This window comes from Rosa rugosa, chromosome 4, assembly GCF_958449725.1.
Source record: "Rosa rugosa chromosome 4, drRosRugo1.1, whole genome shotgun sequence".
Taxonomy (NCBI): domain Eukaryota; kingdom Viridiplantae; phylum Streptophyta; class Magnoliopsida; order Rosales; family Rosaceae; genus Rosa; species Rosa rugosa.
This window is the reverse complement of record NC_084823.1, coordinates 45,214,915-45,280,020: the sequence shown is the minus strand read 5'-3', so window position 1 is coordinate 45,280,020 and position 65,106 is coordinate 45,214,915. Positions and strand designations below refer to the sequence as shown.

Genomic DNA, 65,106 nt, shown 5'->3' with positions numbered 1-65,106 from the left:
ATTTTTCGAGAAAACTTCCTTTATGAAAGATGTAGAGCACGTTAAACCGAGTTCGTGGATACGCAGCAAGTAAAAAAATTAGCGTTCGTACGCAAAAGTTATGATCTAAAAATCTTGAGTTACTCATTTAAAAAAAAAAAAAAATCTCGAGTTACTATTTAGAAAAACCTGGTATAAATAGTGTTAGCACCCAAAAATCTAGCTGACAAGCCCAATTCATATTTCGATCCCAATAAGAAATTATACTGACAATCATCATGCCGCGCATGTGGACCCTAGCCACATTAATGCATTTGGGGCTTGCAAGAACGGGTGTGGTGTGGAATGTAACGGAAATGCATGAGGCCCATTATTAGTTTTAGGCTTGTTGGTAATTTTGGACTTGGGGACTGAAATTCAAGCCCAACAATCCAATTTTGATTATAGATGAGTGAAGAAGAAACCCAACACCAAACCATTTTACTTAAAAACCATGCATTTCAAATACTATACCACATGTCCACATCCTTTTACACAATAGCAATACTATACCTTTGAACCAAGACAAAACGATGACCTCTCTTTTCCTAGTAGCAAAATCTTGGAATCAAACAACATCGAGATTCTTGGGATCACGGGCAGCGGGAATTCTGGGATCACAATAGCAGAATTCCTGCGGTCACAGCAACATGATTCTTGGAACATAGAGACGGGACTCTTGGAATTGTAATCACGACAACATACCTAAGCTACCACCACTCTATAAATGGAGAGTTATAGTTGTTGTGAAGTGGGGGGAGCAACACACAAGCTAACCGCTAAACAACCCAAACAATTCTCTCATTCTAATCCCAGAAACCATTTCCAAATCCAGAAACTTCTCTACCTCCATGTAGATTCAAACTTATCATACTCTATCGTGTAAAGATCTTCTCTGCCACGCTTCTTCTCTCCCGAATCCATCCTTAGTTCCCTACCATTCCCAACTCATATCCCTTATACCGAATACCTCAACCAATCTACAATCATTGTCGGAATCTCTTCTTCCAAAACTCATCCTTTTCTAGCTCCCACGCTGCCACGCATATCTTGCCAAGCCTTTACTAAAGTTGCACACTAATTCACTGTCGTGAACATGGAGAAGAGCTGCTTGGAGATACACAACAGCACACTTCCTAGGATTTTTAGTCCTTCAAAGTTTGCTGGGACTAATCTTTACTAACTCAGACAAAGGGGACAAGATTTTGGGCGTGATTCCATTGCCGTACAATTCCGATCAAAAGTGACTCTACAAATAGCAATTGCAACTTGCCATTTCCAGATGCTTTCCGTTTCTGTCAAAATCCTAATTCCATAATCCTCTCACACGACCCAGATAACCGACCCGACCCGAATATAAACCCGGAGGGTTTTGCCACAGTTCGGCCACCCTATATGGCCGGACCGGTCGTGTTCGACTCACCTATCCACGGCGACCAAGCCTTTGACTACCATCATCTCCAATTTATATCGATAAGAGAGAATGGAAGCCATTAATGCTTTGACAAGCCGCGCACTTGACCCGGTTGGAATTTCATTTTTTGGCCATGTCTGATGACGAAACCGATTGCATCTTGAAGCCCGTTCACCGTACTTCAAACCCTCCAAATGGTGCAGCTTTCCTTGATCGGAGTGAGGAGGTTCGACGATGTTTGCCTCAAAATCGTCTCGGCCGAAATGAGGGCCGAGGGACCTGTGGTTGAATCGTCCTTCTGAAATAGCGCGGGCGTGCCAACTCGCGGCCTATTGGCCGAGCAAAGTTTAGATATGATTTGCGCTTGTATCTGACTTCTTTCAAGTGATTGTAGGCCGAGGAAGGAACCCTCTCGACAGTTAGGTTTTAAAGCCTTTGTTGCAAGGACTTCGGCTAGGCGTCAATCCTGACCGGGATCTTCTATCATGTTCACTTCTTGGGTAAACTCAAAGGTTCGGGTGACAAGCGAGAGATATAGCGGGTGAAGGTACTCGCAAATCACGGTGAAGACGAAGGTGAAGTGGACTCGGTTGTCAAAGCGTTGTGAGATGATATGTGTGTGAACAGCGGATCGCATCGATCTAATCCGGACTGGCCGAAAGAGATCAATGAATGATAATTCTACGTTACAAACTACTCCTAAGTGCGAAAAGTAAAGTGCATATAAAGTAAATAAACAAGAAAGTAAAGTGCTTGAATGTAAAGTATTGAATTGAAAACTAAGAAACTAGAAATGAAAACAAGTTGTAAAAGTTGAATCGAAGGCAAAGTACCTATGAGATAGCAAGAGAAAAGTTTGTGAGTAAAAGTTGTATGTTGATTTGTTTGTGTGGTGCAGGACCCTTTATAATAAGTTACAAGGTGCTATATATACAAATCAAAACCCTAGCTAGCTTGTCCTGCAAGCCGTGGAATTTAATAGGATTTTTCCTTCCTTTTAAGATTGATTCGTCTATAAATGTTATGATTCGGCTGATATCTGGAATCTTCACAATTGAAATCCTTAATTGATTTGAACTCTTTCCTTGTGAGGATTTCTTCCTTGAACGGACTCCTCAGCCGATGTTTGTCAGTTGGGCTTGGCTGAGCATATCTAAGCTCCTTCTCGGTCCATCTGCGTAGTCACTCATTTGAACGTGGATTTCTCAACCATGTAACCGTGTGATCCACTTTCATTATCTTTTGGGTTGTTCGACCTAAAATCTCAAACCTCGGTCGAGTGATTAAAAGATGTCTCTATCTCAGACTCAAAACTCTAATCTCGGTTGAGTGATTGAACGATGTCTTTATCTCAGACTCAAAACTCTAATTTTGGTCGAGTGACCGAACAACGCCCAGTCATATGACTCAAAACTATAATCTCGGTCACTCAACTTTGATTTTGGTCAACACCTTCATTTCGGTCGTATGATCTAAACTCTATATTCTCGGTCGACCTAATGTTTATTTGACTAATTTCCTCATCTCAGCTGAATGGCCAATTAATTTCATTCTCGGTCGAATGATCGAGTGACTTCATTCTTGGCCCTTACTTAATCTCAGCCAAAATTATCTCTTATCCAACAGCGAAAGCTTAGTAGGTCGACATGCAAAAACAGGTGCAAACAGACGGCTAGAAGAAATCGGGATTCCCAAGCTTTGTAGGTAAATTGCCTCCTCCTTTGAAATCCGACTTTGTTGTAGTTATGAAAGATGTTGGTTGTTGTTGTGAATCTTTTGGCACCGATGTTACAACCCAATTCAAGGTCGGAGGTGGCAGCGCGTCCAGCCATTTCAGGCCTTCTATTTTGGTTTGTTATGGAGAGCTCATTGTTACGAGCATGTGGATGTAGTTTGGTAGCCATAAGATGAACTTTGGGATCTAGGAATTTTTGAAGTTTCAAAAATTTGGGTTTTGATTCGGGAAGATCCAAGAGTTGGATTACCCCATTTTTCGATAGATTGTTATAGTTATCGAATCAACTCAACTTATGAAATTTGAGCTCGTTCCGATTTGATTTCAAGCTTTTGACGAATTATCATTTTTAGGGTTTCGATTTTATTATCGTCAATTTATTTTTCATTCTAAAAAACAGTGATTCATAATATCAATTTGTTCAGGACGATGTGCAGATCGAGCTCGAGGAGGAATTCATAGGACGGTTGTCAAGCATTTTGGACTCTGTCATGCCATTAGTCATGGGCCTGTTATTTTGCGCTCAAACATACTCAACAGCCTAACTCGGAAGCAATGGAACATATCTAAGGAGGCTGTCAAGCATTTTGGATTCTGTCATGCTGTATTCTTATTCTATTTTTGTTTGGATCAGTAAGCTTTTAAGCCCTTTTCATCCAAAATAAAGAATTGTAATAGAGCAGGGCCTAGTAAGCTTGAGAATAAAGCAGTAATAGCATAGTATAGAAAGCTTGAAAATAGAGCATGACCTGTAACAATTGCAGTATGACCAGTTCCATCAATTCCTTCAGTAACTTGTTCTGCTGTGGAAGAGGCAGAGAATCCGGATGCTCTTTTCTTGCTAAATATCCCCATTTCTTTTGCAGATGATTGGTAACTACTGAGGTTACAGAGTAGAGAACTTTGAACAAAACCAACATTGCATATATACTTGACTTGCATTCATAAACTACTGGTGACAACTAATAAAAGAGACAGCCCCCTGATTATAGATACCAATGGAGACCACTTACCAAATTCAGTTTTAATAATCCTTTTTCCTATATATAATGATTATGAATCAAATATTCTTGCTATATGTCCTTGGTGCATGGTTATAATCTACTAAGGAAAAACCAAGAAGGGTTATCAATAAAGACGAGTAATAATGCAAATTAGCAGAGCCATGACGTTTGTGCAAATTGAATGCATTTGGAATTTATAATAAGCAACAGAATAGAATTTGTGATGTTGCTCTCATATATGGAACAGTGTCATTGAGTAGGACAAATTGTTTTGACGGCCAACTGATAATAAATTACAAGTATGGTACAAATATTTGATATGACAATTGATTTTCATAACAAATAGTGCAGAATTACAGCTCCCTAAAGCATGGCCCAGAAACCTCCACTACTACTTGAGATTGGTCAAACTCAAGCTAAAATCCCAGAGTCTCTTAGCCAAATCTGCATCATTTGCCTGAGATATCGGTTTGGTAATGTTACAATCCGCAAAGTATTCACCGCTTACTCCCTTAACTTGTGGATTCAGTGCCAAAAAGCATGTGGTTGCTGCTCCCTGCATGACCATGTTCAATGAGAAATAAACATTTGAATCACAATGTATATCACATTTCTAATAGCCATGCGACCCCTTTATTTATGTGGATCCTATATCGTAAGTGACGCTACAGTGTAGTAATATGGTTCATGAGTCCATGCAGCATTGCACTCAAAATAGTGATGCTACATATATTGTAAAACCTGATCGAAGCAGTACCTGCTGAATAGTTTTGCTCAAAGAAAGTATCCTGAGCACCTTAAGAACACCTGTGTCACGCCAAACAATAAGTAAGTTAATCATTGAAAACTCAAAACCCACACCAGTTCACACTGGTAAGCACAGCAGATGAAGCTTACACTTTACACCGATATCATTATGCATAATATTGGTGCGAATTATTCCAGGATGAAGAGAATTAGCAGTTATCTCAACCCTTTCTTCCTGTTTAGTGAACGTTTCAAAAAAAAAAAAAAGTTACCAATGCAACCAAGAAGTTCAGAAAGCAGAACAAATCTAAAATATAAAGGCACTCAATCACTACCTTGAGGCGCCTTGTAAGCTCATTAGCATGCAATATGTTGGCGAGCTTGGATTCTGCATAAGCAACAGATTTGTTGTACCTGTAAATTAGCAAGTAAAACACATTTTAATTAATAATCTTAAACCAGCGAAGCCTAGAGACAATTCATCAAAGACATGCTGCCATGCATAGTCTTACCTTGATTCGTCATTAATACTATCAAAACGAATTCCTTCACGGTATATATATCTATGGCCAAATGATGATACATTAACAATTCTCCCCTCTATGCTGCTTTTTCTTGATGTGTGTTTCATGTTATCTAACAGAAGATTTGTGAGAAGAAAATGACCTGCATATTGCAATTGGATGGTTCAAGTAACAAATGTATAGATTTATTAAAGCAGCCTGCAAAATTTGTAGGTAACAGACCTAAATGGTTAGTTGCAAAATCGAGTTCTATGTTGTCTTGAGATAGCTTGAATTTATCTGCCATGACCCCTGCATTGTTACTGACAACAAAGAAAGAAGTGCAAATTGTTTCTATATGAGCTTCTCACGGCAGTGAGTACTGAGTACATACAAGAGAATCAATGTGAGAAAAAGATCAGAACATGATTGCTTATCTTACATAAGGATATTCAAGGGAAGGCCTTTGGAATTATACTCTGCTGCAAATTTTCTTACGGATGCCAATGAGCTGAGATCTAACTCCATGACATCAATCTTAGCACTGGGGATTTCTTTAAGGATTGCTTCTTTAACATTGGTACCAGCATCTATATTCCTTACTGCCATTATTACATGAACACCGTGCAATGCAAGAACACGCGCTGTCTCTACGCCAATACCACTTGAGGCTCCTGAAATTGAACAAAGTTGAGACTTGAGTACATAGTTTAATTAAGCTCATATTGGTGTCTCCATGTGCTACATAATAGGAGAGATAGAACTTAAGGATACAAATATATCGCTGAAGAGACATCGATCTCAATGCAACCGAGAAAAAACCTTTCAAGAGTAGAATGGTTCTAGTTTTTTTTTTTTGAGAAAAAGGGCGGTGCGGCAAAAATGGTTCTAGTTTCACATACAAGGAATTAACAAAAGTAAGTCAAATAACTGCTTTTCTAGTTTTCTTCCCATAATTCATACATGGGAGGTTGCTTCTGTGACATATCGATCATATTGAGTCCTAGATATATATCAGCTTATAATTAAGCCTTAATTTCCATCTAAACCAAAGAGATGGAACAGAGCAGGACATAGTAAAGCTTGAAAATAAAGCAGTAGCACAGAGCATATACTTGTGACCTGTAACAATTGAAGTAAGACCAGTTCCATCAATCCCTTGAGTAACTTGTTCTGCTGTGGAAGAGGCCGAGAACCCTGATGCTCCTTTCTTGCTGAATATCTCCATTTGTTTTGCAGATGATTGCTAATGAGGTTACAGCTAGAACAGAGGATTTACCAAAATGGAGGGGATTCCCAGCTGTTTAGGAATGCAAATACAATATTGGTCAAAATTCCACAGTAAAAGCTTACTTTGAATATTATAGTCAGCATTTGCGTGCTTTGAAATTCGGATAACGTTCATACTGTTCATTTAACAGTAAAATGACGGATTTGCCCTTAATTGTTCTTGAGATTTACTTACGACGACCCTGCTGTTGTTCATCTAAAGCCCGAGGACTGAGCGCGACCGCTGGTAATGGTATTATCGAAGATCAATCGCTATCTGAGAGAGGGAGGGAGAGAGTTCGGTTCAATTGATAAAAGGTAACTTCTTTATGTATATATATATATATTTTTTCCCCACCCAATATTCAATGCTCTTCAATTTGTTTTCAGTCAACTTCTTTTCCAGCTATGATCCTTGAATTTGAATTTTCAGTTTAAGCCTTTAGATCATGATAATGGTTCTGTGCATTTAATAGTTTTAAGGAGTTTTATCAGCTTTAATGAAACATAGTTTCAGAGACTATGGGTTTGTTAAAAAAATATAGCAGCATTGCCTATGTTCAACTGTTAAAAACCATTCCTTTTCAGTAAACTGCTCTTAATTGCTTCTTCCATTTGCTACTGCGTTTGATTTGTAATCCTATTTTGTATTGACATTCTATGCCTCAGTTTTTCCTTAAAGCCAATCTAACTGTGTGTTTATCTTGGCCTAGGAAGCCTTTGGGTTCCCCTTGACAAAGTCAAAAAAAAAAAAAAAACTGTGTGTTTAATTCCCACAGAATTTTATCATCAAATACTTGCTAAGGCTTTAGCGCATTTCTTTCAATCGAAATTTCTGATCGTAACTTGGTCAAACCTTAGGTAAGCTTCTCTGCTATTTTAATATAATTCCCAATTTTGTGATGATGATATATTCATATACCTAATCATAGTACCCCTCCAAACAATCATCCTCGGTGAATGGCTTCATTTTATGGATATTTAGTTGAAGATAGTGTTTTGAGGTTCAATTGTGGTGTGAGTTTTAATAAGTTTGCCGAGGATAATGATTCAATCATAGTCTTATGATTCTGCATATGCCATGTATAAGTCAGATGGTAATCCATGCTCAAGAATAAAAAAATTAAAAATAAAATAAAAGAAAAGGTTAGGTTATGTCATGCTTCGGGGATAAGGTGTATGGGGCAACCCAATGTAATTGAGGTGTTTTGTTCTTATTTTGATTTATATATATATATATATATATATATATATATATATATATATATATATATATATATATATATATATATATTTATATAAATTTTTTTTTAAAAAATTTTATGAAGAGAAACTGCATGTCTTATTGGGTTTTGGTCTGAGGCAAGTTGGTATATTTACCAATTCTTGAGCAATTCTATTTACCAATTAATTGATTAGGTATGTATATGACTATATACACTCATACACACAAGGTTCGATTCTGGGGCATATATTTTATAAGTAGGTTCTTAAAGTTGTATAGGTCTTATACATGATTGCAAGGACTTATTGTGATACCAGAGGACCAGCATCAGTAATGTGCTGGGGAGATCTAGGAAACTTGCATAAACCAAAGAGCAACATTTTTTTAATCAAATGTACCAATTTCCCTTGCTACTTTTGCTACCAAAAGTGACAAGCTTTTCCGGAAGATTAATTCTACTGGTTTAGACAAAGCAACCAAAACAAATGTATTTGCTTGAGAGAAGAAAAGCTTTTCCAGTTATGTAATTGTATAGTTGCTATATGCTATATCATTGTATATTGGAATTCAAAATAAGGTGCTGTCTGTGATAAGATGATAGTTAGTCATTTGCTTATATCTCATTGTACTGTACATTTAGAATATGCTCACTTGCATCGATGGTTATTAGATTGTTTTATTTTTTGGCTTGCATAAGAACATGGAGGTGAGCGTTATAATTATGAAACTGAGTTTCGGAATTTCTGAAAGATTTATGCTCGGATGGGTGAATATGTAAAATAATTATGAAACTGAGGACTTCATTATATTTCTGTTAGTTGTTAGTTCAGTTAGAAAGAAAGCCATGGATAATTGAAAATAAGCTGTTTTGTCACAAAAAGAATTCCTTTTTCTTTTTCTTTCTTCAGCATCAGCCTCTGTGCACAACTATATATTGAAGACCTTTGTCATGGAAAGATGTTAAAAAAAGAAGCAATTAGGCTTTCAAATATATTTCTGCTGACCTCATTAGAGATGCCAGTTTCAAGAATAAGTCTGAAACAAATTCGGTGATTGAGGTAATTAATCAATAGTAGTAATTATTTACTTTTTTGATTTTCCATTCAAACGTACCTTCTTTCTCTTATGTCAGTTATGTGTAGATCTCCCTTGCAGCTCTATTTTCAAGTTGAGCGGCAACTGGTGATTCAGTCCACCAGATTGAAAACATTGATAAGAGATTTTAGATGAAATTGTAGAGGAACCACTTTTCAATTAGCAAAGATGATTTACCGAGACTGAAAGTATTCCTTATATATACTGACTAGCTAAAAAATTTGGATTTTATAATATATATTCTGATGTATATGTCTTACCATTCTGTAAATATTCTTCTTTTTCTTCAAGTAGTGAACAACTAAATATGATAAATGAGTTGGGATTCCCTTTTTTATTTATTTAAAAAAAAAAAATTGTATGCATATACCCTTAGCTCTGTGCCATACATTAGTTTTCTACATGCATTTTGTTATCATTATGACCAGTCTCTTGATCTTGAAAAATGAATGCATTCAGTTTATTGCCATGCTTCAACTGGATGAATGAACTCATCAACAAGCCTTACATACAAAGTTGTTAACAGCAACAAATCCCGCAGCAATGTGCGTGCGTGCGGGTGTCATTTCTAGTACATATATTAAGCGTGGATGCACTGTTACACTGTTTTAAGTATAGTGAACAGTCATTATTGCCCTCTCATTTCTGGAAAAATACGAAGCTGCCATTAATCACTGTTCATTCATGAGCAAAAAGACAATTTTTCCCTCGGTTGAATTTTTTTTACGGCTCTGCCACTGACCTTTTTTGTCCTCTCTCTTCCTCCCAGACCGAGTTTTTTCCTCTCTCTTTTCCCCCTTCTGCCTCCTAAACCGAACAACAGCAGCTGCATCAGGTAATGAATTCCTTGCTACGTTTTGGTTGTTTTTCACTGGTTGTTTTTGCTTCATATTTTTTTTTGCTTCTCCACTTCGTTGTTTGGTTAGCTTGGTTTAATATAGCTTGAGAAATTTGATATGGGTTTGTGAAAGAATAAAGATTGATTCTTTTCTCATGTAAATTAAGGGAATTTGAAGAAATGGATTTTAAAGTTTGCTAGAGCACAGAGCATATCTCAGCCATCACTATTCACTAATTAGGTAGCTGTGAAAGGATTTGCATAAGAACTAGGGCTGGCCGTGGTACGGTTGCCGGCGTTTTTGACGTCAGCCGAATACCGACCGAAACTCTTCGGTTTCGCCAAATGTGTTGCCGTAGCCGTGCCGGAGCTTTCGGTTACCGCTTTCAACGGTTGGTTTTGGCCGGTATTTGAAAATTCCGATTGTCGGAATTTGGAGAACTGCTGAGATAAAATCCGGCGAAGGAAATGAGGATTGCAGTATGAGGAGGAAGAAGAAACAGAAAGAAGGAAGAGTACAGAGGTGGAAGAATAGAGAAAAGAAGAAAAATGATGAGAAAATGGAGGAAGAAGAACAAGAATATGAGAAGAACAAAAGTCAGAAATGAGAGAGAGAGAGAGAGAGAGTGCAGAAAGAGAAAAAACAGAGGAGGAAGAGACTGAGAAAGAATGAAGAAGAGAGAGAATCATTCAATCATACTTGTCTCGAAGTAGAAGACAAGAAAGAGTTTTTAATTTTCTGTTTTCTGTTTTCTGATTCAAGTATATTTATTTATTTATGCGCAACCATTAACATGCAAGCTGGTGGCCTAGTGGTAAGTGGCTCGAGTTTGTAGCGAGAGTGGCAAAGGTTCGATCCTTGGCAGGCGCAAGAGGGTAGTGTTTTTTGGAATTAAACCCAGAAATATCTATCTCGGCTGGTTCGATATCACCGAACCTATGCAATTGGCTGTACCACTACCGAGCCGAAAACGTTGCTCCGGTACGGTACTACCGTACCACACCTCCGGCTACCACTTCCTTCGGCGCCGATGGAGGCGGTTCGGCCGGTTTCCGGCTGGTTTCGGCAGGTCCGGCATTTTCAGCCACCCCTAATAAGAACTTTCGAGCAGGCTTGAGCTAATCCTTTAATCCGGGTTGGAAAGTGATTGGAATAGCAAGTTTTTCCGCTGCTGAGTTGTTGGTTTACCATCTATAGTATATATTTAGGCTACTAAGCTGTGAAGCAACAATTGTTTTGGCCAAATTCACTTTTGTGTTTTTACAAAATTTGGCTCTAATTCCTACAGTTTAAAACTCAACAGGGTTACCATTACTTCCAAGTTGCAATCATGTCAAATTGGTATTCATCAATCTCTGTTAACACAACGCAATGAGCCATCACTTTTCTATTACCGAAATCAAACTTTAATTCTTATATTTTCCCCCAGATTCTATCTAGCCCTTATCCAAATCTTTGAGTGGCACATCTTTTAAGTTAACTTAACTGAAATTTCATCTGTTTTGGACGAATTTGACCTATTAGAAACTATAAGGATATGAGCATTAAACCTAAACTATAGAATCCAATGTGCAATCATAGTCAAACTAAAATTGAGAGGCTTGAAGGGAATTTGAAAGAATAGAACAGCTATATGTTGTTTTCTGGCTTCTGAATTTGGTCTATTTTTGGAGTCGAGTTAGTGAAATTTGCTTATAGTTGGAGTATGGATTTCTGTGGTTTGGTAATGCGAACGTGTTTGACTGACGAAAGAGTAGCATTTCTACTGATATTGAAAGGCTTGAAGAGAATTAAAGAAGATACTGACAAGGAAATAACAGAATATCAGCCAAAAAGTAAAATAAGAAGGGAAAGGAACTTTTTGCTTCTCAAAACATAAACTTTCTTGACAAAGGATTTTGCTGTTTCAATTTACTTTCCCTGATTTTTTTAAGGTCAGCATCGTCTCGCTTAACAGTGTTGTTTGGTATTATTTGCTGCACTTACAGAAGGAGAGAGAGAGAGAAATGTTGTTTGCCCTTTGCTTTGATGTGCACATTTTGTAATAAATTGTCAAGGAAATTCTATTTCCAGACGGTGTTTGATTTCAATTTTTATGTTATTGTCAAGATAACTTCTGGGTTCTAATAATTATCTTTTGCATGTGCCCCATCATCTTTTATGTTTTGATTTCATCTTAAACAAAAATCTGACGTCAACAAAATTGGGACTTTGGTTTGTATCAATTTCAGTTTATCTTTTCAACATTAGTACAAATGTTTGTGACTGTTAGTGATTTTGATGGTAATTAAATGTTGCAGTTTCGATAACTTTGATTCCGGGAGGATACGGGTATGAGACCTTAGCTAACATATGATATTTTTAATCACACATAATTGTGCTGTTGGTACATATCGATCTCTTTATATTCTGTCATCACTTTAGTGATCGATTTCTACTACAATTGTAACTTCTGTAAGCATATCAATAAAAATACAGCACAAAATTTGTGGTTGTTTCCTTTAGGGGTGGGCGTCCGGACCCGAAAAACCGAAAACCCGACCCGAACTGAGCAAAAAAGCCCGATTCGGTTCGGTTTTGACTTTGAAATTCTCGGTTCGGTCTAAGACCCGACCCGAATATATTTTCTCGGTTCGGTCTCGGGCCTCAAATATGCAGAGACCGAAAGCCCGAAAAAAGCCCGAACTGGCCCATTTTCCCATCATTTGCCACTTTTCCCTTTATTATTGGGTGTTATTATAATATATTAAATATAAAAAAAAAACCCCAAAGTAGTCAGACCAATGTCCCCACTTTGTCTCCCGTTTTTGCTTTGTCTCCCACTCTCTAATTATTAAATAATGGGCTTATTAATTATTAGGGAAAATCGTCCAAACAGTGTCTGAACTTTTCCAGACTATTAATTTTCGTATCTATACTTTCAAAAACATCAAAATGATACCTGAAGATTTAAACCCGATCCAATTTCCGTACCTGACAACAGTAATATCGTCAACGGCGTTAACTTTTAAAGGGTAAAATTGGTACTTCTGAAAAGAAAAAGAAAAAACTTGAAGTTAACCCTCTCCTTCCACCTGCTTTCGGATTCTTTTCTTTCTCTCTTTCTCTGATGGTTGATTCACTTCATAATAGTGCTAAAATTCTTCGGCCTCCAAAACCTTAATCTGGTTTATTCAAATTGAAGGGCTGGGGGCCGTGCATGGGCTGGGCGGGGCTGCAAGGGTTGAGCAGGGCATATGCGTGAGCTAGCGAGGCTAATGGACTCGCGGGGCTGGGCAAGCTTTGCGCAGGCGGGGTGTAGGCCGTGTGTAGCGAGGCAGACTTGCCCGAGCTCCAGGTTTTGCAGCTATTGGAGAACAACTTCACTGGGTCTATTACTCAAGGTATGGACAGAAATGGAAAACTTCAAATCCTAGACTTGTCTTTGAACAAATTGACAGGGCCTAATCCTCTATTTAATTAAAAAAAAAAAAAAAAAAAATTTGACAGGAGCTCTGCATCTTGATTCAAATGGGTGAGAACTTTCTAAATGGGTCGATTCCTAAAGGTTTCTTTGGTTGCCCAAACTCACTCAAGTGGAGCTGCACGAGATCGTCTGGGTCAGGGACTAAATTACCTCAATCTCTCAATAAACCATCTTGTGGGGAACATGCCATCTACCCTTTCGGCAATAGAGATATACTTGGCAAAAATCAATTTCCCAGTTCTGCTTGAAACCTCCTTCGCTGGAAGTAGAACCACTTTTGAAAAGTTCTTCCTTTATTTACTCCTCCTCTCTTGATCCTATAAAGGAAGTTCTTACTGTGGCCATACCTCATTTGCAACAAAGCTATTTCTAAACTACTATTTGATTAGACTACTGCAAAATTCTCAATCAACCTTCATTTCATGGATATCAACAGAACAAACAATTAAAACCTCATGAAGTAATCCAAAAGAAATTAAAGATATAGTTGATGCTCCGCCGCTTCCGGCCTTGTCATTCTCACCGCACAGGGATAAGATACTGTTCTCAAGCGGAGAGTTTTGCCACCGTTGACAGAACTTGCAAGACCAGAGGAGAATTTTGCTGGTGTTCGGATTGATGAAAAATGCAATACAAGGACTCGGATGTCGTTTTATACTGGGATTGGGATTCATCAATTGTTGTTGGTGTTGGTGAGTAATGAGGTTGGGGTGGTGAGGTGGCGGGGAGTGGAGAACGGGTCGTCGATGTCACTGGCGGCGCTTGAGGTGGAGGCGAGCTTGAGGGCATAGAGTCATAGACGATGTAAGTGACGGAGACGAATAGGATGAGCCAAGACGAGAAGTTTCGGGGTGGCTCCGCATCTGATCTCAAACCATATGAAGTACCAATTTTACCCTTCAAAAATTAACGCCATTGACGATATTACTGTTGCCAGGTACAGAAATTGGGTCGGGTTGAAATCTTCAGGTACCATTTTGATGTTTTTTAAAGTATAGGTACGAAAATTAATAGTCTGGAAAAGTTCAGACACTGTTTGGACGATTTTCCCTAATTATTATATAGTTTATCATGTCAGTATGCCACATGATCGAGCTCTCTCTCTCTCTGAACCATCTCTGCTCTCAGCCTCCCTCTCTCTTTCTCGCGCTCTCTCTCTCTGAACCATCTCTGGCTCTCAGCCTCTCTCTCTCTCTAAACCATCTCAGGCCCTAGTTCTTCCCAAATCCCCGATTATTCAAATTGAAAACCTAAAACCCAGTTCATTTCATCCCAAATTTAATGGCATCAACACAAACTTCTTCCCAAAGTTCAAGTTCTAAATCTGATTCCGATTCCATTCATTTCAATTCGAGGACCCAATACGAGGAAGACGAAGAGGATGAAGAAGATGAAGTCATCATGAATCCACTGAAAAGCCGACCACATTTGACATTCTCGGCGCCGTTGCGAGCTGCTGATGATGATGAATGTTTGGCTTGCTTTCTCTTTGAGACTCGACCCTTCTGAGAGTGCAATCGCCAAAACCAGTTGAAAGTCGCCGGAGAAGCTCCGGCTGCCGCAGCCGACAGATCTGCTCGAACGAAGAAGCTGAAGCAGTGGCTTGGCTTTGGGACTGCTGTTGTCTTCAACCTCACCCACTAAGGTTTTGGACCGAAAAGCCCGAAAACCCGACACTAAACATAACGGGTCGGGCTCCTGTCGGTTCTCACATCTTAAATAGACCGAACCGGCCCGGACCGATTACTTCGGGCTCGGTCTCGGTTCTGGCAAAATCCGGGCCCGGCCCGACCCGAGCCCAGGCCTAGTTTCCTTAGTATGATTATCTCATTTATAGATATAAAATTCTGAGCTACTGTGTCTTAGCTTATGATTGCAACTGCATTACATACAAAATTTGTTAAAAAACACTATTACATACGAAATTTGCAGGAAAAAAACATGCAAACCCGCAGCATCGCGCGGGGGCAATTCCTAGTAACAGATAATACTCCTAGTACAGGCATGATCTAGAAGCATACATGTCAGCTTGCTAAGAAACAAAATGAAAAAAAAAAATAAAACTCAAAAAGTATCATCATAAAAGATTAGTAATAGTGTAGATTAGCAGCAGCGGCGGATCTAGAAGTTTTTCTCAGGTAAGGCAAGATAAATAATAGATTTCTTTTCAATTGATTTTCAAAGAATTTTTTTATATATTTTAATTAGAGTTATAAACTCTTAAATATGTTTACTCGACTCCTTCTTGTGCTCTGCTTTACTCGACCCTGTTATATACTGCCCCCTCTCTTCTTCATAATAGATTAATAGATAGTCCCCTCAAAAAATAATTCTGAGCAAACTTATTATGATCCCATTCCTCAGGACAGTGCTGGTTGCATAATCATAAGATTCATAACCCTGGCCATAACACTTCAACTTTTCTATGCAAACATTCCAGTTAGTACGTTTGTGGTTTTAATATGTTAAGAAGAAAAAACAGGTTTTTTTTTTTTTTTTTTTTTAAGTCTCGTACTTTTTTTCGTCCTCCTAAACTCTCTCTAGCCCTAGAGCTGCGAGAGAGCACATACACCACCAGGTAGCTCCATGTCCGGCGGCGGTCATGGATAGCGCTGGCTTCGGCCGCGTTGTCTTTGTGATTGCTGCCGGATAGGCCCTTCAATGCCTGGGGATGAGGTCGGGAGAGAAGATGGTTGTGATCTGTGGATTGGCAGGTTGGTTTTGACGGCAGGCGTGGGCGGTTTTCTGGGCGTCCGTGGTGGTTTGCTGTGCAGGGACAGAGCGATCCAGCTTTTGCGTGATCCGTGGGCGTCTGGCGATGGTGCAGCGAGTGGGGCTCGGGGCTGGGCGCTGCACGGCAGAAGCTCGGGGTTCGAGGCGGTGCTGGCTTGTGGCGGAGCTTGATAGCCGGGCTCGGGGCGAGGCTGGCGGGACTCGGGGCGCGACTGGCCGTGGCGTGGCTGATTCAGGACGGGGCTCGAGGGCGGCGCTGCACAGCCTTCTGTAGGCGTGGAGGAAAAAATGGTATGGGTTTGGTCAACCCTAGCTTGCTGGGCCATAGATTGGGCCTCTTCTCTTTGGGGCTGCCCTATTGGGCCTTCTATTTAGGCTGGGGTTTTTTTAGCCCTAAGCCCAACTCTAGGATAGTAATTGTATTACTTTCAATAAGTCCCTAATTTTTTTAGGGAGCTACGCACTTTTGTGCTTCTAGCGAATCTTTCAGAGTAGTACCAATGGAAGATTCATGCTATTTCGATGTATTTAATGTCAAATGAGTGACCTAGTTCTATGTACCACTGTGGGTACTAACACATCTTCTTGTCTGTCTATAGATGGCAGTGGAAGGGTATGTAAATGTCATTCTGGCTTTCGATCAATATATTGGCTACTGCCTTCTTCTTTCAAAAAAAAAGAAGAAAAAACAGGTTTTTATGAAACATGAGTAATAATGTAACGTAAATATTTGAAAAAAATAACAATAATGTAACGTAAATAAGCCTAGACGTTTCATAAATTGAACACATCTGGAATTTATAATAATGAAATTTGTGATGTTTCTCTTGGCAATTTGAATTTCATAACAAACAGTGCAGAAAAGGAGCCAGCTACACCCATCAAAGATGAAAAGCTTCACTACTACTTTACATTGGTCAAGGTTAAGCTGAAATCCAAGAGTTTGGTAGCTAAATCTGCTCTTTTGCTTGAGAGCTCGGCTTGGCAACATTACAGTCCACAAAGTATTCGCCACTTACTCCCTTGACTTATAGATTCAGTGCCACAAAGCATGTGGTTGCCGCTCCCTGCACAGTTATGTGTTGAGAATATATACATCCCACATGGGAAAAATGGAACATTGTCTATGGTTTTATAAGGGTTTGGGTCACTCATCCATTGCCAATTGGTTTTGGATGTAAACCTCAGATTACTTTATCACCATGTTAAAAATTAAGCGGAAAATTTGAGCAAACAAACACACACACGGCGGACGATTCTGTATACACAATACATTACCTGGGGAATAGACTTAGTGATAAATGCATGCAACACCTTCATAACAGCTGTGTTAAGAAAAATACAGAAGGTGAGTGGATCAGTGATAAATGCACGCAACATCTTCATAACAGTTGTGTCAAGAAAAATACATTACCTGGGGAATAGACAGTGATAAATGCACGCAACACCTTCATAACAGCCTTTTTTGATGTATAAATTGGATTTGGCATTTTGGGTTGTTATGAAATGGTGGCTTAATTAAAGCAAAACACTTTGACCCCATGATGCACTTTCTCTTGGTTGTAATTAGCTTGCAATTGCTTGGTTTGTCTCTTAGTAGGACCATTGCAATCTTTCAAGTTTAAAAAAGCTCTCTGATGTGTAAAGATAATGTTAAAAGTTTGAGAGAAAAATTCAGTCACCGTCCCCAAACTATGCTGCCAAGGCCAATTTGATACCCGAACTCTCAAAAGTACCAATGTGATACCCAAACACGTATTTTGACATCAAGGTGATACTTCCGTCAAAAATTCCTAACGGGCCGTATGTTTGCTGACGTGGCAAGCACGTGGGGTCCTATGTGATATTTTTATCAAGGGCAGAATAGTCTTTTACTACTAACTATTTAAAAAAAAAAAAAAAAATGAAGCACAGAGCTCCATCTCCTCCCCCCCCCCACTCGGTTCTGGTTTTCGGGTTTCTGGGTTTTTATGGCTTTGGAGGCTATCAGTCTCTCTCTCTCTCTCTCCTTCTCTCGACCCCCGTATCCTCTCTCTCACCAACTTCATCCTTGATTTCTTCACTATCCACCATGCCTCCATATCCATAGTACCTATTGGTACTCCTCCACAACCAACCGATCCGGACACCAACATCGACGACGACGATGCCGCCGCAGCCATCGATTTCGAAGATGATAAGGATCACCATCCCCAAAACGACGCCGTTGTTTTCCCACTCGCAACTGCTCCCTAATGGCGAATTGTGAACTAGGGGCAGAGGGGAGTGTAGTCACTCAGATTAAACGACGACGTCGAGGGTTATGAGCGGCTGCTGGCGGAGGTGGCGGAAGTGGTCGAGCGGTCTTGATGGTGGTGGTGGCCATGCGTTCATCGACGGCTTGGGTAAAGATTAGATTTTTTTTTTTTTTTTGTTTTTTGTGGTAAATTCTGGGTGTGTGATATTGAGGATGGTTGATGTTATGGTTATTGGGTTTGTGATTGTGATTGGTGTGTTCACATTGAAGAGAAGCAGAATGGCTAGCTTGTGGAGGGAGGACCAGCCGCCGGGAGGCTCGGAGAAGGCAGCGGAGACAAGATCGGAGACCACGAAGCAATGTTCTAATTGATCTGTCTGGGCTTTTACTTTATGGGTTTTCAATCAATCTCTCTCATGAACATCTCCATTACTTTCTGGGTTTTCAATCGAAGAACCTCAAACTCTTGGTTGCTCTCTTCCTCAAGCAGCAAAGCAGAAATTCTTGGTTATTTTCTGGTTAGATTTCTGATTCTTCAAGGTTAAAGTCTCTCTCTGAAACTCTTGATGAGTTACTGTGTTGAAATTGGAAGTATGTAGCTTCATACTATGCCTCAATTTATATTTAGGGATCAGATTTTAAAATGGCTTTGCTTTTGATTCGAGTCATGCAAAAATCATGTATGTAATCTAGCCGAAATTATTTTTGTTTATGTTGTTTGTATGGAAATTGAATTGCAAAGGTTATGGGGTGAGGCAAGAGGCTGCGGTGGCATACGGTTCTCTTTGTGCTGTGGTTTGTTCAATTCCTATAACTTCAAATGGAAGACAGAACCATGTTATGCTTGGGAGCTTGGTTGACCAGTTCATTGGTTGGGCGCTGCCGTTGCTTAGCAATTTCACCGTGATTAGATTGATCGAGCTATCAAATTGTATTGGCTTGTATTGTACTATTGTATGATTAAAATCATTAAATTGGGGTGGGTGGCTGGTGGTTGATGACGTTGTCAAGTAAGTAAGGAAATGTGGTGGCGGAGTTTGCAGCGGAAGTTGCGGCGGTTTGGCTAGAGGAAAATCCCAAAAGAAGAAGAAGAAGAGAAATGTTAATGCTCAAAGTCTGGCGGTAGCCAAACCTCCGTTTAACGCGGGTCCGGCGGGCGGACCGTTACTCTGTATACCTGGTAATTCCTGCTAGCTGCCAAGTGAAAGACAGGGCGTCAGAGGGAGACCGCGTTGGGCGGTCTTCACTTCTCCGATGCCTAAGTCAGTTGATATATAGACAGCACAGTAATAAATGAGAGTTAATGCGTAATTTAATGAAGGGAGAAGAGAGGACCTTTTATAGGTGAGGAGAGGTCTGATCTTCTCCTTGTTTTCGATGTGGGACTGAAGTGCTTCAGTTCCCAGTTTCAGTAGCTTCTGATGCCGTCTTGGCAGAGTGCGTGGCGGCGCGTCAGCGGTGATCCTGGGGAACGCTTGTGCTCAGGCCGTGGCCCGCCTGGCTGCCTATCTGTGGGTTACTCCTTTGACGATAGTTGGTACCTCTGGCGGTACGATGAGTGTGTCTGATTATAGCTAATTATGCTTTGCAACGTACATGTAGGTACAAGTCCCCCAAGTCCCCAGTCAAGGAGGGCAATCTTGGTTGGGGAGTTGATCGGCGGTATGAAGCGTTTTCTTCCGCTAGACTTTTGCAAAAGCATAATTAGCGTCAGTGCGTTGTCAACCATGGATATTACTGAGCAAACGCTTTATACCCTTTCGGGTGGGCCCCTGCTAGGCCCCCCAGGGAGTCCCTCACTCCCCGGCTAAGATGGACCTCCGGATGGTCGCAAAATTTGTTTGGTGAGGGGGAGCTGCACGGAGCAGAGGGTGTTGGGTAGCGAACCCAATCTTTAGGACCCGAGTGACGGGGGTCAACGTACCTGATCAGGGTCGTCGTAGACTGTTGACTAGTCCCCGTGTCCCGTAGGGACAATCTGACTGTAATGTCGCGTGGCGGTCATTTGTCAGAATGAGGCGTGGCCTCGGGATCCGCCGCTGGCGTGAGTCCCCCCGCTGGTTCACAGCAGTAAACAGCGTCCAGTGGACGTGCTTGGCGTTAATTTATTGAGCTGTACCGCGCTGAACAAAGTACGCGACTTGCCAGATAAAAGAGGTTTCCGCTAGAGGTGTGTAGCGGAAGGTGCCCCGTTTGTATGATGACAAGGGAGAAGTTCCGCGGTTGGGAGACTTCGTGAATAACAGCTAGTGAAAAAGTTCCGCTGGCGGGGTTCCGCCCAGCGGAGATGGTCACTAGGAGAGGACAAGTGAGAAGTTCCGCTGGCGGGGTTTCGCTTAGCGGAGACTCACTTGGAGAAGACAAGTGAGAAGTTCCGCTGGCGGGGTTTCGCTCAGCGGAGACTTACTTGGGGAAGACGAGAAGTTCCGCTGGCGGGGTTTCGCTCAGCGGAGACTCACTTGGAGAAGACAAGCGAGAAGTTCCGCTGGCGGGGTTTCGCTCAGCGGAGACTCACTTGGGGAAGACGAGAAGTTCCGCTGGCGGGGTTTCGCTCAGCGGAGACTCACTTGGAGAAGACAAGCGAGAAGTTCCGCTGGCGGGGTTTCGCTCAGCGGAGACTCACTTGGGGAAGACGAGAAGTTCCGCTGGCGGGGTTCCGCTCAGCGGAGACTCACTTGGAGAAGACAAGCGAGAAGTTCCGCTGGCGGGGTTTCGCTCAGCGGAGACTCGCTTGGAGAAGGGCGTACCCTGGATTGCTTTCGTGATACGCCTTGACACGTGGCAACGTACTAGAGGGTTAGCGTGTGGAGACGCGTCTCCTCAGTCCGGCCGTCTTCTCGTCATTAATGCGAGTAATGATGGAATTCGTAACCGAGGCGACGCCTTGGTTAACCCGGAGGGTTAGTGCGGACGGGGGACACGTGTACGGCTGGGGTGTGATGTCGTTTTCTAGCGGACGGCCCAAAAGCCTCTGACGTTGACATAAAAGGGGGGGAACGTATTGAGAAGGGGGATCAGAAAATCCATTCGAACTGTTTGTCGTCTTCAAGCTCTGCCCAGCCGAGATTTGCGGAGAGTGCCGTGCGTTGGTGGAGTTCTTGTGGTCGGAGAGACGAAAATTCCCGTCGTCGGGGCACAGCGAGTACCAGCACGCCAGAGAGTTCACGACTGAGGTGAGTGTTCTGGTTATCCTTCTCTTTGGTTTCATGTTTTTGTCGATTTATGGGATTGGTGTTTGTGTCTGGTATTGGTGTTTGAACTGGGTTTCTTGATGTTCGTCGGGGGTGTAAGATGAATTTTGAGGGTAGGGGACGGTGTTTAACAGAGAGTTGTCAGTTAGGGTTTTGCTAGATGGTTGAATCTGGGTTGAGGGGGGTTTGTTCATATTTTGGTATTTTCTGGGTAGCTGTTCGTGGTGTTTCTGTTCTATACCTGATATAGGGATAGGTTAGATCCTTCTGTGGGCTAACTGATTTGGGTTTTAGGGTTTTGGGATGGCCAACGTCGTAGAGATCTCGAGCAGTGAGGACTCCGGGTCTGACGTGTCAATCAGTGAGGCGGATAGGGTTTTTATTGACTCGTTGCGTCCGTCTGCCCGTGCAGGAACCTCACTGCCAGAGCCGTTAGACATCGAGCCGCTGCAAACCATACCCTGGGAAGTTGTCATGGGCCGTACGTCGCGTCCGGAGAGTTCTAGGGCAGGTGAGGAGGCTGCTGCGCGGGAGAGTGAGGAGCGGCGAGCAAGTAATAGTGCCGCCAGTGGTTCCGCCGGCGCATGTGGGAGATCGGCGAACTGCTGGCATTTGTGGCAAGATCTTGACACTTGCCGGGCGTCCTCACCAAGCGTAGGCCAAAAGTAGCCCTGTCGCATTGTACGATTGGCCAGGGATCTGGCCCCCGAGTGGTTTCCGCACTCCCCGCCGTGAATTCCTGCCAGCACGAGCTTTCCTTCCTCCGGGGTCAAACAGCGGAGGTTGGGGTGAGTGAACCCCTGGCGGTAAAGTTTGCCATTCTGGATATTGTAGCGGGTTGCTCTTCGCTGAATTTGGCGTGCCTTGACCTTATCCTCTGGTAGTGTGCCGCTGCGCTTGTATGCAGTGATTTCGTCCATCCAGCTGGGGTTGATTTCAATGTTGAAGATCTCTGCCAGGGTCTTCGTGATGCTTGGCTTGTCCAGGCATTCCACCTTTGTGTCCGCTGGACTTTGATGTGGTTGGGCGGTTGCCAGTCTTGCCAGGGAATCAGCCTTGGCGTTCTTTTCCCTGGGGATTTGTGTGATGGTGTGAAAGTTGAACTTTTTGAGCAACGTTTTGACATATCCCAAGTATGCCGCCAGCTGCTGGTCCTTTGCCTGGAAGCTGTCGTTGACCTGGTTAACGACTAATTGAGAGTCGCTGAATATGTTGACGCTGTCAGCCCCCGAGTCAATGGCGAGAAGTAGACCGGCGATCAGTGCCTCGTACTCCGCCACATTGTTTGAAGCTTTGAAGTTGAATTTCAACGCGTACTCCGCGTTCAGTCCCCCGGGTCCTGTTAGGATGACTCCGGCGCCGCTGTCCCTGGTGCTGGCGGATCCGTCCACATGTAGGTTCCAATCTGACTGGAGGGGACTCGCCTCCCCGACGGTTACCACTTCCGCTCCAGGTACCATCTCTATACCGGGTTCAGGCTGACGTTCGGTGAGTTCAGCGATGAAGTCCGCCACTGCCTGGCCCTTTATGGCGGTTCTTGGTTTGTATTCTATGTCGAACTCGCTGAGCTCGATGGCCCACTTGCTGAGGCGCCCCGAGTGTTCAGGGTTCTGCATTACCTGTCTCAGCAGTTGATTTGTTAACACATGGATTGTGTGGGCCTGGAAGTACTGGCGGAGGCGCCTGGCGGCAACGATAAGTGCAAGGGCCAGTTGCTCCAAGGGGGGATACCTTGTTTCTGCTCCGTTCATGCCTCTGCCGGCGTAGAACACCGGGAGCTTATCCTGGCCTTCCCTTCTAACAATTGCGCAACTTACCGCTGATGCAGATACCGCTAGATATATGAATAGGGTTTCTCCTTGGACAGGGACGGAGAGGAGAGGGACTGCCGCCAGATATTCCTTCAGGCCCTGGAACGCCGCCTGACATTCCGGATTCCAGTCGATGACCTTCTTGTGCGTTGTTTTGAGGAGTTTGAAGAATGGGGCACACTTGTCAGTGAGTCGAGAGATGAATCGAGAAAGGGCGGTTAACTTGCCCTGGAGGCACTGGACGTGCTTCTTGTATTCTGGGTCCGCCAGGTCAAGGATGGCCTGGACCTTGTCTGGGTTAGCCTCGATGCCCCGCTCGCTGACAATGTATCCCAGGAATTTGCTAGCGGTGACTGCAAAGAAACATTTTTCCTGGTTGAGGCGCATGCCGTAGGCCAGGAGAATGGTTACTATGATCCTGAGGTTTGCCACATGTCCGCCGGCCTTTATGCTCTTAACTAGCATGTCGTCCACGTAGACCTCGATGATTTTTCCCAGATGCTCCGCGAACATGGCGTTCATCAACCGCTGGTAAGTGGAACCGGCGTTCTTCAGACCGAAAGGCATGACATTGTAGCAGTAGAGGCCTTTGTCGGTGGTGAAGGTTGTGCATTCCTGGTCGCTGTGGTGCATTTTGATCTGATTGTATCCGGAGAAAGCGTCCATCATGCTGAGGAGCTCATGTCCGGCGGTGGAATCGACCAGCTGATCGATACGGGGTAGCGGGAAACTATCCTTTGGGCACGCCTTGTTGAGGTTTTTGAAGTCAACACACATCCGCCACTTGCCGCTGGGCTTTTTGACCATCACCAAATTTGAGATCCACTGGGGATAGACGACTTGGCGGATGAATCCAATGCCCTGGAGTTTGGCGACCTCTTCTCCGATTGCCCGGTATTTTTCTTCATCGAAGGCCCTCCGCTTCTGCTTGATGGGATAAAAAGAGGGTTTGATGGTCAGTTTATGAGTGATAATCTCAGGGGAGATACCCGGCATGTCCGCGTAGGACCATGCAAAGACGGAGGCGTTATGACGTAGGAATTGAATGAGTTCTGCCTCTACTTCTGGATCTAGTTGGGCGCCTATGCGGACTGTCCGCTCAGGGTGTTCGTCCGAGATGCATACAACTTTCAAGGATGTGTCTGGGTTGACCGGCTCCTTCCTCACATACTTCTCCTCCTCATCCCTAGGGTCCTCGAAGATATTTGGTGGCGGTGCCTGGTTTCCCACCGTTAGGACATCATGGCGGCGTGTTGACCGTGCCACAGTCGTTGAATAACACTCGTGTGCCAACTGCTGGCTTCCCCTCACACTGCCTGTGCCGTTAGGCGTGGGGAACTTCAGGAGAAGCATGTACTCGGCGATAATGCACTTAAGCTTGTTGAGCGCCGGTCGTCCGAGGATGGCATTATATGAGCTGAGACAATCAACGATTATAAATTCTGTATGTACCTCCGCCATACACGGATTAGTGCCCATAGTCAACCGCATGTAGTCAGAACCGAGTGGTTGTGTGACGTCACCAGAGAAGCTGAGCAGTGGCTCATGATCCTGGAGCAACTTGTTATTCCGCTTGAGATGGCTGTAACAACCGCTGAAGATGACGTTGACAGCGGACCCGCTATCTACCAATATTCTCCCCACTGAGAACCTACCAAGAATGGCGTCGACCAAGAAGGGGTCATCATGTGGTAGGTGCACCCCGCGCTCTTCCTCCTCAGAGAATGTGATAGGTTCCCAACCAACCTTTGGGACCTTGGCGGATCTCTCGTAACGGATATTGCAGACTTCCTTTGGATGATTAACGCGTGCGTAACGCTTTCTGGCTCTGTGAGACAAGCCCGTGATTGGAGCACCGCCGTCGATTGTGTTAATGCGGCCCAACGTCTCTACGTTGGCGATCACTGGTGGTGGTTGGCGCACCTTGAACTGTTCCATCTTGCCTTCACGGTACAAGGTCTCAATTGCCGTCTTGAGTGCGTTGCAGCTGTTGGTATTGTGGCCGCTGTCCTCGTGGTATTTGCACCATCTGCCGGTGTTTTTGGGTTTGCCCGTCTTTGGGTATTTTGCTGGAGGAGGTGGCGGGATTTGATCCTTGCACTGATTGTATATTTCCTCGTACGAGGTTGTGAGGACCGTGAACACTGCATACCGCTGAGAAGACTCCGTTTGCTTGTTGCGGTTATCTTCCTGGGTTGGGCGGTTGCCCTTGTGGTATTGATCCTTCTGCCGCTTGTTCTGGTAGTGGCCCTGTGGCCATTCCCTCTTCTTGTCAGTTGGTGATGCGGCAGGTGCTTTGTTAACGGTCTCATGCTGACTGGAGGTGGGCTGTGTTGCCTTTGCTGGCGTTGCCGGTGGCGGTGGGACTTCTCCATATGTAATGAATTCTGCCTGGGCGTGAATGACCGCCTCACTCATGATATGGTCATATGCCGCATTTGGATGATTATAGTTGAGGTGATAGAGGAATGGTCCCTTGAGGAGTCCTTGCTTGAAGGCCGCCGATGCCATCGATTTGTCCAGATCGCGGCAATGAGATGCCGCCGCTCGCCACCTTGTGACGAATGCCTTGAGTGACTCATTCTCTCCCTGTTTGACGCTGAACAGCTGACTCGTGTTATGATGTCCGGCGGACAGTAAGATGAACCGGGAGAGGAAGGTATGTGACAGTGCGTTGAATGAGTCGATGGATCCTGGCGGACATTCGAAGAACCAATTCATTGCCTCTCCGTCCAATGTTTCGCTGAACAAGTGGCACAGAGTGGGGTCGTCAAATCCCTTATTGTTGGTGACCTTCTTGAAGGTGTCCATGTGGACGAAGGGGTCGGTTGCACCGCTGTAGTGCGACATCTTTGGAGTTTTTGCGTACGCAGGCCTGATAGCTTGTAGGATTTCAGCGGTGAAGGGTCCCGGTCTGGACGTGAAAAGTGGACTTTGAGTTGACGGCGCGGCGCCCGACTCCGCCCGGACCAGCCTTTGTTCCAACTGCTGCATCCTCTCCAGAATCTGGGCTGTTGCGTCGCCGGCGGGTCCGGCATATGTACTCCGCTGGGTCTGCCTATGCCTTGGCGCAGGCAGACCACCCTCAGTTCTTGCCCTAATTTCCGAGCGGTTGGTGCGTGGTACCGACTCTGCTTCCTGCTCCAACATGAGTTGGGGAATGGGCGGTGGTCCCATCCCTAGTAGTTCAGGGGGGTCCAGCGGGACCTGCATCTGTACAACCGGTTCCGGTCCCAATGTACCAGCGTTGGGATGACTACGCCTTGTACTATGCGAATGCTCGCTCTGTACCGGGTTGGCGGTTCTTTCTAACGTCCTTTTCAGGTCATCAAAACGTGACATCAGCGCAGCCACCTGCTTTTGGGCCTCGGTCTTCTCTCTGCGCTCCTCTTCACGTTCTCTGTTTGCCTTGTGAAGGTCTGCCAGTGCCAACTCGTACATGGCGGCGAGGTCCTGGCCTGGTGGGCGGCTGCTGCCTGGATCCGTCTCACCGCCGGGGTTGGTTGGGGTGTTGAATAGTGCGCGGTTAACACCTACCGCTGGATTGGATGGTTGGGGGATGGCGGACTGGTCTGCCTGCTCATGGGCGTTTCCCCCGCTACCGCTAGTCATGGTAGTTGTGATGGGGTGACCTTTTGTTCAAGGGTTCCCACAGACGGCGCCAATGTTAATGCTCAAAGTCTGGCGGTAGCCAAACCTCCGTTTAACGCGGGTCCGGCGGGCGGACCGTTACTCTGTATACCTGGTAATTCCTGCTAGCTGCCAAGTGAAAGACAGGGCGTCAGAGGGAGACCGCGTTGGGCGGTCTTCACTTCTCCGATGCCTAAGTCAGTTGATATATAGACAGCACAGTAATAAATGAGAGTTAATGCGTAATTTAATGAAGGGAGAAGAGAGGACCTTTTATAGGTGAGGAGAGGTCTGATCTTCTCCTTGTTTTCGATGTGGGACTGAAGTGCTTCAGTTCCCAGTTTCAGTAGCTTCTGATGCCGTCTTGGCAGAGTGCGTGGCGGCGCGTCAGCGGTGATCCTGGGGAACGCTTGTGCTCAGGCCGTGGCCCGCCTGGCTGCCTATCTGTGGGTTACTCCTTTGACGATAGTTGGTACCTCTGGCGGTACGATGAGTGTGTCTGATTATAGCTAATTATGCTTTGCAACGTACATGTAGGTACAAGAAAGAAGAAAAAGAAATGAAAAGAAGAAGAAGAAGAAGAAGAAGAAGAAGAAGAAGAAGAAGAAGAAGAAGAGAAAGAAGAAAAAGAAATGAAAAGAAAAAAAATGAATTAAAAAAGGGTAAATTGGTCATTTTACTTTTTTTGGGGGGCCCACGTGCTTGCCACGCCAGCAAACAGACGGCCCCGTTAGGAATTTTTGACGGAAGTATCACCTTGATGTCAAAATACGTGTTTGGGTATCACATTGATACTTTTAAGAGTTCGAGTATCAAATTGGCCTTGGCAGCATAGTTTGGGGACGGTGACTGAATTTTTCTCAAAGTTTGAAGATTAATTAAAATAGACTTAGTGATAAATGCACGTTACACCTTCATAACAGCTGTGTCAAGAGAAATACAGAAGGTGAGTGGATCAGTAGAAAACCAGACATGAGGAATAGACTTAGTGATAAATGCACGCAACACCTTCATAACAGCTGTGTCAAGAGAAATACAGAAGGTGAGTGGATCAGTAGAAAACCAGACAAATGAGGAATAGACGTAGTGATAAATGCACGCAACACCTTCATAACAGCTGTGTCAAGAAAAATACAGAAGGTGAGTGGATAAGTAGAAAACCAGACAAATGAGGAATAGACTTAGTGATAAATGCACGCAACACCTTCATAGCAGCTGTGTAAAGAAAAACATAGAAGGTAAGTAGATCAGTAGAAAACCAGACAAATCATTCACTGTTAAGAACCCCGATTATCATGAGAATACGAAAGGTGATCAATATTGTAGATGTTGAAGAATATTTGACTTTAGTGTGCCTTGTCAAATTAGGATTACTTTCTATAGTTGTAATAGGAGAGAATGTTATAGATTCCTAGTTCTAGTTAGAATAGGAATCCTTGCACTCCTAGATTATGTACTTGTAATCTCTCTACATCTCTCTTGCATCATACATTCTTAAACACGTTATCAACACGAGTCCTAACCCTGAAACCAAAAAAGCCAAAAACCCAAGAAAAATCTCGCCCTGCTAGCCTCGCTACCACCTGCAGCCCGGATGTGCGTCCCTCCTACCCCACACTAGTCTCGCATGCCCCTGCAGCCCCGCACTCCCCTGTGTCTCGTATTGTAGCCTCGCTGCTAGCCTCACCAACTAGCCTCGCTAGCCTTCGCTTACGAGCCCCTGCGCTGGCCTCCACCCCCGACCTCGCTTTTACGTCGCTAGAGTTGCCTAAGCCTTTGACCTCGCCTCCACCTGCTAGCCTCGCCTCACCGCCATTGCTAACCTCGCCTAAGCCCGCTGTTAGCCTCACTTCAAATACACGCCTGCATCAACACGCGCGTGTTCAAGCTCCAAAACAAACAAGTAAGTTTTAAAATTAAAGTTCTCGGGCTTTCTGTACTTTAATTTTATTTTCTTTTCTTGGGGACTTCCAAATCTCTTCTCCTTCATCCCACCTTTCTTGTAACGTGGTTTTGATTCATAACAGCGGAACCGTGGGGAGTTCACGCTATATACGAACTAAGAGTGTTCGTAAACATTGATATTGACCTTACAAACATCATTATTTTGGTCTAATCCAAAACTTCTTGGAAATCAATTTCTTAGTAGCATAGAAGCTCGGAAATCTTATATCAGTTATCGTGGAAGTTTTTACTCTGATACTAATTTTTTCTCCTTTTCTTTTTCAGGATGTCGAATGACAACGAACAAAAGCTCGACTTTCCTAAGCTTGACTCTTCAGACAATGGTTACCATAGTTGGGTAACTGATATTGGGAGCCATCTTACTGCAAAAGAGATCTTGCCCATAATTCAGGCTCCGAATCCTGGAGTCATATTTGAGCCAACAGCTACTAGAAAGGCTTAAGCTCTCATCTTGATGCAACGACACATGGATGAATCACTCTGATATTAGTACATGTCGATCAACGATCCAAGAGCTCTATGGGTTGCGCTAGAAGAGCGTTTTGGAAATATTCAAGATTTCTTCCTCCCTGACTTGAAGGTGAAGTGGAATGATCTTCGATTCTCTGACTTCAAGTCTGTTTCTGAATACAATTCAGAGGCTCTACGCATCAAATCTATGATGGATTTCTGTGGAGTAAATCTCTAAGAAGAATAGCTAATTGAGAGAACTCTCTCTACCTTCCCCGTCTTAGCACTCTTCATATCAAAGCAATACAGCGGTGAGTACAATGCTGTGTGGATCACGAGGTTTCATCAGCTAATCAATGTTATGTCTGTAGCTGAGAAACATGATAATATCATCATGAAGAATTATAATTGAAGGCCCGTTGGAACTAAGAACATCTAAGAGGCGAATTCTAATGCACCCAAAGGAGGACGTAAGGAGCGAAACCTTAAAGTTAAGGGACAACAAAATGGACGTGTGGGTCCATATGACCGCCCTAAAAAAGAAAGTAACCGCTAAACTGAAGAGCGGACACGTGGCAACATAATCCAACATAGGAGAGGAGGGCGTGGCCCTACTGGCCGTGGTGGTGGCGTCGATCCCCCTAGGGGATGCTAACAACGTGCACAAGTTGCACCTTAATTAAAGGGTGGCAACCATAATGACATTTGTCATAGATGTGGATCAAGTGAGCATTGGTTCAAATAATGCACTGCAAGCAACAAGTTAGTTGCACAATACAAGGAAGTATAGAGACTTGAAAGAGCAAAAAGCCTATGTCGCAGCTGAAGGAGAAGATGGAGATGACAATGACGTCAATCTCACAATAGCATACTTCAAATCTGGCGAAGACATGCACATGGATGCCGCAGATTTTGTTTAGATAGTCTTTTATTTTCCAAGAATTTATGTAATGACAATTATGCCTTAAATCAATAAATGACAATTGTTTTAACTCTTTTCCGACTAGGCTCATCCAATTAATTGTGATGTCTAGGAAATGTTTAATCTGAGCGAAAAGTTTTACAAGAGAGCATAGCTCCACCAAAATCTCGCCTTACCTTACCTGGTCACAACCAAATTAGAGTTAACGAAAAGATTAAGTAATTACAATTTATCTAAGTTTGATTTTAGGATTAAATTCAGTTTACCCCCATGAGGTTTGGGGGTAACTTCATTTCAGTCCCTGTCCTTTCAATTTAATCAGTTTGCCTCTTAAGATCGAGGTCACAATGGGTTCGAGTCACCATGGGGGTAAAAGTGAAATCCTTTGATCCTCTCTAGAAATTAAAAAAAAAAAAAATCAGTTTGCCTCCTGAGCTTTCCAATTTCAATCCGCCGTGTCCAATGTCTCAGGCTCCATCCAAATTTGACGTTAAGTCCAACTTTTAGGGCTAAAACAGTCATTTTAAGACAGAAAAAAAATTTAAGAAAAAAAAATCATTTCTTCTTCTTCCTCAGATCCTCGTCTTCTTCTCTCTCTCTCTCTCTCTCTCATCTCCGATGGGCAGCTCCAAAGAGCCACCCCCTTCCACTCCACTCTACCCGACCCGTCTCCTCTTCTCTCCCCAATTTACCTTTCCACGTACTCCATCTCCCGCCCGGTCAAATTGTCGCGATCCCGATTTTCGATTCCTTTGTCACCCCTGGCTACTTCTCCAAGTCGGCGCCATCTTTCTACAAAAACCGACAAGTGAACATCAGTTTTTGATCCGGACACATATGACCCACCATTTGCTTCTTCCTCAGCGCCAAAGTCAAAGCCTCAGCCGAAAATTTTACTAAAAAGGAGAGGCTAACGGCGATGAAGACGGTTTGGTTACAGATGCAATTGCAGAGCAACAGAATCGGAGCCAGGAGAGTAAAAGAGCCAAGAAATTCGACCAACCCGGATTCCGGAGCCTCGGCTACCGAAACCGATCTGGGGAAGTTCGGGCTATACTACGACGACAGAGTAGGGTTGGGTAAAAGAGCAGTGGAGGTTACCGGGAGGCAGATTCGCTGTGGGGAGGTTCACCGGAGGTAGAAGAGCGGCAGATGTTCACTGATGTAAGCTTTTTCTTATCTGGGTCTCTGATTTTGATTATGATTCTGGTATAAAACTCTGAATTCTTCCATATCTTGATCAAAGATAGGATTTTTGTTATCTAGGCATGTGGGTGTAGTTGTGGTTATTACAAACTGCTATGTCAAAGTTTAGGGATTTTTCGTTTGCAGATTTTGGGTATTGGTGGAATGCCTACATGATGAAGTTAGGGTATTGGAGTTGCCCATCGGAGCTCAGAGAGAGAAGGTGGTAGGCAGGTATGGATTTGTGCAGGGTAGTAGAAGATTAGGATGTAAGGGGGGCGGTGATTTTGGTTGCCGGAGATCGAAGAAGAAGAAGAGGAAGATGAGATTGATTTCTAAGCCGGGGATACAAGCGTAATTTTGCCCTCAAGCTTGGGTCCACGTCAGCAGTTAATGTCCAATTTGGACGGAACTTGAGACATTGGACACGGTAGATTGAAATTGGAAAACTCAGGGGGAAACTGATTAAATTGAGAGTACAGGGACTGAAATAAAGTTACCCCCAAACCTCAGGGGGTAAACTGAATTTAATCCTTGATTTTATTATTTTGGATTAGATTTTGGTCAAGAAACTGTGATGTAATCATTGGCTACTATTAATAAAGTATTGATTCATTTTAGGGAAATTCGTCCAAACAGTGTCTGAACTTTTCCAGACTATTAATTTTCATACCTATACTTTGAAAAATGTCATAATGGTACCTGAAGTTTTGGCCCCGACCTAATTTCTGTACCTAGCAACAGTAAAGTCGTCAAGGGTGTTAAATTTTGAGGGGTAAATCTGGAACTTCAGGTATTCTCAAGGGAAAATCTTCTAAACAGTGTCTGAACTTTTCCAGACTATTAATTTTCATACCTATACTTTGAAAAATATCAAAATGGTACCTGACGATTTAAGCCTGACCCAATATTCATACCTAGGAACAGTAAAACGGTTGACTCCGTTGAACAGTACCAGAAAAGTATGCCAATAACTACCATGCCCAATACGAGATTCAAATACCAATATCAACATGGTATACCTAGATCTAAATATTCATATACCCGTATCCAGAAGAACTCAGGAAGATACGCGTACGATGCCAGACCACCGCCAACAGCCGTGCTCAGACCCATACTTGATCGGAACCCGACCTTCATCTACATCGACGACCTGAATTCGGAATCGTCCTCCGACACCCCAGAACCTGACTTAGGGTCCCGCGTCAAGGCTTTCTAGCAGATTGCCCAAACTACGACATCCCGTTTTGACAGAGATCGGAATCGCTTCGCCATTCCATTTCCGACAGAGATCGGACCCAGACTTGACCCAAAGTGGAATTACCAAAATTTCAGATTCCTTTGTTATTAGACTCGTCGGATTCCAACCTAAAGCATTGAAATTTCCTTGTGCATCCACCCAAATAATCTCCATGATTCCAATTATCTGGTGAACTAGGCTTAAAACCAAGCAAACACTTGCAAACCAAACCATTTTTGCTGTTATAGCTACCAAAATTTCCACATGCATCTACCTAATCACGACTTTTCTTTCCTTCTTCTCTGTTGTCTTCTCCCAAACCCATCAAAAAAAGAAAAATTGAAATTGATTTCAGCTGCAAATAATTGAATTTGATTTTTTGGATTGTGGGTTTTGGGATTTTTGATTGAAATCGAAGCAGAGAAGATGCTGGAGAAGATCGCGTTGCCGGCGAAGCCATCACTGAGAGGGAATAATTGGGTGGTTGACGCCTCACATTGTGGATTCGATCTGTACTAGCGAATTCCAACATATCTTCTAGTACCAGAGCTTCTGTTAGGAGTAAAGAACCCGAGTTCAATTTTTTCTCCTGATAGAAAACTGAGGTAGGTAGCTGAGTTCTGCGGCTCTCAACTGCTTTGGAATCAACTCCCATATTCGAAGTTGCGATCGGATCATACATCTATAGATGTAAGACGAAGACCTTTGACTTCGAGGTCTGGGGGGCAATGTTTGAACCCAACGGTAGTTATTGGCATACTTTTCTGGTACTGTTCAACGGAGTCAACGGTTTTACTGTTCCTGGGTATGAATATTGGGTCGGGCTTAAATCGTCAGGTACCATTTTGATATTTTTCAAAGTATAGGTATGAAAATTAATAGTCTGGAAAAGTTCAGACACTGTTTGGAAGATTTTCTCTTCATTTTATTGAATGTCTTGGACATATTTTTAAGGGGAATTTGATTATACACCCAAATTGACACACCTCTTTTAGAATAAACTCATCCATAAGAGTGTTTTAATATACACCCAAACCAATTAATTAGGTTTATGCAAAATAAAAAAACCTATTAAATAGAATAAATAATAAAACCCAATGTTGTTAAGAATTACTAAAGCTGCCACTATCAAATTTCCCATTCACCTATTAAATAGGATTGATAATAAAATCCAGTAATGTTGCCGATGGAAGTCGATCATGAAACGGCTGCCCATAGACGTCGCCCCAGAATTACTTAACCCTTGATTTCAGCAATTGAAAATTCTCCTCTGGGTTGGAGGTTACGTAATCTTCACATTAAAAAGTCTAATATGTACATTCAAAGCTGGTGTCAATATCTCTACAAGCTTGTGATATAAATGGATTGCACAATCAGATGTTGGTGGGTTGCCTGTGTTCAACAACATATCCGATTGGTACGGTTCATGAGTATTGTGGTTGCTACCTATTCAAAAGGTGTGTGTGCTCCTGACGAAGAGGTATTTGTTTTGTGATGGTTCTAGGTTTTTGATATTGAGTAGGTATGATAGACTATACAAGTTCTTGATTGCAGGTATGATTAATATGCTCCGAGTAACAAAGTGGTTGAGAATGAGAATCAAATTTCAATGAACCTGAGGTCGAGGTCTAAATGCAAAAAACCCCTTATTTTAGCCGACTTCATCACTGAGAGGACCAAGAAAGGAAAAGCAAAAGCTGAAATTGTTAAGAAGGACGATGATGATTTTGTCGTACAATCGCCTTCCAAGAAAAAGAAGACCCAACAGTAGCTCAAAACATAGGTGTTTGGAGACTACGGGTTGGTAAGTGCATGACGATTCCTGATGCAAAGAGGCTTAAGGTTTATTTGGCGAAAAGAGAGAACAAGTAAGTGGTACAATTATGGATAAAAATGGGATACCCTTTTTATGAGTTCCTATTCAAGTTGGTGTCTCCGTATCACATAGGGTTCGTACCTCTTCATGAGAAGGTTGCTGTATATGTTTGCATTATGTTGTGCTGTAACCGGTGAAAGTTGGTATGTATGCATGTAGGTCGCCCCTGTGGCATGGAGTGAAGTCAGGAGTATTTGTTAAGGATGTACTAGCCATCTTGAATGAGGAAGCTGTCGGTGTGCAGGTTGTTGTGTGCATAGTTATCTACTGAAGCTGCGATTGATTTATTTGCCTGTGTTATAGAAGCATGTTACCATATTTATTTTCCTGTGTTATAGAAGCATGTAACCATATTTCCTCACATATATCCTTATATGTAGTGTGACTATAAATTGGAAATGCTAATGTTTTTGAATCAAAGCTGGTCCTTGCAATGATTGCACCCTCTAGATGAATAACATGGACCCTATTATGGAAAATTAATGAACATGGAATATTGATTCTATACCTACGCCTATTGGAATGGGGAATCAAATTTCATTCAAAAAAAGGGAAAAAAAGAAAAGCAAAATGACATACCTTGATGAGAGGATGTTTAATCACTACATGATAAGAATACCTCCACAAAAGGATGTTTAATCAGATTGAGAAATTATCTACGAAATCTAATAGGAATATCTACACAACCACATCTACTTAAAAATGGCAAATATAAAGATCAAATCTGAAAGGAAGAGATATACAATAATTAAGGCAATTAATCTTTTTAAATAAGGAATATCTACACAAACATATCTCCTAAAATATGACATTAGTTACATACAATAATTAAGGCAATTAATCATGTTGACATATTTAATAATAGGATTATCTACACAAACATATCTACTAAAAAATGGAAAATATATAGGTCAAATCAGAAAGGAAGAGATATACAATAATTAAGGCAATTAATCGTTTTTAAATCAGGAAAAATAAATTGATGGTATTAAATTCTAATTTGTGTTTATAACTGATGCCATATTTAAATTAAAAAAAAAACACCTATATTTGAGGAATATTTTCCTTTTTCGACGAGAAGGGTAAAATAGTCAAACTAAAAAAATGAGAAAAAAAAACTTAATTATAGACTTAAAACCTATACGATAGGTTTAATTATATGAATGGGTGTAGATTAAAAGAAAACATATGATTGGGTTTCTCTTAAAATGAGCTTCATTTTTTGGGTTTTTTTCTAATTTTCTCTATTTTTAATTTCGAACATTATTATTTTTAGGTTTGTTTCCCCGGAGAGCTAGAATCCCTGCGGACAGTATTACTACGCAGGCTATTCTCCGACATAGGCAATTATTCCTTGAGATAATGCCTACTCGATCTTCTGTGACTACGATGGCAGGGTCATTTAAATTGATTTATGGTCGAGGTTTAGCTCAATTCTTGTTGCCCAATGAAACAATCATTAATATCACCGAAGCTCTATATACTTTTAGAGTTGGAAAAACTCTCTTGAGCTTTAAAGATATAAGAGTCAATGGTTTTCATGTTGAAACACATTGTGAGAATGGACAAGAGTTCCTTTGCATCACCTCTAATGACTACAGACGAAAATGAATATTAAAGAAACTTATGCGTCGCTCTAGTGGGTTATATATAACCACTATTCAAGTAATTGAATCCAACAACGTCGTAAGAGATGACCTTTGGGATTCTGACACATATAGGCTTTGACATGACCATTTGAGACATCCAGGTTGTGACATGATGATCCGTATATTAAAAACTTCACATGGACATCCTTTCTTCAGAACGAAGAGAAGTAAGAATCAAAAATTGATTTAAGGAGAGACAGGGACCGCCGCCGCGCCTCAGGGTGCGGCTGCCGTCCACCACAGGCCTGCTAACGCGGGCGCCTCCTACCCCCTGTGGGAAAATGATGGCTTTGACGCCATGTATGGAGATTTGACTCCTCTCTTTACTTCTCAAGTCAATTGTGACTTTATGGCTCAACCAAAATCCACATTGGTTGCTTTTAAGACCCATCTTTCATTTTGCAAAGCCTGCTCTTTAGCAAAATTAGAATCGAGACCATCTATGCAAAGGACACTAAGGAAAATATTCTATTCTTACAAAGAATCCAAGGTGATATTTATAGACCTATTCAACCACTTTGCTGACCATTTAGATATTTTATGATGTTGGTTGATACATCGACACGCTGATCACATGTCGTGCTCTTGTCCACATGGAATGCTACTTTTGCTAAACTGCTAGCCCAAATTACAAAGCTACGGGTTCATCACTCGGATCATTCTATTAAGTTAATACGTCTTGACAATACTGGGGAGTTTACATCAAATTTTTTTTAATGATTATTGCATGTCCATTGAGATTGAAGTTGAACATCCAATTCCTCGTGCTTATACCCGAAATGGTCTCACAGAAACTGTCATCAAAAGACTTCAAATGGTTGCAAAGGCATTGGTTATGCACACCAATCTCCCTGTTTCTGCTTGAGGCTATGCAATATTGCATGCAGCTGTGCTTATTCGTCTGAGGCCCACTGCCACCCAACTCTTTTTTACGTCCCAGAAGGTGACTGGGTATGAGCTTGATGTCTCACACTTAGGCATTTTTGGGTGTGTAGTTTATGTGCCAATTGCGCCGCCATAGCGTACTAAAATGGGTCCTCAAGGACGATTAGGCATTTATGTTGGATATGATTCTTCAACCATCATCATCTATACAGAAACTTTGACAGGGGTCTCTTTACCGCTAGATTTGCGGATTGTCACTTTGATAAGATCGACAGTCTTCCCATCGTTAGGAAGAGAGAAGAACACTACTGTTCAACAGAAACGACATGAATTGTCATGGTCTGTCCCCACTTTGTCTCATCTTGATCTCCGAACCGCACAGTCTGACACTAAAGTGCAGAGAATTCTCAATCTTCGGAACGTAGCAGATTCGATGCCTGATGCGTTTACTAATATCGCTAAAGTGACAAGATCACATATACCTACTGCAAATGTGCCTGTAAGGATTAATGTTCCCACAAAGGGAGGACATAACGTCTCCATACCTGAGTGTGGGCACGGCGCCGCCGTCGCTCATGATGATGGCGCTGTGGCTCAGGCCATGCCTCTTGCCAGGAAGCGCGAGAGGCCCATAGGTTCGATGGATGCTCGCCCAAGAAAGAAAACGAGTTTGACACAACCCAATCCATTAATCATCAACACTAACAATCCGTCTCATGAGAATACTTCGGATTATGGTTATGTCCAAGAGACATCATTGGGGGATGCTCCAATGTTAGAACCAACTCCAGAGAATAGAGAGATCTTTATGAATTACACTAGCGTACATGAGATGAACTTCAATTACCCAAATCAAGTGGCTCTAAACCACGATGCGTGTTTTCAATAAGGTTAAAACACTCACTATATGGATTGAAACAATCTGGACGGATGTGGTATAACCGTCTAAGTGACTACTTGATTGGAAATGGATATGTCAACAATGAATTATGCCCATGCGTATTCATTAAAAGGACAAGTTTCGAATTTGCAATTGTAGTTGTATATGTCGATGACATGAACCTAATTGAAACTGTAGATGAGTTAAAGAAAACTGCTCAGTATTTGAAATCCGAATTTGAGATGAAAGATCTTGGGAAAAAGCAATTTTGTCTCAGATTAGAACTCGAGCACCGTAATGATGGGATTTTAATCCATCAGTCAGCGTATACTAAGAAAATATTAAGGCGCTTTAATGATGATAAAAAGAAGCCCCTGAGTATTCCCATGATTGGCCGAAGTTTTGAGCCTGGAAAAGATTCCTTTAGTCCAAAGGATGAGGACGAAGATGTGTTAAGAGGCTGAAGTGCCCTATCTAAGTGCAATAGGTGCGTTATTGTACTTAGCACAATTCATAAGACCGGGCATCTCATTCGCTGTGAACTTGTTAACTAGACATAGCTTTGTGCCTACATGTCGCCATTGGACTGGTGTAAAGACAATCTTTCTATACTTAAAGGGTACGATAGATATGAGCTTGTTTTATCCTTATAGAGAGAAAAGAAAGGATGAAAGAATGGGTTCAGACCCCATTGGCCCGAAGGCCGCCGTCCCCATTGCCGTGATAGGCCACGCCGCCTCCAAGAGTGGTCGATGTCACCTTCCTCCCTTACATCAAAACGATGGCGCGTATCTCTCTGACACTCACAAATGTTGCTCCCAAACTAGTAATGTCTTTACCATGGGAAGCACTGCGATATTTTGGAGGTCTACAAAACATACCCTTGTTGTTAAATCTTCGAATCATGCAGAGATTATTGCTCTACATGAACCAGTGCGTGAATGGATATGGCTAAGGTCTATAGTTGGACATATTCGAAGATCTTGTGGTTTAAAGTCTACCACAGATGAACCTACATGCATTTATGAGAATATGCAGCTTATATTGAACAAATGAAGTTAGACTTCATCAAGGGCGACAACACCAAGCATATATTGCCTAAGTTCTTTTATAACCAGCAACAACAAACACTTCTAAAGATTGAAGTAAATCAAATCCGATAAGAGGATAATATAGCGGACTTATTTACTAAGTCATTACCTAAATCTCCCTTCGAGAAGCATGTGCAGAGTATTGGAATTCAAAAATTATCCGAACTCCCACTTGTAGTAATCAAGGGGAGATGTCGACATCAGGGGGAGGTATGATGTCTACATGTTTGATCTCGAAGAGTGAAGGATGTGTTGTACTCTTTTTCTCCTCCTCGAGGTTGTTTTTGTCCCACAGAGTTTTTATTACTCGAGTAAGGTTTTTAACGAGGCAACATTTGAAGCGTTATGTCGTCACCAGTGACACCCTGTTTGAGAGACACAAGGGGGAGTGTTGAAGAATATTTGACTTTAGTGTACCTTGTCAAACTAGGATTACTTTCTATAGTTGTAATAGGAGAGAATGTTCTAGATTCCTAGTTCTAATTAGAATAGGAATCCTTGAACTCCAAGATTATGTACTTGTAATCCCTATATAGGGCTCCTGTTATCAATGAAAGACACACCAATTCTCTCTACAATCTCTCTTGCATCCTACATTCTTAAACAGTAGAAACTGATTACAATCATCACTGTAGGGAATTTTCCTAAAGAATCAAATGACACTGATAAAGTAGAGAAGATGAAACTTACAGTGTAAAAAGTTATCATAGCGCATAAGATTGGTGAGAATTGCTCCAGGGTGAACTGCTAATGCTGTTATCTTGACTCCTTCTTCCTGTTTAGTTAGTTTTCCCAACATATACCAAGTTTCCAAGAGGTACACATTTTTATAGATGATATACATGTTTTCCCAACATATACCAAGTCACCAAGAGGTACACATTTTCATAGATGATATACATGTTTTCCCAACATATACCAAGTCACCAAGAGGTACACATTTTCATAGATAATATACGTTTGATTGACTACGTACTTTAGGCGCGCAATTGAATACCTTGACCTGTTAAGCTTTTTAGCATGCAATATGTTTGCAAGTTTGGATTGTCCATAAGCATAGTATTTGCTGTATCTGTAAATTCGCAAGTAAAAAAGGACAGATTATTGACATGTATATATGTCTACAAAGGCACCTCAATTTAAAAGAGAAGCCTAGAGAGGATTCATCAAAACGATGCTGCCAAAGTTTTACTTTGATTCATCATTAATTGCATCAAAACTAATTCCTTCGCGGTAGCTGTATTGATGGCCAAGTGATGATAAGTTAACAAATCTTCCCTCAATGTTCCTTTCTCTTGAGGTGTTTTTCATGGTCTCCAACAGAAGATCCGTCGGAAGAAAATGACCTAAAGGTTGGATGGAAATAACAGTAACCAAAAAACAGAACAAAGAAAACTTATGCATTGGCCTACACCTACAGGACAAAATCCAAAAAAATTGCTAGGTAGCAGTAGCACACCTAAATGGTTTGTTGAAAACTGGAGTTCAATGTTGTCTTGAGAAAGCTTGAATGGGCTTGCCATAACCCCTGCATTGTTACTTTCAACATAGAAAAGATTCAATTTATTCTTAGTTTCAAGTACCACAACTATAGAAGTATGTTCTGTTTATATAAGCTTTCCACTGCAATCTATGCATACATGAGAGTTAGAGCTAGCGCCAACAAACAGATTAGCTTAACATACAATTAGACATTGTTGATCTATTCCTTATAGTTCAAGATTTTAGGGGCCAGCAGCTGTCGATTATGGCATCAGAAGTTCAGAACACTCATCACTTATATTCATGTTAACTTGCAAGTACATTATCTACATTGTTTAACAGAACATACTGAATGGAAACTCTTCGAGTGGCAGTAATAACAATGGCAATATATGTTGGTTTGTGGCTTAAATTAATAAGCCCATCAATTATCTTTTGGAATTAAGCCCACATAATTAACCTAATCCTATTAGGTTTTGGAGTTTGCCTTATGCACATATAAATATATGCACATATAAGAGAGAATCGAAGCCATTAGTGCTTCGAAAGCCGCGCACTCGACCCGGTTGAAATTTCATTTTTCGGCCACCTCTGACGAAAAAACCAATTGCATCTTGAAGCCCATTCACCGTACTTCAAACCCTCCAAATGGTGCAGCTTTAGTTGATCGGAGTGAGGAGGTTTGAGGGCTAGAAGAAATCGGGATTCGCAAGCTTTGTAGGGAAATTGCCTCCTCCTTTGAAATCTGATTTTGTTGTAGCTATGAAAGATGTTGGGCTTGTTGTTGTGAATCTTTTGGCACCGATGTTACGAACCAATTCAGGGTCGGAGGTGGCGGAGCTTGTGGGGGCGTGTCCAGCCACTTCAGGCCTTCTATTTTGGTCTGTTATGGAGAGCTTATTATTACGAGCATGTGGATATAGTTTGGTAGCCATAACGATGAACTTTGGGATCGACTCCATTTTTCGATAGGTTGTTATAGTTATCGAATCAACGTAACCTATGAAATTTAAGCGCATTCTAATATGATTTCGAGCTTTCGACGAATTATCATTTTTAGGGTTTCAATTTTATTATCGTCAATTTATTTTTCATTCTCAAAAACCGTGATTCATAGTATCAATTTGCTCAGAACAATGTGTAGATCGAGCTCAAGGAGGAATTCGTAGGACGGTCATCATATCCGCAATTCAGTGAGTGGACATTTGTTTTTAAATTAGGGAAAAATTCACCAACGGTGTCTGGACACTTAGGGGACTTTCAGAATGATACCTGAACTTACAAAGTTATCAATGTGATACCTGGACTCATTTTTTTGTATCAACATCGTACCTATGACCAATTTTCGTAACGGCTCCGTGACGGAAATTGACCGTAGGTATCACATTGATACGAAAAAATGAGTCCAGGTATCACATTGATAACTTTGTAAGTTCAGGTATCATTCTGAAAGTCCCTAAGTGTCCAGACACCGTTGGTGAATTTTTCCCAATTTTGCACGTGCGATGCACGTGAGTCACTTAATGAAGACAAAATGACCGATTTACCCTCAAATTCTTTCTTTCTTTTCTTTTCTTTTTTTTCTTTATTCTTTCTTTCTTTCTTTCTTCTTCTTCTTTTCTGGTTTCTTCTTCCCCTTATTTGAATCATCAAGATTCAAATCATCTTGCTCGTCCGATTCCCACCGCCGATCGCTGATCAAACACCGCCGCTGCGTCTCAATCCACCTTCATGCACCACAGATGTTTCTGGTTCCTCCAACTTCAAATCCTATAGCAAATTGAAATTGTGCATTGAGGCTTCACCGCTCACTCCGAGTTCATCCCCGTCGCCGCCACCAATGACTTGACCACCACCACTCTCGTTCTCTCCTCCGACCCCCTTTTATACACCATTGATCAGAAACTCAGACTCCGCCAGCCTTCCACTCTCAAATCACAACTCCAATCCCACCCCTTCATCCTCTCCTTCGTTCCCGACATGCAACACCACCTCCACACCATCCTCACCTGCAACTTCATCGGTTTAGCCGAAAACTTCGGCCTCTAGCCCAACTTCGATCAGAGGCAATTTTAGGCAGACAAAGATTAACAACTTCGGCCTCCACACCATCCTCACCTGCAGAAAAATCGAGCTGTTCTTATTCACCAGCTTCGCCACTCCGCTGCTACCCACCATTGTGCCTCGCCGATTAGTAGACAAAGAACTCGGAGCCTCCACCATCGAGAAATTGAGGCTCACGTTCTGCGTGTCTTGCGCGGCGGATATCGGCCTCGTCGGAGAAAATGTTGTATGAACATAAATTTAGTTTGGGTTCCACGGTGGCAGCTAGTCAAGCTCGTTGATTGCGGCCTTGGCTTTCTTGATTAGCCAATCGACGACCTTGCTAGGCTGGTCGTATCCAAGCCGGTCCTGCATGTCGTAGAATTGAATGGCGGTGTGGGCGACGAGCCGGATGCTGCGGTCCCTGGGGCCTTTGGTGGTGCAAACCTTGCTGTGGCGGTCCTTCCGGTCGGTGGCCCTTAGAATGTGGCATTGAGCCTCCACAATTTTGCTAGCGGTGGAGGAAGAAGCAGTCCTTATCCCCAAACCCAATCGAGAAGCAGCGGAGGACGACGTTGTTGTGCGGTGGTGGAGGTTGTTGTGGTCAAGTCATTGGCGATGGCGCGGGGATGAACTCGGAGTGAGTGGTGAAGCCTCAATGCACAATTTCAATTTGCTATAGGATTTGAAGTTGGGGGAACTAGAAACATCTGTGGTGCATGAAGGTGGATTGAGACGCAGCGGCGGTGTTTGATCGGCGATCGGCGGTAGGAATCGGACGAGCAAGATGATTTGAATCTTGATGATTCAAATCAGGGGAAGAAGAAACCAGAAAAGAAGAAGAGGAAAGAAAGAAAGAAAGAAAGAAGAATAAAAAAAAAAAAAAAAGAAAAGAAAGAAAGAATTTGAGGGTAAATCGGTCATTTTGTCTTCATTAAGTGACTCACGTGCATCGCACGTGCAAAATTGGGAAAAATTCACCAACGGTGTCTGGACACTTAGGGACTTTCAGAATGATACCTGAACTTACAAAGTTATCAATGTGATACCTGGACTCATTTTTTCGTATCAATGTGATACCTACGGCCAATTTCCGTCACGGAGCCGTTACGGAAATTGGTCATAGGTACAATGTTGATACGAAAAAATGAGTCCAGGTATCACATTGATAACTTTGTAAGTTCAGGTATCATTCTGAAAGTCCCCTAAGTGTCCAGACACCGTTGGTGAATTTTTCCCTTTAAATTATTATGCATGCAGTATTATTTTCCGAATACTAATTCATCGTACTTATTTTACTATTTTATAAATAATTTAACGAGATTTTAAAGAAAATCTAAACAACCCCCCCAATTTTTTTCTTTTTTCTTTTTTAGCATAAAGCTTTTATTGCTTAAGAAAGAAGATTACAAGCATGGAAACTAAACAAGATAGCCTGAGTGTCTTCCGACATCCTAGAAGACTCAGGACCACTCACATCCCTATAAGAATTTGGTTACAGGCTTATCATTAGCGATAATTGACATGAGCTAAGAAGGCCCGACCTCTAAAACTACCAAGAAAAACGCCCATTTCCCGGGCTACATGATGAGCAAAACGTTGAGATCAAATTAAGAAAGCCTAATCTTCATTTTTGGTAAGGGTATTCAAATTTGTGTGCGCTAGCTTTCAAGAGGAGCCTTTTAAGTTGCCAAGTCTAGTAACGTGTCAGGTTCGGAATTTGTGAGTTGGAGTACTGCTTTATTCACTAGCTAGTGGCATAAAATACAGTAGCTAGTATTTTCTCCACCCTTGTTTGTTTATGCTTGTGACTTCTATTTTGGAATAAATTATGTTGCTGATTGGAGACGGCAGAATTTTTGCTCATTTCTTCTTTGCTGATATTCCATTTTGTGTACTGCCGCTACTCTATCTTCTAGATCATTCATAAATCATATAACAAGTAACCATACAATCGTAGTCAATGAGCTAGCGTAACCAACATTAAAGTCCACAGAGAAAAAAAGTATATATGCTCTAACCGACTTATTTAGTTGTTTGATTGTCTTTATAACCATATCAATCCAATATACAAGTGCTAGATTCGCTAAACATGTATTTGTTAAGTCATATTAGTTTTCAATATCTTCTGAAAAACTCTCTGACATCATCTCGAAGAAATTGAGAACGAAATGAGGTAGAAGAAGGACACGGGCAAAATTAAAGAGAACGGCATATAGCATCAACTAGCAATTAGCACTGTTGGTTGTAAAGCCTTTGGAAAAGTGATTTTGTTTCAAATATCCAACGGAACATCAAGGAAAATTTACATGAAATGATATCAAACAAAGAAAAGAACATGAGGATGTCTCTTCCCGTTTAAGAAAGGAGAAAAACTAGAATAATAAACATTTGCGTTTATTAACAAAAAAATTCTCAAGGTTTGAGTGACTCGCACATTAAAAAATAAAGCGGTAATAGATAATCTTGTTGTAAATGATAATGACTATTCATGCAATAGGTATTGCTTAATGTATGCAATTGACATACTTGTAATGTGCGATTGACATACTTGTAATGTGCGATTGACATACTTGTAATGTGCGATTGACAGACTCGTAATGTATGCGATTGACAGACTCGTAATGTGCGAGTGATTAGTATAGCTATTATGTATTGTCTTTTGTATACATGATGTAACCCGATATAAACCTCATGGTGAGATGAATACAATACAATACAATTTTTCCAATTCTCTACAACACGTTATCAGCACGATACTCTAACCCAAGCCCTAGCCAGGAAAAAAACCCTCCCTGCTGCAGCCTCCCTGCAGTCCCTGCTGCCCCTGCCGCAGCCTCCCTGCAGCCCCTACTGCCCCTGCTGCATCCTTGCACGCCTGCTGCCCCTGCAGCACAGCAGCACGCTCGTTCCTGTGCAGATCAGCCTGTTTGCACACCCCGAAACCTCTTGATCGGGACCTCAGATCAAAATCTTTCCTTCATCAAAGTTGTTCGTCTCTGCCTCTTCTATCTGACCTCCAAATTTCAGCCCTATTGGAGTCGTTTTGAGATCTGTAAACCATTCGAAGTGGGAGCTGTTCAGAAGCGAATCTGCTCTGAATTTCAACAAGTTTTAAAGATTAAAGTTTCTGCTTTCTTGTCTTTTAAATTCCTTTATTTTCTGCAGGATTTGGAATATATGAACATGATTTTGAGTATTTAATAAAGCGGAATTGTGGGGATTCACGCTTAGCGAACTAAGAGTGTTCGTATGAACTAAGAGTGTTCATAATGCTCGGACTAAGAGCGTCCGTAAGCATCAAATTGTGACCATATTAAAACATTATTGTTTGGTCTAATCCAAAAGAGATTCTTGGAAATTGTTTTCTTGGTAGCATAGCTCGGAAATCTTATTATTTTAGTTTTCGTGGAAGTTTAGCTCCGAAACTAATATATCTTCTCTTCTTATTTTCAAGATGTAGAATGAACCTAGACTCGACTTTCCCATGCTTGACTCAACAGGCTCGGATTACCACAGTTGGGTAACCGATGTTGAGAATCACCTCACTTCAAAGGGAATATTACCCATAATCCAGGCACCTAACCCGGATCGTGTGTTCGTGCGAACACCTACAAAGCATGCTCAAGCAGTTATCTTGATGCGACTCCATATGGACAAGGCACTCAGATTGGAGTATATGTCGATCAAGGATGCAAGAGAGCTATGGGTAGCGCTAGAAGACCGCTTTGGCAATGTCTAAGATTCCCTCCTCCCTGACTTGAAGGTTCAATGGAACAATCTGCGCTTTGCTGATTTCAAGTCTGTTGCTGAATATAATTCAGAAGCTCTTCGCCTACAGTCCATGTTGAGGTTTTGTGGACAACCTGTCACAGAGCAAGAGCTAATTGAGAAAACTCTCTCCACCTTCCCCGTTTCAGCCATTGTGGTATCAAAGCAATACCGCACTGAAGTCAATGCTGGACGGATCACAAGGTTTCATCAGCTTATCAATCTCATATCTGTAGCTGAGAAACATGATAACATACTCGTGAGGAATTATAATTCAAGGCCCATTTAAGAGCGTTCATGAGGCGAATTATAATGCACCCAAAAAAGGGCGCAAGGAGCGGAACCCTAAGAATAAGGGATATGAGGGACGTATGGGTCCATATAACCGCCCTAACCAGGAAGGAAACCGCAAGTTGGGTATGGATACACGTGGTGGCAATGCCACACGTGGGAGAGGGGGTCGTGGCAACCCTGGCCGTGGTGGTGGCGCCATGGCCCGTGGTGGTGGCACCATGGGTCGTGGTGGAGGCACCAACCCTCCTAGGGAACGCCCACAACGTGCACCTCAATTAAAGGGAGGCAACCACAATGATGTGTGTCATCGATGTGGATCAAGTGAGCATTGGTTCAGGCAATGCAAGGCAAGCGAGCAACTAGCTGCAAGATACAGGGCATACAGGGACCTGAGGGAGCAAGAAGTGTACCTTGCAAAAGAAGAAGAAAATGGTGGAGACGTCCATCTCACCATAGAGGACTTCAAAGCTGACGATGAAGTGCACAAGGATGCCGCAGAATTTGATTAGATTAGTTCTTTTATTTTCCAAGAATTTTTGTAATGGCAATATGCCTTAGTCAATAAGTGACAATTGTATTAACTCTTTCTCATGTGGCGCACCCAATAAAATATGATGTCTAGGAAAGTCATTGAGATCATTGGTACTTAAGAGAGCCTCGCTCCACCAACATCTCTCTACTTTCCTGGTCATATTTGATTGGAGTTACCAAACGGATAGAGTGACTACAATGTGTCTTAGTTTGATTTTATTTTGGATTAGACTTTCTGGGACCTTTGATGTAATCATTGGCTATCTTTATTAATAAAGTATCGTATTATTATTCGATGTCATGAACATGTTTTAATTCCGAACTTTATTATTTTTCAGTATGTTTCCTGGAGAGTTGGAATGCCTTGTTGATAGTGGCACCACACATACTATATTGCGACATAGGCAACTATTTCTATGGATGACGCCTAGTGGATCTTCTGTGACTACGATGGCTGGACCATCACAATTGATTCATGGTCGAGGACCAGCTCAATTTATGTTGCAAATGGCACAAGTATTAATGTCACTGAAGCTCTATATGCTCCTGGGGCTGGAAGGACCCTATTGAGTTTTAAAGATATAAGAGCCAATGGTTTTCATGTGAAAACACATTGTGAGAATGGACAAGAGTTCCTTTGCATCACCTCTAATGACTACGGACATAAACGAGTATTAGAGAAACTTATGTGTCGCTCTAGTGGGTTGTATGCAACCACTATTCGAATTATTGAATCCAACCATGTCATGAGAGATGACTTATGGGATTCTGACACATATAGGCTTTGGGATGACCGTTTGGGACACCCAGGTCGTGATATGATGATCCGTATATTAAAAACTTCACACGGACATCCATTTTTCAAAACGAAAAGAAGTCAGAACCAAAATTCGATCCAAGGTAGGGCTGGCGCCGCCTACCCCCTGCGGCCCAAAAGTGGTATTGACGCCACCAATGCCTCCTGGGTTCCTTTTTCTACTTCTAAAGTCAATTGTGACTTCGTGGCTCAACCAGATACTTCCCTGGTTGCTTCTAAAGCCCATCTTTCGTTTTGCAAAGCCTGCTCTTTAGCAAAATTAGGATCGAGACCATCCTATGCAAAGGACACTAAGGAAAATATTCCATTCTTACAAAGAATCCAAGGTGATATTTGTGGACCTATTCAACCAACTTGCGGACCATTTAGATATTTTATGGTGTTGGTTGATGCATCGACACGATGGTCACATGTCATGCTATTGTCCACAAGAAATGCTGCATTTGCTAAACTCTTAGCACAAATCATTAAATTAAGGGTTCACCACCCTGATCATCCCATTAAGTCAATTCGTCTTGACAATGCTGGAGAGTTTACATCAAAAACGTTTGATGACTATTGCATGTCCATTGGGATTGAGGTTGAACACCCTGTTCCTCATGTTCACACCCAAAATGGTCTCGCAGAAGCTGCCATTAAAAGACTTCAAATGGTCGCTAGAGCATTGGTTATGCGCACCAATCTCCCTTTTTCTGCTTGGGGCTATGCAATATTGCATGCAGCTGTGCTCATTCGTCTGAGGCCTACTGCCACTCAACCCTTTTCTGCGTCCCAGATGGTTACTGGATATGAGCCTGATGTCTCACACTTACGCATATTTGGGTGTACAGTTTATGTGTCAATTGCGCTGCCACAGCGCACCAAAATGGGTCCTCAAAGACGATTAGGCATTTATGTTGGATATGACACTCCAACCATTATCCGCTACTTAGAACCCTTGACAGGCGATCTATTTACCGCTAGATTTGCGGATTGTCACTTTGATGAGACAGTCTTCCCATCATTAGGGGGAGATAGGAACAATAATGTTCAACAGGAACGACAGGAATTGTCGTGGTCTGTCCCCACTTTGTCTCATCTTGATCCCCGAACCGCACAGTCCGAAATTGAAGTGCGGAGAATTCTCGATCTTCAGAACATAGCAGACTCTATGCCTGATGCGTTTTCTGATATCGCTAAAGTGACAAGATCACATATACCTGCTGCAAACGTGCCTGCAAGGATTGATGTCCTTAAAAATCATGGACATGGCGCCACCCCTAGGGGTATTGGGCATGCCGCCGCCACCACTAATAGTGATGGCAATGTGGCTCAGGCCGGGCTCCCAGGAAGGAAACGTGGGAGGCCCAAAGGTTCGATGGATTCTCGCCCGAGAAAGAAAGCGAGTTTGGCCCAGAAAGATCCATTAATCATCGACATAAATAACCCGTCTCATAAAGATATTCCGGATTATGGTTATGTCCAAGAGACATCATTGGGGGACGCTCCAATGTTAGAACCAATTCCAGGGAATAGGGAGATCTCCATGAATTACACTAGTGTACATGAGACGTTGAATCGAGATTCTATTATCCTTGATGATGTGTTTGCATATTCTATTGCTCAAGGAATTATAGAACACGATGATATCGAACCTTGCTTCGTTGAAGAATGTCAACGACGAGCAGACTGGCCTAAATGGAAAGATGCGATCCAGGTTGAATTGGATTCACTAACAAAGAGACAGGTATTTGGGCCTATAACGCTGACACCCCCAAGTATAAAGCCTGTTGGCCATAAATGGGTATTTGTTAGAAAGCGTAATGAGAAAAATGAGGTTGTTAGATACAAAGCCCGCCTTATGGCGCAAGGTTTCTCACAACGCCCTGGAATCGACTACGAGGAGACATATTCTCCCGTAATGGACGTTATAACGTTCCGCTACCTTGTCAGTTTGGTAGTTTCCGAAAAACTTGACATGCAGCTTATGGATGTGGTTACAGCATATCTCTATGGGGATCTAGATTCAAAGATATATATGAAGGTTCCAGATGGACTTCAATTACCCAAGTCAAGTGGCTCTAAACCACGGAGCGCGTTTTCAATAAGATTGAGACGCTCACTATATGGATTGAAACAATCCGGACAGATGTGGTATAACCGTCTAAGTGACTACTTGATTGGGAAGGGATATGAGAACAATGAAATATGCCCATGCGTGTTTATAAAAAAGACAAGTTCCGGATTTGCAATTGTAGCAGTTTATGTCGATGACATGAACCTAATTGGAACTCTAGATGAGTTAAAGGAAACTGCTAAGTACTTGAAATCCGAATTTGAGATGAAAGATCTTGGGAAAACACGATTTTGCTTCGGACTAGAACTCGAGCACCGTAGTGATGGGATTATGATCTATCAGTCAGCATATACTTAAAAATTATTAAGGCGCTTTAATGAAGATAAAGCAAAGCCTGTGAGTACTTCCATGATCGGTCGTAGTCTTGAGCCTGAAAAAGATCCGTTTCGTCCAAGGGATGAGGACGAAGACTTATTAGAGGCTGAAGTGCCCTATCTAAGTGCACAATGCACAAGACCGGACATCTCGTTCGTAGTGAACTTGTTAGCTCGACACAATTCTGCGCCAACACGCCGCCATTGGATTGGCATAAAGACAATCTTTCGATACTTGAGAGGTATGATTGATATGAGCTTGTTCTATCCCTACAGAGAGAAAAGAAATAACAGAAGTGTGGGATCGGACTCCACAAGGCAAAACACCACCTTCTGTGCTCCTCCTCCCCTCCATCAAAATGACAACGATGTATTGATGGGTTTTGCTGATGCAGGGTATCTCTCGCTCCCAAATGGGTTATGTCTTTACCATGGGAAGCACTGCGATATCTTAGAGGTCTACAAAGCAGACCCTTGTTGCTACTTCCTCAAATCATGCCGAGATTATCGCTCTACATGAAGCCGTGCGAGAATGCATATGTCTAAGGTCTGTAGTTAGACACATTCGAGGAACTTGTGGTTTGAAGTCTACCACAGATGAACCTACATGCATTTATGAAGATAATGCAGCTTGTATTGAACAAATGAAGTTAGGTTTCATCAAGGGCGACAACACCAAGCATATATCGCCTAAGTTCTTTTACAATCAGCAACAACAAACACTTCTAAATATTGAAGTGAATCAAATCCGTTTAGAGGATAATGAAGCGGACTTGTTTACCAAGTCGTTACCTAAATCCACCTTCGAGAAACATGTGAAGAGCATCGGATTAAGAAAGTTATCCGAACTCCCATAATTGTAGAAATCAGGGGGAGACCTTGACATCAGGGGGAGGTATGATGTCTACATGTTAGATCTCGAAGAGTGAAGGACGTGTTGTGCTCTTTTTGCCATTCGACCAGGGTTATTTTTGTCCCACAGGGTTTTTGTTACCTAGCAAGGTTTTTAGTGAGGCAACGATCAAAGCGTCATCACCGAGTTTGAGCGGCACAAGGGGGAGTGTTGAAGGATGTCGACTACTCCACATTCACGCGCGTTGTGCTCTTTTTCTCCTTCGACCAATGTTGTTTTTTCCCACAGGGTTTTTATTACTTGGCAAGGTTTTTGACGAGGCAACTTAGAAGCGCATAGCAGAGGCAACACTATTGACATGGAATATCCAAGGGGGAGTGTTGTAAATGATAATGACTATTCATGCAATAGGTATTGCTTAATGTATGTCATTGACATACTTGTAATGTGCGATTGACATACTTGTAATGTGCGATTGACAGACTCTTAATGTATGCGATTGACATACTTGTAATGTGCGAGTGATTAGTATAGCTATTATGTATTGCCTTTTGTATACATGATGTAACTCTATATAAACCTCATGGTGAGATGAATACAATACAATACAATTTTTCCAATTCTCTACAACAAATCTCACCATATTCATTTTATCTCAAAAAACTTAATCCTAATTCATTATTTCTATGTTTGAGATGAGTAAACTTAATCAATAAAATTTTCAGTGCAAAATTATATGAATCATGAAGAATTACGCACACATGTCATATTACAACAATTATTGATCTCTCAATCAGATTGTCCGATTTATTTGAAGCAAGCAAATATGCTAATAATAGTGTTAATAGTGGTGCACAAGCTTTGTTCTAGAGGCAGATGCTTTTCCTCTTTCTATAGGAAAGCTGTTTCTCTTGAATATTGGTAGCTTCTACTTTCCAACACCCTCTTTCCAAGTCTAATGCGCTGTTCCCATGTATTTATTCAATTTCACAGCAAATTTCCCACCAAACTCGGTCCTCACTATATTGGTCCAAGAAGGACGGCTGCAACACCCAATATTTTAATTTGTTCATATAAAAAAGTAATAAACAAACCAGCCCCCAAAATTTATATTCCATCACATTTTTCTCATTGATTGACCTCACTCTTGAAATCTTCAAACATGAGACACATCAGAAATCATCATGGCTTAAATTAGTTGACCACAAGCCCAAACCTCTGTCTGACCTTCTAGAACTAGAACTCACAAGCTCACCATCCCTCTCATATATATGCCACACATTCTTTCCTCTGAATCAGCAAAAAAAAGTTCAACACTTTTCTCTGCATGAACTTTTGATTTTTCCCCCAAATCGAATTCTGGGTCATTGAAATTCTAGGGTTTTAGCTCAACTCAGCAACTATGCTCAAGACCATGGCACCTTCAGCTTTACCCAGAAACGGGTTCAAGCAAAACCACAAGCCTGAATCCAACATAGCCACCATAGATGTGGGTGGGCAGCTTTTCCAGACCACCAAGCAAACCCTAACCCTAGCCGGCCCGGACTCTCTTCTCTCCAAAATTTCCGACTCGGCCTCAGCTCACCTCCCTCCTCCGTTCGTCGACCGAGACCCTGAGCTCTTCTCCATGCTCCTCTCGCTTCTCAGAACCGGAAATCTGCCATCAAAGGCCAAATCTTTGGACCTCCAAGACCTAATTTTCGAGTCCCAATTCTATGGAATCGAAACCCTTTTGATCAATTCGCTCTCCAACCCGTCTCACTTCGACGCGTTTAACCTAGAAAAGTCTCTGACTTTGCCCCTCAACGGCCGAGACTCGCCGTCCGTGATCGCCACGACGCCGTTCGGCTCGGTCCACGTGGCCCACGGCAGCAAAATCACCTCTTTTGATTGGTCGCTGAGGAAAAAGTCGACGATTTTGACCGAGTTCACCGCCGTGGATTCGATGCTGGCGATCTCGACGAAGCTGGCCGCAGTGGGGGCCACAGACTTCTCGGGGCTCCAGATTATCGATCTCGAAAACGGGTCTGTGAGGGAGACTCTGAATTGGGAGAATGTGACCCGGTCCGGCTCCACAGTCCAAGCAATTGGGTCGTCACAGGAGTTTCTGTTTTCGAGTTTCGAATCCGGTAGGCGAAACTCGAATTCGATTATGATTTATGATTTGAACACATTGACCCCGGTTAATGAGATTGGGCATTATGAGATTTTTGGTGCTGAGATCAATTCAGCATTGCCGGCCACGAAATTGAAATGGGTGCCGGGTTACAATCTGTTGATGGCTTCCGGGTCTCACAGGGGACCTTCTGGAGTGTGTGGTAATATTAAGTTTTGGGATACAAGGTCTGGGAATGTGGTGTGGGAAATACAGGAGAAAGTTGATTGCTTTTCGGATGTAACTGTTTCGGATGACTTGTCAGCAATGTTCAAGATTGGTGTGAATTCCGGGGAGATGTTCTATGCGGATTTGAGAAGTTTGGGAGTGGAGCAGCCTTGGGTTTGTCTCGGTGATAAGAGGAAAATGGTGAGTGGTAAGAAGGAAGGTGTTGGGTGCAGGATTGAAAGCCATGGAAGCCAAGTGTTTTGTAGCAAGGGTGGGGATTTGGAGCTGTGGTCAGAGGTAGCAGTAGGCTCTAAGAAGAGGAGTGAAGGCGGGTCAGAAGCTAGGCACTTTCGGAAGAATGTGATGGGGAGAATGAAGGATATGGGAGGTTCCAGGATAACCAACTTGACTTTTGGAGGGAACAAGATGTTCATGACCAGGAAGGACCAGCAATATGTTGAGGTTTGGCAGAATTCTGCTAGAGGATATTGATCCCAAAAGGGTTAGTGCCATTGGTAGATGGGAATGCTATTATTGATATGGTTGAGAAAATCAGTGAACTTTTTTGTAATATAACGTGTTAGCTAACTTGATTTGTTTGTAAATCATGTTGTAGCTTAGCAAGTCATCATTCTTTTGTGTTCTTATATCAAGTTATCAATTGTTTATAAATGATTTATTGTACAAATTCAATGATATACAGTTGTATCATGTGTTCTGTTTGTATTCTTATGATTGCACGCTGAGGCATTTGACATGCTGTGTCTGTTGAAATACTTGGTTCTGATTCGGCATAGCTTAGTGTTGAGATGATTCTGTTTTCTAGTCTGTAACAATTGGTTCTCAGGTTTTCATTATCAAATGTTGTAGCATTCTTCATAGGGTTTGAGGTAGATGAGCTCGTTCTTGTTGCATCAGGATGTTTAGTTTCATTTTCTATTATGTCCTCTTTTTAAGTTCTTGACTACACTCGTCACCTTCTGACAATATATATCTGCAAACATGTCAGAGTCAAAAAGCAAACTGTTCAAAGGAATTTTAAGAAATTTAGTTCCTTGGTTTTAGTTCCAAATTTTGACTGGAAAAGGGAGGAAGATTACCCTTAAAGTAACTGCAGAATTCTGAAAGGAAACCTTAAGGTTACCTTGCACCTTCTTTATCCTTTCAATTCTTAGATTACAATTTTGAATTTTCCATCTTGGATGAAATGGGAATTGATTGAGAGGGAACTGGAGATGTGGGAGGCATCACATTTGTGGCATAGTCAGGTACCTTCTGCATTTTGTTTAAAAGAAGAAAGGTACATTCTGCGTTTGTGCTGATTCCTCAGTTTTATGCTTTGGCTTTGTTTTGATGTGCCACTGCCTGTTGGAGAGTCAACAGCACAGTAGTTGTTTAGATGATGAATACTGATGTTATGTTTGTGCAGCTCGTTTGCTATTTAACAACCTGCTGTGTAGCATATTCTATTCATGGTTTGGATTCATTGTAGCATATGTTTTTTCTTTGGGCTTCGCATGTTGGAGATTTGGCAGTGGGTGGGGAACCTGTTTGAACGATATTTGGGGCAAGCAACTTTGGGCTTGGGCTTCTTCCTCTTTCCTTTTTTCCCATCTTACTAACCAAGGAAGACGGCCCAGAAAAACTTGTCGCATTTGTTTTTCTATCTGCTCTTCATTATACATTATAAACATTGCAGACATTTTTGTAGTAAGAATGTGTATTTTAATGATTTTATAATTTCTTAAATAAAAATGACAAAATTGCAAGTATGCCTCCCTTAGCGTGTTTCATGGTAAGGACCTACAAAAAGTCGAGGCTTATAAAATTGTGTAGGACTACTTCTCAGCTTGCTTTGACATATGATAATGACTATATGCTGCACGGTAGAGTAGTCACCAATCTCATTGTTGTCTTGGAAATTGGGGGGGTTTTAGGTGAGCAGTAGTTGTTGTGATACTAGTTGTTAGAATTGAAGTATAGTAATAAGCCTTCTCATTAACATCTTTGTCAAAATTCAGGGCAACCAGAGGAACTACTTATCTCCTGATAATTGCTGCCCGACTGAAAATGTCTCCATATCAGCATGTTGTGGCTCTTCAAAATAAATCTACGTTATGATGAGTCTGTTATATTCTGTACTTCTTCACAAGAACTTTCCTCTGCAGATATTTTCTCCAGGATTCTGAATTTATTTGAGTCAACCAAAAGAAAATAGAAGCAATATGGTGCCATATCCAAATACTGTTTATGGACCCGAAGGTTTTGTTTTGGAGATGACTGGGTCACTAGGATACGATGAAAACTTTATGCATACAAAAATGCATGACTGGGTCAGGGTTTGTTTTGCATTCTATTACATCACATGTGTTTGCGATCTCATACTCTCAGAAATCATTCTCTTCAGGATTGAGTTGCTTAAACAATTCGATTGTCATCTGTGAAAAAGAACATGGCAGCAAATGCATCACCATGGATTTTTCACAGTTACCCTTACCTTATATGATTGGAAGCATTCGAAGTTATACTGGTTGTGTTAAGTGTGATGATTAATATATCCAAAGATGACTTGCAGAAATGACAAGCTAGAGCATGTGCAAAGAGGCAAGTTACTTAATTTTGAAGACTAATGCATACTTCTATGACCTGGCAGATAATGTGTGCAAGTCCTTGTCTTTGTTTTTCCCTTTTTTAATTATCCCGTTTGAATTAGACAGGTAGTAGGATACTTTTAGGAAGTCAAAATTTATTGACAGTTGTTTTTCCAACCTGGTTAACAATTGCTTATTTGAAAACCAGATTTAATGAGTTAAACTGTATTACAATCCACACATTGGAGTATTGGACTTCACTCATAAAGCTTTTTGTTCAAATTATTCCTGTGAGCTCTGAAAATCCTATTTCCATTATCATTATCACAGATTGGTATAGCTATTTCTACACAGATATTTGTAGCATACCCAATATATATCACTGGTTTCGCAAATAAAGCTTTTCGTGAGTTCATTTACTCCCCTCATGGGCTGTCCGCTGTCTGAGTTCTGAGTTTGGTTGCACTACAGCTCGTTAGTGGGAACAGCACAATCAACCCAGCCCTTAGCCAGCAGAACCAACAAAGTTCTAATGAAAGCTCGGGGCCATATACTATATAAATTTTTGATGATTTCTGGGTTGGGCTATACTTCAAGTGGATCCGCCCCTTCTCAACTGCAGTCGGGCATCAGTGAATCAAATTCAGAGACAAAACAATATGAGCAGCAAAGACAAATCTAAGAGTTCAACAACTTTTTCCTCTCATGGAAAGATCATGTAGCTAATTGATCAATCATCACCTACGTACAAGACTAATGATGGAAAAGATAACTGAATACATGTGTGCATAAACACTGACATAAAAGCTTCATGAACTGTAAAGTTCTGGTTACTTATAATTAATTCACAATAATACATGCATGTGATCGATAGGGTTTATTCATTAAGACAAACAAATGAGCAGCAATGGCAGCTAGAGTCTCATAGCTTTAATGCAAATTTTAGACTTTTTCTAAAGCTTATTATGACTCATCGATCCCGTCATTGATTTCGTAATTTGGAAGAAGAGATGTCAAAAACCAAAGTGATGGTTCTCAACAACCAAACGATTAGGGTAAAGTCCATTTTAAAAATTAAGAACTTCAATAATGTTGATGGCAACCACCTTTAAGATCACAGCGACGCCGTAAAAGCTGGTAGTCTGGCACGCTGCAAATAAATGATGGTGGGTCGATCACCCAACTAAACCAGAACGACTAATTTGAAAAAGGAAATCAAAATTAATATTCAAATCAAGAAAAAAAAAAATTGAGTTTTGTACTTTTGTACGTTTTGATGAAGTAAACATGGTATACGGTTGAAGTTATGTTATGTCTTGATGATATAAACTAAAAAAGGAAATTGAACTATACAAACTTTTATATATTGTTTTTCATCGTTGTAGTAGCTGGAAATAGCTTAATAGCATATCGAAGGCTGAAATTGTTGTATCGGGCTAATCCAACGTTCTAACATCTTCATCGTACCAAAGTGCTGGCTCCACATGTAAGGTGAGTCCATGTTCTGCAAAGTGACGAGTGCTAAATGTAAGGTGAAGTGGTCCGTGAATTGCCGGCATGGTCCGGTGGTATTGGGTGCTTGTAGGGATGGCAGAAATCTCGGGTATTCGACCCTAAAAGGGAGAAATTCGGGTGAAATCGGGTAACGGGGATGGGGATCCCAGTATTCGAATTCTGAAATCGGGTACGAAGCGGGGATGGTATTTTGATCCCCATCCCCATACCAATTTATCTGAAATAATATATATATATATATATATATATATATATATATATATATATATATATATATATTATTTATTATATATATTTTTGATATTATTTATAAATAAATATTTATGTAAACTTCATCTTTTTGTCAATATTTAAATTCTGTTAATAAATATGTTAAAAAAAATGAAGATTCTTTTAATAAAAAATCTTTATCAACATGTCAATTTTCCTTGATTGAAATAAGAAATTTATTTTATTTTAATGTTTGATTTTAACTTCATATTTTACAATTCATAATTATTTGTATGAATTTTTATATAATAAATTAGTAATATTGTTAACGGGGATTTGGGCGGGTACAGGGACCTAATCCCCAATGGAGACGGGGACGGGGAATCCCTAGTATCTTATTACGGGGATTGGGGCGGGTAAGGGGATGAGGAATGAAGTCGGGTATGGGGATGATAATTTAATCCCCTTACCCTACCCTCCCCATTGCCATCCCTAGGTGCTTGATAGGGTGAAGTTGTTCGTTTTAATGTTAATAGCAAGGTTGTATTGTGACACTTGAGAGTAGTTATCTTTCACTGTAGTCCACGGTTTAGGGTGTAAAACTTGATTAGAATTTGGCCTCATTCAACTCATGACTAATTGTCACAGACATGTAACTTAGTGGCGGAATTAATATATGAAAAATGACTGTTAGCCTTAATGAGGCTTAAGATTTGTGGCATTAAACTTATGTGTCATATGACTCATATCATATCACATACACACATCACCTATCTCTCAAATCATGCCATGTAATTCTTGAAAAAAAAAAAAATCATCTTATCATTCCAAAATCTAATGACTGAATTATTTTGGCTTTGTTCTAAAAAAAAAAATTATTTTGGCTATCTTTTTTTTTTTTTTTGATTGGGGGAGGTTAGCGTTAGAAAGTTAGCAACACACACACCCTTCGGGGGGTATTCCAGCAAAGCCGGACTAATCCCTTCCGAACGCCACGGGGCAATAAGCACCCATTAGCTGCCCATATTTTGGCTATCTTCTAAATTTTTTTTTTTTTTTTTCTTTTCACTCAGGCTTAAATATAAACAACAATTTTTTTTTTCTTCAATCAAGAATAGAAAAAGTTTCATGTAATTCGATCAATAGATTTGCATAACACATGTATATGAAAAGGCCTGCTCACCTAAGGAACAGTTTTTAAGGGACTGTGAGGGACAAGTGAATCTGACGGCTGAAAATAAATGCACAGTTTTAAATTGTTATAATTTCTGCTTTTATATTTAATACATGTGGTTTAGATGCATTTGTCCCTCATAGTCCCTTAAAACTGTCCCTTAGGTGAGCAAATCTGTGTGTATGAATTCAAAATTTATTAATATAATGTGAAAAATACACATGCATATGAATATGAATATATATATAGTTAATGTTGTGGTGCAAAAAGTTATTTGTAAATAAATCTAATAAAATTAATTTGGACATACGTATTTTTCAAATTGAAAAATTCAATTTATTAATGCTATAGCTTTTGGACGAAATTAAATAATATCTAGAAAGAAAATTTAATGCCTATTTCCGATCACCTAATTCAATATATTAATGCTATTTGAAAAGAAAAATTAATAGGAAAGAATTTAATTAAATGAAGAAAAATATTGGTGAAAGAATTTGTAAACAACATCCTTAAATTAATACATAATTAATGGTTCCTATTAACACACAACATTTTTTTTCGTCACCTAATTAAATTCATTAATGTCATTGATTCACCTCTTAAAAATTTAAATGGAAGTATAAAGGATGAAGTTGGTATGATGTGGCAAGATATATTATGTGAAATTGAAAATATAATTTGTATTTGCTTACATGGTATGACACATAGGATTTTAGGCTACAAATCTTAGACCTCATTAAGGCCCCCTATCATTGCCTTTAATATATAGCTTAAGGGAGTTTGGAGAACATGGCCCCACCTAATTCAATCACCGGACCTCACCTAATCAATGGCAGCAGCACAAGTAAAGAAAAAATAAAAGGAAAAAACATACTACTAAGGCCTCTTTTGGGAAATGAACAACTTTCCTGCATGAAGAAAAAATAGGAGGGAAAATGGATCCTCCCATACCCCATGTGATTCATTTTCCCTCATACTTTCCCTGCATTAATTGCACATTAATTACTTTACTCTAAAGATCATTTTAATGGTTGTTACTACTAAATTATCCAAGAAACTTTCTAATCTTGAATTGTTTATATTTTGATAATAAGGATACTATTGGAAAACTGATGTAACCTACTTTCCTATTCATGCACAAACCAAACATCGGAAAGGAAAGTAAAATATATTTTCCTATTACTTTCCCGGCATTTCCAAACATTGGTAAGGAAACTAGTGGGAAATTTACTTTCCCATGCTTATGGGAAAGACCAAAGAACCAATTTCCTTTTCGATAACCAAACGAAGCATAAATGTATACAACCCAATCTATAATAAGAAATATAGAAATGTTGCTTTCCTAAAAAAAAATATATATATATATATATATATATCTATAGAGGCCCGATCAGGAGCGGACGTCCGCACTTTCGCTAAAGTGTGGACGTCGATGCAGCAGCGGCTTCTAGGCGGCAGCGGCGGCGCAGGGCTGGCCGGAGGGAGGCAGGAGGCGTCCCAGACCTCTTCTGGGCGGCGTTCGAGGTCGGAGGAGGTCGGGCTTGCCGGTTTCTGGGCAGCCACCTCACCTGCAGTTGCAGGTTCTGTGCAGCACCGCATAACCATCGCCGGCGACTCCACCGGACCGCAGACCCCTCCGCACGACCCCCAGCGTCCCTCCGGCAAGCCGCGCCGCGTCGTCGCCGCTCGATCGAGGCCGGAGGAGCGACGTCCGCACTTTTTCTGGGTTGCGGACGTCCGCTCTCGAACGGCTTTCTATATATATATATATATATAGAAATGTTGCTTGGGTTTAGAATATTTGGCGATTAATCATTGATGTCTAGCTTGTTCAATTATTTTCAATTAGGGACTTAATAAAGTGCGTTCGAGTTGCTAATTTTTTTTTTTTAATCAAATAAGGGATGAGGCGATATTAGTTCCTCGAAAGCAGACAATGTAAGGAGCAAGTCCCACCCTTAATCCTGAAGGAGAAAGGTCTGTCACACTCTGGGAATCCATCGTCCGTCCCCCTATTCTTATTTTATTAATAAAAAAGAAAAAATACGAGAGGGAGGGGGGAGGGAGGGACATAAGCCTTACCCCGTAATACAAGGGAAACAAAGAAAGCACAACTCCAATCAAGCATTACGCTGATAAGGAACTCCTATATCATCCCTTAGCAAGAAAGGAGATAGAGTAGATGGTGCGGTTGCATACCAAACTAATGCAGTGGATGCCAAACCCATGTTTGTCAACCTATCAGCAACAATATTCCCTTCCCGGAGCACATGAGAGCAATGAAAGGTCAGCGAGCGGATACGTGCTAAACAAATCGACCATGCAATCTGTAGAGGCTAGGCCAAGGAAGGACAAATGAAAAAGAGACAATGCAAGCAAGAACACTAGTTGAGTCACTTTTAAGCCATATGTTATTCCATCCAAATTTAAAAGCGAATTCAATTCCAATAATGACACCCATTAGTTTAGTGAAAAAAGCTGTCTAATGACCAAGTCCTTGACAAAATCCACCAAGATAACTACCATTCTCATCCCTAAAAACTCCACCACATGCAACTGGTCCAGGGTTACCCTTAGCTAAGCCATCTGTGTTGAGTTTGATCTATGGAGTAATTGGTGGATGCCAAAGAACCAAGCGAGAGGAACTACTCGTCTTCGTGAAATCGGTTGAATACCCAAACCCACAAGCAACTGAGAATCCAACAAACCAACTGAGAATCGAGTTGCTAAATTTAACATTATTAAGTTTTATACTCTCATTTTTGTATCTCGATCCTCCAAGTTTCAAATCCTGGTTCTGCCCCTGATATAACTACAGTTCTTAGCATGATTGTGTATAGTGGTGTTGTGACCACAATCGGTCATTCCAGTGTGTTGTAATCTTTCCATTTATTAATATATTTTATTTCTTAAAAAAATGCTAAATGTTTGTAAAATAAAAAAATAATAATAATAATTCAAGTAAGGCCAATAAGGGAGGTATGTTGCGACTCCCCAAAAAAATAATCAATCTTCAAAGTACAATGGAAGCCATTTATGCTAGCCTAATGAGCAAAATGTGAAGCCAATAATGGTTGGCAATAATGACAAGACAATTGCTTAAGTGAAACCCTCACCCAAGTTCCAGCCCTAATATTCACAAGTCCCTCATTGGTAGGTTAATGAGTATTGGGGTCCTGCGGGACTTATGTGATGCGTTAGTGAATGTGTCAGTTTTCAAAGGTCTGGGTCATTCTTGACTGCCAGATGTCTGCTCTTTCGTGGTAATTGACATTGGACCTAGATGCTAGTTGAGTTCTTGCAGGCCACAAGTGATTTATAATGTTTCTAGGCTTGTGCACTGCCTCTTTCTTGTCCAAATACTGTTTGCTAAAAATAAAAAGGGAAAATGATCATTTACCAATTTTGGGGTTAATTAACCCCACTTACCCAAGCACTCTAAGAGATTGCCCACTTACACAATATTTTATATATATTTTACCCTAATACCCAATTAAGTATTTTTTTATTATTTTTTATTTAATTTTAGGACAATTTTGCCCTCTCCTTCTTTGTCACTTAGAAGAGAGAAGTTATCGGAGACCTTGCCGGACTTCGGTGACCAGCGGCCGGCCGCGAACTCCTGTGACCGGAATCCAGCAACTGGTGACTGGAATCCGGCCATCGGACAGGTGACCGGATTCCGGCGTCCAATTTTATTGCCCCTAGTAATACTCAATAATCATATTATTGCCCCCAATAAACATATTATTGCCCCCCAATAATCATATTATTGCCCCTAATAATCATATTAGTGCCCCCCCCATTAATCATATTATTACCCTCCAATAATCATATTATTTATCTCCAGTGAATTGCATAAACTCCCAAAACCAAAATGAATACACTACAGGCACAATTGATCAATTTATATGTTCAATTCTACATGTTCACCTTTTTTCTTCTTCTTTTTTCCTTCCCCATTCTCGGAGCTCACAGTTTTTACCAAAAAAAAAAAAAAAATGGCCACCCAGAAAATGCTCTGGGCACCCATTGGACTGTGAGACTGTCTCGTTTTTTCACCGGTGCTTCGGAGCTCCGACTCCGAGATTGTCTACTCGCCTAGCAGCGATTTGGAGGTCGCGACCGGCTTAGGTTGGAGGAAGATGCAATCGGCTTGGGTCATGATCGAATTGGGTGGCGGAAGATGCGATCGAGCATCTGTTGGATCGTGTCGGAGTGGAGCAGAAACAGGTTTTCCGGCGGTCTGGGTTGTAGTCCGGTGATCTGGCGGCGTCTAGTTTTGGTCTGGAGTCGGATTTCCGGCCTAAGTCCAGCGACGGTGGAGAGAGAGAGAGAGTCTGAGAGGAGTGTAATTTATTAATTAAAATGAGGGCAAAACCGTCAATAAATGTTAAAATGGGTAAATGGGAGTAAACAACTCTTAGTGGAGCAAGTGGGCAATTTTTAGGCTCAAATTGTGTAAATGGTCAATATCCCAAATAAAAAAGGCAAAGGGTGAAATATGACTAGTTATTATATATTTTGTAATAGTGAATTTAAAATATTGGAATGGTTTTACGTGTTTTCTCTTTCGTCGGTCCCTAGCTAAATATGGCTATGTGTTTTGCTCAAGTCTTTAATTACTTTAGCTAGCATGTTAAGAGCTCATGCATACTTGTTTAGTTGTTTTGAAACTAGCTTATCTATTAGAGATACTTGCTCCTTTTTCATAGGGGATTGAAATCCACACTCTTTAATTTGTAATCTATACTCCCTATTTCCTTCTCTGATTAATATTCACATAAAAAGACAAAATTTAAGTTACTAAAAATAAAATTTAAGTTACCAAATAAAGAAAGATAGAGTGTGGATTTCACTTCATTTTTCGCGAAAGTTACTCTTGAGACGTGTTTGAGATCAATATCACCAAACACAGTTCAAGTTTGTTATTCATTTTTCATGTACGCATGCAAATACAGCCTTTTCAAACAACCTCATCAAACATCTAGTCATTCGTTCAATGCTAGCTAGAATTTTAAGTTGAAGCAGCACTTTCCTGCTAAACTAATTAGGTGGCGGGTATATGAATATGCGAGATCTAATTCTAACCCAGAGAGAGAGACATAAAGGCTACATGCTTAAAGGGGTTAATTTGTAGGGTTTGTGAGTTTGCTGAGCATGGGACAAACTCAAAGCTTATAAACCTCTACGTAGTGGTGGCCCTGTTTGGTTAATGCTCCCATCACATCTGTATACATTAACGTGGCCAACGACCTTTGCTGGCATTGAATAATGGCGAGCTCGCTTCAGGTTTCATAGAAAGTAGAAAATGAAAGGACCGAAAAGAAAGCATATTGAAAAAAGAAAATTATTGAACACAACAGCCACCCAATTAATCTCTATTTATTGCCCTCGATCTCTCTCCACTACCTCTACTCATATTATATGAATCCACACTTTTCATTTGCGTCAGTACTGCCTCACTCTTCTTCTTCTTCTTCGATCACTTAGCTTCTAGCTCTTCGTTTCTATCACTTTCCGAACAAAAAACCAGATCAACATGGTGATCCAGGTTTCCTCTATATCTGATGTATATAGCTAGCTAGAGACTCATTTTCGTCTATAAATCTGATCTGGGTTTTGTTTCCCAGTCCATTTTGATCTGGGTTTTGCCTCTCTCACACATGTTTTGCAAGTTCTAGCTCGAGCTTGCATTTCTACTGGGGTTAAGTTTGGTCCTTTCCAATTGAGTTGGGGTTCATTTTCTGTCATCTGGGTTTAGCCAGGAGTTGTCTTCAAGTGTGGTCGTAATCAGTAAGCTCAGATGGAGGCGCTAACTGCTTTAATGGTCTTAACGGCTCTGGCGGCGTATTTATGTTGGTTCAAGATCATCACACGGTCCATGAGAGGTCCACGTGTCTGGCCGGTATTCGGCAGCCTCCCCGGCCTCATTCAGAACTCGAACCGCATGCACGACTGGATCGCAGACAACCTCCGCACGTGCGGCGGCACGTACCAGACCTCCATATGT

General features: G+C 41.6%; 3 protein-coding genes, 2 long non-coding RNA genes and 1 pseudogene across 6 annotated transcripts in view; 4 read left to right on the top strand and 2 right to left on the bottom strand.

Annotated features, from left to right (window-relative positions):
- Positions 1 to 4,380: 4,380 nt before the first annotated feature.
- LOC133744068 (short-chain dehydrogenase TIC 32, chloroplastic-like) lies at positions 4,381 to 6,733 on the bottom strand. Of its 2 annotated transcripts, none has more exons than XM_062172199.1 (8): positions 6,544 to 6,733; positions 5,864 to 6,095; positions 5,665 to 5,744; positions 5,431 to 5,584; positions 5,254 to 5,332; positions 5,069 to 5,153; positions 4,929 to 4,978; positions 4,381 to 4,727 (listed from the first exon to the last, which is right to left on the bottom strand). In XM_062172199.1, exons 1-8 carry the CDS (start codon positions 6,647 to 6,649, stop codon positions 4,563 to 4,565), a joined length of 951 nt encoding a protein of 316 aa, XP_062028183.1. In that variant the 5' UTR covers positions 6,650 to 6,733; the 3' UTR covers positions 4,381 to 4,562. The 2 variants fall into 2 exon arrangements, with proteins under 2 accessions (XP_062028183.1, XP_062028184.1); XM_062172200.1 differs by having other exon boundaries at positions 6,537 to 6,705.
- A 5,985-nt stretch (positions 6,734 to 12,718) lies between these two features.
- On the top strand, positions 12,719 to 13,799 carry LOC133706596 (uncharacterized). Its single transcript, XR_009844627.1, has 2 exons — positions 12,719 to 13,232; positions 13,339 to 13,799. It is a non-coding gene; the product is annotated as an uncharacterized LOC133706596 (long non-coding RNA).
- Positions 13,800 to 16,951: 3,152 nt separating this feature from the next.
- Positions 16,952 to 41,503, bottom strand: LOC133744894 (short-chain dehydrogenase TIC 32, chloroplastic-like; annotated as a pseudogene).
- Positions 30,817 to 32,058, top strand: LOC133742104 (uncharacterized). Its single transcript, XR_009862361.1, has 2 exons — positions 30,817 to 31,417; positions 31,586 to 32,058. It is a non-coding gene; the product is annotated as an uncharacterized LOC133742104 (long non-coding RNA).
- A 10,974-nt stretch (positions 41,504 to 52,477) lies between the features above and the next one.
- LOC133743878 (BTB/POZ domain-containing protein At5g41330) lies at positions 52,478 to 54,329 on the top strand. The gene has a single exon (XM_062171945.1). It carries the CDS (start codon positions 52,683 to 52,685, stop codon positions 54,093 to 54,095), a length of 1,413 nt encoding a protein of 470 aa, XP_062027929.1. The 5' UTR covers positions 52,478 to 52,682; the 3' UTR covers positions 54,096 to 54,329.
- Positions 54,330 to 64,475: 10,146 nt separating this feature from the next.
- LOC133743612 (cytochrome P450 86A22-like) overlaps positions 64,476 to 65,106 on the top strand; it is a 2,328-nt gene continuing 1,697 nt past the window's right edge. Inside the window, exon 1 of the mRNA XM_062171597.1 lies at positions 64,476 to 65,106. This exon is cut by the window's right edge and continues 1,697 nt beyond it. Coding sequence (XP_062027581.1) covers positions 64,900 to 65,106 — 207 coding nt within the window. The 5' untranslated portion in view covers positions 64,476 to 64,899.

What these genes read in the sequence shown, in the direction of transcription:
- LOC133744068 (XM_062172199.1), bottom strand. Translation starts at nt 6,649, where the DNA reads ATGGAGATATTCAGCAAGAAAGGAGCATCAGGGTTCTCGGCCTCTTCC. An exon ending in CTTCCCTTGAATATCCTTAT is followed by an intron (nt 5,745 to 5,863) that starts GTAAGATAAGCA and finishes CTTTGTTGTCAG; the next exon opens with TAACAATGCAGGGGTCATGG. An exon ending in AGTATTAATGACGAATCAAG is followed by an intron (nt 5,333 to 5,430) that starts GTAAGACTATGC and finishes GCTAATTTACAG; the next exon opens with GTACAACAAATCTGTTGCTT.
- LOC133743878 (XM_062171945.1), top strand. Translation starts at nt 52,683, where the DNA reads ATGCTCAAGACCATGGCACCTTCAGCTTTACCCAGAAACGGGTTCAAG.